This window comes from Hordeum vulgare, chromosome 2H, assembly GCF_904849725.1.
Source record: "Hordeum vulgare subsp. vulgare chromosome 2H, MorexV3_pseudomolecules_assembly, whole genome shotgun sequence".
NCBI classification, from domain to species: Eukaryota; Viridiplantae; Streptophyta; class Magnoliopsida; order Poales; family Poaceae; genus Hordeum; species Hordeum vulgare.
In genome coordinates this window covers 383,794,257-383,866,345 of record NC_058519.1, presented here as the reverse complement: position 1 = coordinate 383,866,345, position 72,089 = coordinate 383,794,257, and positions in this window count along the sequence as shown.

Below are 72,089 nucleotides of genomic sequence, written 5' to 3'. Positions count from 1 at the left end.
TTTTTGAAAACTAATGTTGTGAGTGCCTTGATTGTCATTGTATGCTTGTATGCTTGATCATGGGATGATTAAAACCACATTTCTCAAGATCAAATTATTTTCAAAACCCTTTTCTTATTTTCTAATTAGAGTAAAACTCTACTTTGAGTTACACTACATGCCCTTGATGGCAAGGAGTGTTCTCACCCAAACTTGGTGATCTAATTCTAGCACCATTTTCGTGCACCAAAACAACAAAATAATTATTTTGTGACTTATTTTTCTAATTTAATTACAAGTCCATTTCTGAGGCCAGAAATGGTATTCCTATATGGAAAAAATACTTTTCTGCCTTACAAAAATCTCATTAAATTTGGAGATGATGAGAAGGACATATATTTTCCATACATAAGATTTTTAACCCCTATTTATATTAATATTATTCGAGTAAAACCCTGGAAACCATATATGTCTGTTTTCCATTTGAAATATTTCCAAAGGAAATATTCTCAATAAATTCCTAAAAAATTCTAGTGGTATCCCTAAGCCATATTTGGTGTCTACATAAAGTTTCACCTTGATCCAAGGTGATTAAGGACACCAAATAACTGCAAAACCCCTTCTGTCCAGATTGAAGTTAGAGCAACTCTACATAGCAAAGTTTGTCCAATGGAGCTGAAACTTTGCACGAGTGCCTAATACCTCAAATGAGGGTTCCACACCAAAATTGGGATTTGTGGGACTTAATTTTCCCATACTCTCTTTGGAAGGAATAGATGTGGTCATTTCATGAAGTTTTCAAGTTTACAAAGCTAAACTTGTCCAATGGAGCTCAAACTTGGTGAAACCCCTTGTTTTAGCACCAAACCCAATCATGTTAACTTGCAGAACCAGTGGTGGGGTGCAACCACCCCAAACCACTGTCGAGCACCTTCTGACAGATGGGTAAAAGCCCCTCTAACCTTAGCTAAACCCCAACCCTTTGCCCCAAACTCTCATATTAGGTGGCCAATATCAATACACAGCCCCAGTCAACTTGCCCCTCTCTGGTTCAAAGTAGAAATGACAAAATCCCCATTCTAAGCTTCAGCTCAAGGCTCGGAGCACCTGTTTCTCTTGTCTCCCTTGACCAGCCGAAGCTCCCATGGGACTTCAATGGCTAGCCTCATCCCAGCCAGTGCCCAGGACATGCTAGACACGTCCAAAGCACCCCAGAGCGTTCCAGCATGCCGTGGCATGCCAAAACTGCACTCTCGGTGCGCTACAAAGAACACCAAGGTGGGGCGATGCTCTCGGCCAGTTCCAGCCTCCCCCGAGGTGTCCAACCTCTTCCCCGACAACCCCTCTGCATCAGGAGACCATCAGGGACCCTCCTCTGGCACGCTAAGAGCTGGTGAGACGCGTGCCCGCGCACACCAGAACCGTCCAGGGATGCGCGGCCACGGATGCTCGTCTCCCCTCTCTCTCCCTTCCCTGCAATAGTTTCTGGCAGTCCAAAACCACGTCCTGAGACCGTGGTTTTAAACCCAGCTCCTCTCTGCACCCCCATGCGCGCCATGGTGAGTCACTGGCCCTCCGCGGGCCTATAAATAGCTCTCCCCCTCGCTCCTACACCCCTCAGACAACATCACAACAACCTCTAGCACCTACCTAGCCACCCCAGCAAGCCAGCAGACCCCCGGTGCTCGAGATCGACCGAGGCCCCTCCGCCTCGGAGCTCCGGTCAATCTCCGGCTACACGTCGGCTCCTGCCTCCCTCTGCCCACCAAACCACTCCCCGTGAAACCAGGGGTCTTTCCCCCATCTTTCCCAAGCTAATCTGTGCCCCTAGCTACCACCTACACCTTCGCTCGAAACTCCTCCGCCGCGGCTTCCTCGTCATCGGTGAACATGAGCCTCTCCGTCGTTGTCTCGACCACCATCAGGTAGACGACGACGAGCCGGACCCATTTCCGTCTTCGTTGGGTCCCAAGGACGTTTGTAGCCACGCCGACATGGTCATCCTCCTCTCTGGCCAGAGGTAGGAGATGACCTCGATAGGTGTGCCCCACCTGTAGATGGCCCATCTCTCCCTCCCTCGCTGCCCACAGCCACTGACCCAGGGGCCCGCGCGCCAGGTTCAAACCTGACGACGCGCGCGCCTGGGCAGGCTAGCTGGCAGGCCTTTGGGTTGGCCTAGTCCGAGGCTAAGCCAGGCCAGGGCCTGTAGCCTTTTTTCTTTTATTTAAAAAATTTATTTTCAAAGATTTTTATAAAAAGATTTAACCAGTGTAAAAATATGATTTTTCCTCTGTTATTCTTCTAAAATGTGTAGTATTTTATAGAACCATTGGTGGGATTTTTGCAGCAACTATTGTGTTTTATAATAATAAACAGGATTAATTTGGAATAGTTTTGCTTATGATTAGTTGATTTTAAAAATATTCCTTCATTAGAAACAGAAGCAAATATTTTTAAAATAACAACCTAGATTTATCAGAAATAACCAACATTTTTAAAATGACTTTGTGATTTGTTGGAGAGTGAGCTACTTATTATTTTATCTTTATACGATGATAGAAAACCCGAGTGTCGAAGGGGTCGGAGCGGAAGACCTTGAAGACCCTGGCTACGTAGCTCACCAGGGCAAGCAACCCTTTGACCATGTCTGAGCATATGTTATGATGCATGCTAGTGTAGCAAATATTTTTGTTGCATATGATCATAAATGCCGGTAAATCATTGAAGTGATGTTACTGATGGCTCCTCCGGAGCAGATGCATTGTGCTTGATCCTACCACCTATGAGGGTCATGCTAATATCATGTTGACATGTAAAGTTAGAGTAATATTAGCATGAGCATGTTGTTGGTATAAATCAAAGGTTTATGAAAACCTCGTCGGTGCCACTAATGCCTGAGGGTGATGATGAGTTAGGTGGCCACTTTTGGTGAAGTAGTGCACCGGGTATTTGAGTGAGTATGGTTTCGGAAATGGGATTAAATTTATGATGTGTCGACCGTCCCAACCTTACATGTACGACCATGTTACCCCTTTATGGGACGAGGCTTTGTTGATTACTCAGGTCGGTGCTAGCAAAGAGCCACATTACTAGTGGCGGGAGTGATGTGTGGTCACTCTCGTGATGGTGTCGTGCCAGGTATGGCCACTATGCCGTTTTTACGTGTTCCAGGCACACCGTTGGTCCCCGCATGGTTGATACTGTCCAGAGTCGGTGGTCGTAAGACGTACAACATGTGGGCTGGGTACCAATCGAGTGGACCTCTTTGTCTAGTATCGTCAGGGGAAAGGCATTGATCGGGTACTTATCTCGGGTATGTTATATACCGCGAGTTGTGGATGACACAGAAGTTTCCCGGATATCATGGGTCCAGCGTACTACCTCTGTAGAGTGTAAAACTATTCAAATAGCCGTGTCCATGGTCAAGGATAATTGGGTAATCCTGCTTAAACTAGTCCAGTCATTTTGGCATAAACCAAGTGTGTGTGCGTATGTGTTAAAAAGAGTTAATATGAAGGGATTGGTACGACCAAGTTTGGTAAATTGGCATATAGGGTGAACCCGGATGGTTCAGCCCTTGATAGATATATTGATATTTGTAAGTTGTTCTTCAAAAGTAGTTTACTTATGATGCATACCTATGATCATATTTATTTACCACCAAGTAGATATCCACCAAAGAAGCATGATATTGTTATCCTTCACTTGCATTGTTCATATCATGGGTTGTTTGCGAGTACATTCCAAATTACACATTGGCTTGCCACTAGTTATATTATTGACCACACATGGAAGGACCGGAGTTTGGAGATGAGTACGTCTTCGGAGACGCCCCTATGAACTAAGACGATTCTAAGTCAGAATGCCTGTTGGTGAAGGCTGATGGCATAGGCACCCGCTTAGCCCTAAGAATTCTGCTATTAGTTTTATCAGTGTGATTTGGCCTTATAGGCCCTACCTTGTAAACTTGACCATTCGGTCATGTGATGTAATAATTCGGCACTTTGATGTAAGACTCTTAATATTCAGTATCTGTGTGTTTGGTGACCATTGATCTCCGGGATCACTGAGCATGTTCATTCGGCGATCTCGACTAAAAATTCGGAGTCCCCACATCCCGATACCTCGTGGGGTGCACGTGACCCACACCCCTTGGAGCCTATCAATCTCCTTAGCGACAAATTCCCACGCCCTCGGCGCTTGGCGCCACTCTTCCGGACCACACGGGCGAGCGCCAAGACGTGCCTCCTCAGGGCCCCTAGGCGCCCACTCATAATTCCGACCATACCTTGCGGCTCCATGTTGGAGCCCCCGAGCGCGATCTGACAGGGGCGCCCGTTGTGACTCCTTACGCTGGAGGGGGGCGAGCGTTGGCTTGGAGCGAGAGGCCCAAGATTCCAGCACCCGCTGCGACTCCCCTCTCCCCGTGGGGCCGTGTTCCTCGTGGCAGGGGCGACGTTGTCCTGGCAGCGCATGTCACAGGGGTACCCATGCCGAGCGCCATCTAGGGGCAGGCTGCTTTTGCTGTCGCCGTGGGGTGGCGAGAGGAGCTACCGAGGTTGACCCTTCCGCCACTCTCAAGGTCACCTCTGTGTTCGGCGGCGCGGGCGCGGTCCTCGTCCTGAGCGGCATGCTTGCGGTGGGAGGTCCCGACTTCCTGGCAGTCCTCTGTGTTGTGGGTGTGTATGTTGTGATGGGCGCACAATATCCCGCCGACCCTTTCTGGCGTGCCACTGCAAGGGCCTGGCGGTGGCCCAAAGCCGGTCACTGGGACTCGGAGGAGCAGGAGCAGGGCATGGGGCGGAACTTGCTCGGTCCCCTCGGGCTGCGGACCGAGCGAGCCACTGTGCGGCGGCACACGCGTCTTAGTTGGCGAGCCCCCGCCTTTGGCATCGGGGGCATAAGCAGGATGTAGTACGCCAAGGTCCTCCCGACAATGGTGACGAGCTCGGTGATGTGGTCCACCCAGGCACCGTACCCTCTGTCTATTGGGTGGTGGCGAAGCAGTTCGCTCGCCATGAGCAGCGCGTCTTGTGCATTCCAGTCCCCCACATGAACGTAGGCTGAAGCAGACGCCGCGGGGATGTTGGATCGATAGAAGGGGTGTATAGAGGGGGTGAACAGACTACTTGCATACATTAAAATCCTAGCCTTTTCCCAATTTTAAGGTTCGCTGATTTTAGCGATTCTAACAAGTCTAGTGAACCCTACACATGCTAATCAACAAATATGTCAGTAGAAAGTAAAGACTTTACACATGTAAGTAAGGAGTAAAGTTTAGGAAGATCAAACACAAAGATTGACACATCGATTTTTGGCATGGTTCTGATAGGTGGTGCTACCGTACGTCCACGTTAGTGGAGACTTCAACCAATGGAGGGTAACGGCTGTGAGACTTCACGGAGGTCTCCACCCACAAGGGGTCCACGAAGAAGAGGCCTTGTCTATTCTACCATGGGTTACGTCCTCATAGGACAAGACTCATTCATGGTAGGTCTTAATGAAGTAGGCGATCTCCTTGCCCATACAAACTTCTTGGTTCAACTCCACAACATAGAGTAGAAGGCTCCCAAGTGACACCTAACCAATCTAGGAAGCACCACCCTCCAAAAGTTAATAGATGCGGTAGAATGGTGAACTCCTTGCTCTTGTTCTTCAAAAGATAGTCTCCTCAACACTCAATCACTCTCTCACAAATTTGGCATGTGTAGGAGAGATTGATCTTGTGGAAAGCAACTTGGGGAGGCTAGAAATCAAGTTTCAAATGGTTGAATTGGAATCTCTTGATCTGAAAACATGAGTAGGTTGCTCTCTCTCAGAAGAATGGATCTCGCAAGTGTAAGTGTGTTCTGAGTGCTTCCTCTGCGAATGAGAAGAGGTGGAGGGGTATATATAGGCATCAACCAAAATCCAACCGCTACAACATTATTGCCCAACTCGGTGACATCGAAAAGAATCTCGGAGTACCGAGTTGCACTAAATGTGGCAAATTTTGAATTCTTGGTGAGACCAATATATGAATCTCGGTGGTACTGATACGATGACCTATACTAGTTTCAAAATCTCGTTCAGACCGATTCCATTCTCGGAAATTCTGATTCCTAGAATTTGCTCAACAAAAAGTTGGTCAATGAATCTCGGTGGCACCGATAAGAAAGTTGGTGGTACCGAGAGATTAGGGTTTGGCAAAGGATTTGTCTGGTGGAAAATCGGTAGGGCTAAGTGGAAAAACTTGGTGGGACCGATTTTGTTGGTTTGGTTTTGGACATAGATATTTATTGAGAGAATGAGTGACTATTAATCATAGATATTTATTGGTGGCTACCTCTAAGCACTTGAGGAACCAATTCATCATAATACCTCATCCCCTTTTAATAGTATTGGCTTTCCTATGGACTCAAAGTGACTCCTCACAAATGTGAAATGTAGATTCTTCTTGCTTGAAGCTTGAGCCAATCCTTTTCCTTTCCTTGCATCATGGAGTTTCTCCTCACAATCCTTTGGCCAATGCTCTGTGTGGACTATACCTAAAATATAGTAGGTAAAAGTGTTAGTCCAAGAGACAATGTATGTTGTCATGAATTATCAAAACCACTAAGGGAGCATATGTGCTTTCAATCTCCCCTTTTTTGGCAATTGATTACAACATACAATCAAAGCTTCAATTAAAGATATGCATTAAAATATTACAGCTTTGAAAGATACATGACTAGCACAAGCTCCCCCTAAATGTGCGCAATCCCTTTTAAAAGGATAGTTGCTTTGGACTGCATGGGCACACACATGGTAGTAGGACAGGACAACCCATGTAGATCTTGGCTATATGCATCAAACATATGTGCATGAAGAACTTCCATGTTCAAGACTCACTCTTGCAAACAGTATGTGCAAGAAACAAGAGATCATCATGAATAGGGATATGATGCATGTACTTACCTTGAGGTTCTTGAGCGTCTAAGCAATACGAGTACAGTTGGGGAAACAAATGTTAAATAACATAAGAGTACTCTATTGTAAAGATGCAAAGAGATTCAAAAGTACTAAGATAATGAAGACATACTGAAAATAGGATTTGATGATAGATATGTATCCAAGAGAATTTAGAACTTTCTCCCCTAATAATGAATATGTAAGAATTTCCTCTCCCTGAACCATAGAATGTAGATATTGGGAGTAGGTGGGGTGAGACAAGTTCAATCCAAAGATAGCAATGAAACAATTATATAGTATATCTTATATATCCCCCCACCTTAATGGTATTTCTCTCCCTCGGTATGTAAGGTTTGACATATCTCCCCTTTTATTAGATCTCCCCTTAGGTAGACCTCCCTTAGGTAAATATGTCCCCCCCCCTTTGACTGAAGCTTACTAGAAGCTTTCATATTTATCCCCCTTTGGCATTAATTTCCAAAAAGGTCACAGGGTAAGGGCTCATTGAGAGAATGGGATCCTTGTTTCTTTTGTCTTTCATAAGGGTTCCTTGAATTTGTCTTTTCTCCCCCTTAAGAACTAATAATAGTTCCTTGAACTATCTCCCCCTATGTTAGGGTCCTAGATGTTTCTCCCTCTTATATTGCGGGATCACTGGGGATTTCTCCCCCTAGAGAAGTTTTCTCTCCCTCAAAAATTATGTTAAGCTAGATTATATCCTCCTTTGGCAAAAATGGAATGTTCAATATGAGCTTAGGAGGTAATAAAACTTGGGATCATTGAGAATCTTTCTCCCCCTTAGGCAAAAATCTAGAAAATAACTGAAAATCATAGGAAGTGATATGTTTCGGAGTCACCGAGGCAATATGGTTCAGTAGAACTGAGAATGATAGCAGGCCTCTCGGAGAAATCGGTTAGACCGAGTTTCCCAGATCGGTGAGACCGAGTTGAAGTGAAAATCAACTCCTTAACTTAAAATAGACACAAGATATCCATAGACTTTGAAAAAGGAAATATCAAAAGATTACAAAGAAAATAAGCGAAAACATATTATTTTTTGAAATATATACAAACATATAGATGAGAGTTGTATGGTTCCAAGAAAGTGTGCAAGGAAAATGTGAACCATACAAGAATCTCCATCTAGTTGTGGGCGGTGACTAGGTCACTTATATTAGAGTATATTGACTTGAGGAGTCAAGCATGAATGCTTGATCATAGGTCATACTCATCTTTAAGCGCAAAATGGGGTTACCATTTTCCGATTAAGCTTTTTAATGTCTTCATACCACTTGAGTTTCTTTAACTCATGACTTGGTTCAAGGCTTTATCAAAGATATGAGTACATACCTTTGAAAGATGTTGATGACGTGGCATGTAGGTGAACTTGTTGTGGATGCTCAATGTTGATGATGATTATCTTGAGTTGGAAGCTATACTTGTTGTTTTGGTTCAATTTTTACCTACAATGCTTAGTCAAGCAAGGAAGAACATGATATATCCAATTGACATGAGTGAATTTCATCATCATACGATTGTCAAGGATATGATTTTGTTGTCTTCTTCCTCCATCTCTCAAGAGGGGATTGTTGATACTTTGCTATGTTAAGATTGCTTTTGATGTGAGTTGACGGAAAAATTGTGAAGTGTAGTTCTTCCAAGTACCTACAAAAGGTTTGATGCAATACTAGGGAGAATAGTTTTCAAGATATAAGATAGTATCAAATAAATGGCATCATGGAATACACAATCAAGCTCATGCCCTTGCATGCATCCGAGTGAGTTGTGCTAAAGTTTGAAGCATCAATGGTGTTCAACTGACTCGGCAAATGACAAAATAGTTTCTCATCAAGTGGTTTGGTAAAGATATCAGCTAATTGTTTGTCGGTACGAACATGCTTGAGATCGATATCTCCTATACCAACATGATCACGAATGAAATGATATAGCGCTTGGACATGTCTAGATCAAGAATGTTGCACATGACTATAGGGAATTTTAATAGCACTTCCATTGTCACACAATAATGGAAAATGTCTCACATGAATGCCATAATCCTTAAGAGTTTGAGTCATCCATAGTAATTGCTCACATCATGATCCGGCGGCAAAGTATTCCGCTCCGGCAGTAGATAAAGATATTGAGGTTTGTTTCTTGGATGACCAAGACACAAGAGATCTCGCAAGGAATTGACATGTACCCGAGGTGGATTTTCTATCAACCTTGTCTCCAGCATAGTCTGAGTCGGAATAGCCAACAAGATTAAATAAGATCCCTTGGGATACCATATGCCAAAGTTTGGTGTATGTATCAGGTATCTCACGATTCTTTTCACAGCCAATAGATGACACTCTTTAGGTGTCACTTGATATCGGGCACATATGCAAACACTCAACATGATATCGGGTCGGGAGGCACATAGATATAGCAATGAACCGATCATTGATCGATAAACCTATTGATCAACCGGTTTGTCCTCCTTAGTGAAGTCAACATGTTCACTAGTAGGCATGGCGGTTCTCATACATTTGCAATCTTGCATGTTGAACTTCCTGTTTAAGTCCTTGGTGTACTTGGTTTGAGAGATAAACGTACCTTCTCTCGATTGTTTAATTTGCAAACCAAGGAAGAATTTCAGCTAGACATCTCATACTTCTGTGACATCAACCTTCCAAATTTCTGACTAAAATGTGGCTTAGTAGAACCAAAGATAATATCATCCACATATATTTGGCACACAAATAGTTCACCATTAACTCTTTTAGTGAATATGGTTGCGTCAAGTTTACCAATCTCAAAACCTTTTTCAATGAGAAACTTCATTAGGTATTTGTACCAAGCTCTAGGGGCTTATTTGAGACCATATAAATCTTTACAAAGTTTGTAAACATGATTAGCTTTCTTAGGGTTCACAAAGCCGAGAGGTTGTTTGATATAAACCTCCTCTTCAATTTCACCATTTAGAAAAGCACTTTTGATATCCATTCGGTAAAGAGTAATATCATGGTGATTGGCATAAGCGATAAGAATGTGAATGGCTTCAAGTCTAGTAACAGGGGAATAGGTCTCACCATAGTATATACCTTCGACTTGCATTTATTCTTGGGCTATGAGACGCGCCTTGTTGCGTACAACTTGACCATCTTCATCTTGCTTGTTCCGAAACATCCATTTTGTACCAATGATGTTGTGGTCATCCTTCGGCGTTTCAACAAGTGTCCACACTTGATTCCTCTCGAAGTTTTATAGCTCTTCCTGCATGGCATTCACCCAATAAGGGTCTTGAAGGGCTTCTTCTACCTTCATAGGCTCCATGCTAGAGATAAATGAATAATATTCACAAAAGTTATCCGAACGAGATTTAGAGCGAGTGATTCTCCTGGTTTGTATGTCACCAAATATTTGAGTCAGCATATGATCCTTGTCCACTCTTGCTCAAACTCGTGACAACTTCCTTTTGTTGGATGATGGAGCTTCTTCATCATCATCTTGCTCGTTGTCATTGACGATGTCATCTCCTTGAGGTGGTGGAGAGGAAGGTTGAGGTGGATCATCACGATGTACTTCTTCCTCATATTCATCATGTCATGTACCGCTTGTGGATGCCTCCATGTCATTTTGTGGTTCGCCTTGAAGCGAAGTAGGAGCTTCCACTTGAGTTGATGAAGTACTTTCCTTCACCTACATGGGATGAATCTTCCGATAGTTAGATCTTGGATGGCTTTCGAAGGTTCCTTATCTTGTACATCATTTGGTAATTGTTTGACTTGAGAACTGTTAGATTCATCAAACTTCACATCTAATGTTTCTACAACTTTTCGAGTGAAGGTATTGTAGACGCGGTAAGTGTGAGAGTTTGATCCGTAACCGAGTATCAAAATTTCATGAGCTTTAGTAGCAAATTTAGCATGACGATGCTTATCAAGAATATAGCACTTAGAACCGAATACTCAAAAGTATCCAACTTGGGGTTTGTTACCACTAAGTAGCTCGTATGCCGTTTTACCGAGAAGCTTGTGCAAGTAGAGTCGGTTTATGGTGTGACAAGCTGTTTTCACGGCTTTTGCCGAAAAGTGTCTTGGTGTCTTGTATTCGTCAAGCATCGTTTTGGCCATCTCTATGAGATTTTGGTTCTTCCTCTCAACAACTCCATTTCGTCGAGGAATGTATGTTGCTCTGAACTCAGGTGAGATACCTTTTTTCAACAAGAAAAGTATCCATATTTGTGTTCTTGAACTTCGTTCCATTTTCGCTCTGAACTTTCTTGATCTTCACTTCAAATTGATTTTGGGCTTTCCGAGTGAAGTTCTTGAAGATCTTTTGTACATGCAACTTATCATCAAGAAATAATACCCTTCTAAATCTAGAAAAATCATCAACAATGACTAAACCATAAGAATTTTCACTGAGGCTCTTGTAAGCATTGGGACCAAAGAGATCCATGTGAAGCAGCTCGAGTGGCCTTCTCGTAGTCATGTTGTTCTTCACGGGATGACTTCCACCAACTTGCTTTCCAGGTCGAGTGGCCTTCTTGTAGTCATGTTGTTCTTCACGGGATGACTTCCACCAACTTGCTTTCCAGGTTGACAAGAACTACAAAGTCTATCTTTGTCAAAGATAGCATCTTTAACACCAAGAATATGATCACCTTTGATAAGACTGTCAAGGTTACGCATACCAACATGTCCTAGCCTTCTATGCCATAACCAACTTTTAGAAGATTTTGCAATAAGACATCTATGGGGTTTGGATTTTTTTAGTCAAATCAACAATGTATAGATCACCTTCGCAAAATCCAGCAAAGACGATGTTATGATTGTCGCTACAAAAAACTTGCCAGCGAACTTTCATAAATAGCACATTGAAACCAAAATCTACTAGTCTAGATACAGAAAGAAGATTGTAGCCATGAGATTCGACTAGCATGACATTTTGAATGGAGATATCATGAGATATAGCTAACTTACCAAGACCATTTACCTTACCCTTGGATTAGTCTCCAAAAGTCACATACCTTCGAGGTCCATGGTTTGGTGTGATCTCATGGAACATATCTTTATCTCCGGTCATGTGATCGGTGCATCCACTTTCAAGTATCCACTCTTTTCCTCCGGCCATGTTGTCTCTAAGGTTCGCCATAAGACTAAAGTTCCTCATGGTCTTCTCATTGTCGATGTAAAACTCCTCATCTTCATTGTAGTAGCCATGCTCCACATTGTCATCGTCGAACAAAATATCCTCATCATAAGAAACAAGAATTTCATCAGAATTTTCACTATGACAATGTTCATGTTTATGCATGTGCATGGGTTCAGCAATGACATTGTTAATGGTAGTGACATCTCCTTTAGCACGCATGAGGTCATGAATCTCAAATAAGCATTTATCAAAATTAAGATCAGTTGGCTTCATTTTGTGAAAGGCAATGAATTTATGGAAAATGGTATCAAGATTTTTCTGGGAATAGTCGAGATATCTTTTCTCTAAGTTTTTCCACCAAGTGTGAGCACAATCAAAATTCTGCAACTAATTAAGCACATTTCTTGGCGTCCTCTAATGATTAGATTTATAGTTTTAAGATTACCAAGCATATCAAGTTTTTCATCATGATAAGGATGTAAGGAATCAATGGGAGGCTCATAGGGATATTCAACAGACTTGCACAAATTCATAAAATATAAAGAGCATTTCATCTTTCTATTGTCTATAAAACTCCCCATCAAGAATAGGCACTCTACAGCTCATATTCCCCAAACTAGGCACATCCATGTTCCTCCAATGGTTTTTAAACCAAGGTTATGGAAACCTTGCTCTCATACCAATTCTTGGGTTGATAGAAGGGGTGTCTAGAGGGGGTGAATAGACTACTTGCATAAATAAAAATCCTAGCCTTTTCCCAATTTTAATGGTTGGCAGATTTTAGCGGTTCTAACAAGTCTAGTGCACCCTACACCAGCTAGTCAACAAATATGGAAGAGGAAAGTAAAGACTTTGCACATGTAAGTAAGGAGTAGAGTTTAGGAAGAAAAAACGCAAAGATTGACACGGTGATTTTTGTTGTGATTCCGATAGGTGGTGCTATCGTATGTCCATGTTAGTGGAGACTTCAACCATAGAGGGTAACGGCTGTGAGAGTCCACGGAGGACTCCACCCACAAAGGGTCCACAAAGAAGCGTGCTTGTCTATTCCACCATGGCTTACGTCCACACAAGACTAGCCTCACTCACGGTAGATCTTCTCGAAGTAGGCGATCTCCTTGCCCGTACAAACTTCTTGGTTCAACTCCACAACAGGAAGTAGGAGGCTCTGAAGTGACACCTGACCAATCTAGGAGGTACCATGCTCAAAAAGGTAATAGATGCGGTAGAATGATGAACTCCTTTCTCTTGTGCTTCAAAAGATAGTCTCCTCAACACTCAACCACGCTCTCACAGATTTGGCATGGGTTGGAGAGATTGATCTTGTGGAAAGCAACTTGGGGAGGCTAGAGATAAAGTTTGAAATGGTTGGATTGCATTCTCTTGATCTGAACACATGAGTAGGTGGCTCTCTCTCAGAAAAATGGATCTAGCAAGTGTAAATGTGTTCTGAGTGCTTCCTCTATGAATGAGAGGAGGTGGGTGTGTATATATAGGTGTCCCCCAAAATCGAACCGTTACAACATTATTGCCCAACTTGGTGACACCAAAAAGACTAACGTTGGTACCGAGTTTCACTAAAGGTAGCAAATTTTGAATTCTCGGTGAGACCGTTCTATGAATCTCGGTGGTACCGATACGATGACCTAGAGTAGTTTCCAAATCTCGGTGATATCGATTCCATTCTTGGAAATTCTGATTCCTGTAATTTGTTCAAGAGAAAGTTGGTCACTCAATCTCGGTGGCACCGATGAGAAAGTTGGTGGTACCGAGAGATTAGGGTTTGGCAAAGGATTTATCTAGTAGAAAATCGGTAGGGTCGAGTGAAAAAAGTTGGTGGCACCAGTTTTGCTGGTTTGGCTTTGGATAGAGATATTTTGTGGGAGAATGAGTGAATATGTTTGGTGTCTACCTCTAAGCACTAGAGCAACCAGTTGTCACACCCTGTTTTTGCTATCACTTGTCTTTATTGTAAAATTTTGAGCTTGTTAAAACTTTTTCAAAACTAATGTTGTGAGTGTCATGGTTGACATTGTATGCTTGTATGCTTGATCGTGTGAGGTTTTAAAACCCTAAATTCCTTTTGGTATTTTACTGATTTCCAAAAACCTTTGATAACCAAAGTAAAACCACCTTGAGTTGCACTGCATGTCTTTGATAACAAGAAGTGCTACTACTCATATTTGGTAATCTGATTTTTACCTATCTTTATATTTCAAAACCACAAAAATAATTATTTTTGTGAGTATTTTCCTAATTAAATAACATGTCCATTTCTAAGGTCAGAATTGATATTCCAACATGGAAAAATACTTTTCTGCTTTGGAAAAATCTGATTAAATTTAGAGATGATCAAAAGGACATATATTTTCCATACATAGGATTTTAAACACCATTTTATATTATATTTATTGATTAAAAATATAAAAGCTATTATGTCTGTTTTGGCATTTTGAAATATTTCCAAAGGAAATATTCTCAATAAATTCCTAGAAAATTCAGGTGATGTCCCTAAGCCTTGTTTGGTGTCCACATAAAATTTCACCTTGATCAAAGGTGGATATGGACCCCAAATGAGCCAAAAACCTTGTTTGTCCAGAATCAAGTTAGAGAAACTCTACATAGCAAGGTTTGTCCAATGGGGCTAAAACTTTGCAGGAGTGCCTAATACCTCAAATGAGGGTTCTACACCAAAAATGGGATTTGTGGGACTTAGTTTGCCCACTCCCTTTGGAAGGAACAGATCTGGTCATATTGGAGTGATTTCAAGTTTACAAAGCTAAACTTGTCCTTCGGAGCTCAAATTTGGTGGAACTCCATGATTTACCACCAAAACCAAACCTGTTAAGTCTCAGCACCAGTGGTGGGATGCAACCCCCTGTGACCACTGTCGAACACCTTTTGACAGATAGGAAAAAGCCACCTTAGCCACAGCTAAACCAAACTCCTTTGCTTCAAACTCTTAGATTAAGTAGCCAGCACCTGTATCTAACCCCAGTCAATTGGCTCCTCACTGGTTCAAAGTGGAAAGGCCAAAAAACCCAATTTAGACCTCAGTTCATGGCTGACAGCACCAGTATTTCTTGCCTCCATTGACCAGCCGAAGCTCCCACTAAAACCAAACGGCAAGCCACACCCCGAGCAAGTGCCAGGACATGCTAGACATGTCCAAAGTGCTTCAGAGCGCACCAGCATGTCGTGGCATGACAAAACTATGCTCTGGGCGCGCTACAGGGAGTCACCGAGGTGGGGGTGACGCCCTCGGCCAGTTCCAGCCTCCCCCGAGATGTGCAACCTCCTCCCCGACAGCCCCTCTGCGTTGGGCAAGCCTCAGGGCCCCTCCTCTCTCGCGCTAGAGCTCGCGCGATGTGTGCGTGCACGCTCCAGAATCGGCCAAGCTTTCGCGGCCACGAATGCATGGCTCTCCTCTCTCTCTCTCTCTACAGCAGACGGTTCAGGTAGTCCAATACCATGTCCTGAGACCATGGTTTCAACCCCCAATGTCTCTCTGCACCCCCATGCGCGCCACGGTGAGTCATCGGCGCTCGCGAATCTGCTCACCGTCGCGGGCCTATAAATAGCCCTCCCCCTCGCTCCAGCACCCCTCAGATAGCTTCGCCGCTTCCACTAGCACCTCCCTAGCCACCCCAGCAAACCAACAGAGCCCCAGCGCTCGAGATCAACCGAGGCCCCTCCGCCTCGGAGCTCCGGTCGATCTCCGGCTACACGTCGGCTCCTGCGCCCCTCGACCCACCAAACTGACCCCTTGATCCCAGGAAGCTTTCCCCCAACTCGCCCGAGTTTTTCCGTGTCTCTAGCCACCCCCTCGACCACTTCCCGAAACCCCTCCGCCACGACCTCCTCGTTGCCGGCGAACCCCTGCCTCCCCGTCGTTGTTTCGACCACCTGCAGGTAGGCTATGGTCAGGCGGACCCATTCCCGTGTTCCTTAGGGCATGAGCGCGTCGGCAACCTCGTCGTCCTCCTCCTCCGCCTCTCTGGCTGGAGGTAGGAGACGACCCTGACAGGTGTGCCCCACCTGTCGATGGCCCAGCCTCCTCCCCCGCGCTGGCCTCGGCCACTGACCATAGGGCCCCGCGCGTCAGGTTCAAACCTGATGACGCGCGCGCCTGGGCAGGCCGTCAGCTGGCCATGGGCCAGCCCAGCTCTGGGCAGAGCCAGGCCAGGAGCTGGCCTATTTTTCTTTTTATTTTAAAACCTAGATTTCTAAGATTTTTATAAAAACATTTAACCAGTGTAAAAATATAATTCTTACACCATTATTTTTCTAAAAATGTGTAGTATTTAATGGTATGCTTAGATGAATTTTTCCAGCAACTATTCTATTTTACAATATTAAAAAGAGCTAAATGGAATAGTTTTGCTTCTCCTTGGTTGTTTTCAAAAATATTCTTTCAGGGGAAATTAAGGCAAGTATTTTTAAAATGATATCTTAGATTTATCAGGAATAGGAAACATTTTTAAAATGACTTTGTGGACTGTTTCTGTGTGAGCTATTCCTTATTTATTGCTTTATCGACGATAGAAAACCCGTGTGACGAGGGAATCGGAGCGAAAGACCTCGAAGTCCCCGGATACTTAGCTGACCAAGGCAAGCAACCCTTTGACCATGACTGAGCATATGTTAATTTGCATGTTATAATAGCAAGTATTCCCGTTGCATATGACCATAAGTGTCGGTAATCATTTGATATGATTTCACCGAAGGCTCCTCCGGAGCATTTGCATTGAGCTTGACTCTACCCCTTGAGGGTCATGCTAATACCATGTTGACAAGTAAATGTAGCAGTAGCATTATCGTGAGCATGTTGTTATCATAAAGCAAGAGTTTATGAAAACCCCGTCGGGTGCCACTAATGCCCGAGGGTGATGATGAGTTAGGTGGTCACTTTTGGTGAAGTGATGCACCCGGTATTTGTGTGAGTAAGGTTTCGGAAATGGGATTAGATTTATGATGTGTTGACCGTCCCAACCTTACCCACCCAGCCGCATTCCGCGACTAGATAGTCACGCTGCTGATCGACTCTTGCCAGGCAGCTCTGAACGGCGTCCGGCTCAGGGAGCAGGGCTGCACAAAACCATTATTCCAAGGTCATCTCCCCGTAACAACAGAAAAGAAAAGAAAACAGGAAAGCGCGAGCAACCACTTACCTTGCGCCCGCTGCAAGTCTGCATCCTCGGTGGCCAGTTGGCCCTCGGCCTCCCTATGCAGGGCGAGTAGCTTGTTATAAGCGCTCACCCGGCAACCATGAAGGCTGTGCATGCGGCAAAGTTAAATATAATGATGCATAAAGACTTGACCCAGCTGCCTCACAGGCAGCCCGAGCCTCGGGGCTACACCGAGTGGGTGCTCTAGTGCACACCCACTAGAAAGCATCAGAAGAAATGCATAGGAAAAACAAGCGTACAATGACACTTACCGCCACAGATTTCTCGAGGAGGGCCATCCTGCCCAATGTCTCTTGGGTGTCCGGCTTCGCCTTCGCCTAGCAGTCGGTGAACTCGGCCTTAACCACAATCAGTGTGGCCGCAAGCACGCCCGTGGCACCCTCGTTGGTGGCGTCGCTCGCCACCGCCCATGAATCATGTGGACGGGTACGGGAGCCAGAGATGACTCAGCTCAGGGCAGCCCCCTGGCGGCGTGGGCACGGAGACGACCGGAGGAACTCCTACCGGTTCAGGCATCACAACCTTCGGAGCACCATTGTCGCCTCCTCCGGCTCCTCCATCATCAGTCCGGATCGCATTGGTGCCTTCCGCCCGGTAGTTTTCCGTTATCGGGGGCAGCTCGATGTCTGGCACGTCACCATCAGGATCCATCTACATGTCAGCGGTCCAACGTGCCTCATTCCTAGCCCGATCGTCGGCCTCAGCACGCCGCCCCGAGTCATGCACCTTCTTAGAGCGCCTCTCCTGGCGTGGCAGTGACACGGGCGGATTGTCTCCCCGCGTTGCCTAGTGGTACGTCCATTTTGCATCATGCTTTCATGTTGATATTTATTGCTTTTTGGGCTGTTATTACACTTCACGGTACAATACTTATGCCTTTTCTCTCTTATTTCGCAAGGTATACATAAACAGGGAGAATGACGACAGCTGGAATTCTGGCCTGAAAAAGGAGCAAGTTTGAGATACCTATTCTGCGCAACTCCAAAAACCGTGAAAATCAACGTGGATTTTTTTTGGGATTTATAAAAAATATTGGGCCGAAGAAGTACGAGAGGGGCGCCAGCAGGAGGACACAAGCCTGCTAGGCTCGGCCTCCCCCCTGGCCGCGCCTAGGGGGCTTGTGGGCTCCCACTTGGCCCTCTGGCTCCCCCCCCCTTTTGCTACAAGAAGGGTTTCGTTCCAGAAAAAATCAAGAGGAGGCTTTTCGGAGGATTAGCCTCCGCCACGAGGTGGAACTTGAGCAGAACCAATCTAGAGCTCTGGCAGGACGATCCTGCAGGGGAAACTTCCCTCCCGGAGGGGAAAATCGTCGCCATGGTCATCACCAACACTCCTCTCATCAGAGGGGACTTGTCACCATCAACATCTTCATCAGCACCATCTCATCTCCAAACCCTAGTTCATCTCTTGTAACCAACCTCCATCTCGCGACTCCGATTGGTACTTGTAAGGTTGCTAGCAGTGTTAATTACTCTTTGTAGTTGATGCTAGTTGGATTACTTGGTGGAAGATTATATGTTCAGATCTTTGATGCTACTCATTACCTCTCTGGTCATGATTATGATTATGCTTTGTGAGTAGTTACTTTTGTTCCTGAGGACATGGGATAAGTCATGCTATAAGTAGTCATGTGAATTTTGTATTCGTTCGATATTTTGATGTGTTGTATGTTGTTTTTCCTCTAGTGGTGTTATGTGAACGTTGACTACATAAAACTTCACCATTATTTGGGCCTAGAGGAAGGCATTGGGAAGCAGTAAGTAGATGATGGGTTCTTAGAGTTACACAAGCTTGAACCCTAGTTTATGTGTTGCTTCGTAAGGGGCTGATTTGGATCCACTAGTTTAATGCTATGGTTAGACTTTGTCTTAATTCTTGTTTCGTAGTTGCGGATGCTTGCGATAGGGGTTAATCATATGTGGGATGCTTGTCCAAGTAAGGGCAGTACCAAGTGTCGGTCCACCCACATATCAAACTATCAAAGTAACGAACGTGAATCATATGAACATTATGGAAACTAGCTTGACAGAAATTCCCATGTGTCCTCGGGAGAGTTTTACCTCCTATAAGAGTTTGTCCAGGCTTGTCCCTTGCTACAAAAGGGATTGGGCCACTTTGCTGCACCATTGTTACTTTTGTTACTTGCTACTTGCTACGAATCATCTCACCACACAACTACTTGTTACCGATAATTTCAGTGCTTGCAGATATTACCTTGCTGAAAACCACTTGTCAGATCCTTCTGCTCCTCGTTGGGTTCGACACTCTTACTCACCGAAAGGACTATGATAGATCCCCTATGCTTGTTTGGGGTATCTTCACCTCGAACAGAAGCACAAAGAGTTTCTCCTCAACCTACTCCATCTACTGAAAATATTTGCTATGAATTTCCATCGGGTATGCTTGAGAAACTTCTGGCTAATCCTTTTACAGGAGATGGAACATCACATCCAGACTTGCATCTAATCTATGTAGATGAAGTTTGTGGTTTATTTAAGCTTGTAGGTTTGCCTGAGGATGAGGTCAAAAAAAGGTCTTTCCATCATCTTTGAGGGATAAGGCGTTGACATGGTATAGGCTATGTGATGATACTCGATCATGGAACTACAATCGGTTGAATTGGAATTTCATCAAAAGTTTTATCCTATGCATTTAGTACATCGTGATCGGAATTATATTTATAATTTTTGGCCTCATGACAGAGAAAGCATCGCTCAATCTTGGGGGAGGCTTAAATCAATGTTATATTCATGCCCCAACCATGAGCTCTCGAGAGAAATTATCATTCAGAACTTCTATGCTCGGCTTTCTCATGATGATCGCACCATGCTTGACACTTCTTGTACCGGTTCTTTTATGAAGAGAGATATTGACTTCAGATGGAATTTTTTGGAGAGACTTAAACGCAACTCTGAAGATTGGGAGCTTGATGAAGGTAAGGAGTCAGTTATGAATTTCAAGTTTGATTGCGTTAAATCCTTTGTTGAAACAAATACCTTTTGTGATTTTAGCGCTAAGTATGGACTTGACTGTGAGATAGTAGCTTCATTGTGCGAATAATTTGCTGCTCATATTGATCTCCCCAAAGAGAAGTGGTTTAAATATCATCCTCCCTTAGAAGTCAATGTAGTTAAACCCAATCCAGTTGAAGAGAAAGTCATTGCCTATAATGACTCTATTGTTCCCAGTGCTTACATTGATAAACCACCTTTCCCGTTAGGATAAAGGATCATTCTAAAGCTTCAACTTTGATACGTAGAGGCTACATTAGAGCACCTACACCCCCTAAGCAAATTAGAGTTTAACCTAGCATTTCTATTATCAAAGATCTCCTGTCCGACAATGTTGATGGCCATGATATTCACTTCTGTGAAGATGATGCTAGAATTGCTAAACCACATGCTAGAGACAAACATAGGCATGTTGTTGGTACGCCTGTTGTTTCTGTTAAGATAGGAGATCATTGTTATCATGGTTTATGTGGCGTGGGTGCTAGTTTTAGTGCAATACCTCAATCCTTATATGATGAAATTAAAGACGAGATTGCACCTGTTGAGATAGAACCTATTGATGTCAGTATTCAGCTTGCAAATAGAGATACTATCTGCCATGTGGGAATTGTTAGGGATGTTGAAGTCTTGTGTGGTAAAACGAAATATCCTGCTAATTTCCTCGTTCTTGCTACCACCCAAGATAGCTTTTGTCCCATCATATTTGGCAGACCCTTCCTTAATACCGTCAATGCTCATATTGACTGTGAGAAGCAAACTGTCAATGTTGGCTTCAAAGGCGTGTCACACGAGTTCAATTTCTCCAAGTTTGGTAGATAACCTCATGAAAAAGAGTTGCCTAGTAGGGATGAAACTATTGCCTTAGCTTCTATTGTCGTGCCTCCTACTGATCCCTTAGAGCAATACTTGCTTGAGCATGAAAATGATATGCATATGGATGAAAGGGATGAGATAGATAGAGTTGTCTTAGAACAATATCCTATCCTTAATAATAATTTGCATGTTGAACTGCTTGGGGATCCACCCCCACCAAAGGGTGATCCTGTGTTCGAGCTTAAACAATTGCCACATACTCTTAAGTATGCTTATCTTGATGAAAAAGAGATATATCCTCTTAGAATTAGTGCTAGCCTCTCAGAGCATGAAGAAAAGAAGTTACTAAAAACTCTGAGGAAGCACCGTGCTGCTATTGGATATACTCTTGATGCTCTTAAGGGCATTAGTCCCACTCTATGCCAGCACAAGATTAAAACCGATCCTGATTCCAAGCCAGTTGTTGATCATCAACGGAGATTAAATCCTAAGATGAAAGAGGTAGTAAGGAAAGAAATACTAAAGCTCCTGGAAGTAGGTATTATCTATCATGTTGCTCATAGTGATTGGGTGAGTCCGGTGCATTGCGTCCCTAAGAAGGGAGGCATTACCGTTGTCCCTAATGATAAGGATGAATTGATCCCACACAGGATTATTACTGGCTATAGGATGCTGATCGATTTTAGGGATTTGAATAAGGCCACTAGGAAAGATCATTACCCTTTGCCTTTTATCGACCAAATGCTAGAAAGACTGTCTAAACACACACACTTTTGCTTTCTAGACGGTTATTCTGGTTTCTCCCAAATACCAGTTGCACAAGCTGATCAGGAGAAAACCACTTTCAACTGCCCTTTCGGTACCTTTGCTTATAGACGTATGCCTTTTGGCTTATGTAATGCACCTGCCACCTTTAAAATATGTATGATGGCTATATTCTCTGACTTTTGTGAAAAGATTGTTGAGGTTTTCATGGATGACTTCTCCATTTACGGGTCTTCTTTTGATGATTGCCTCAGCAACCTTGATCGAGTCTTGCAGAGATGTAAATACACCAATCTTGTCTGGAATTGGGAGAAGTGCCACTTTATGGTTAATGAAGGCATCGTCTTAGGACATAAAATTTCTGAAAGAGGTATTGAAGTCGATAAGGCTAAAGTTGATGCAATCGAGAAAATGCCATACCCCACAGATATCAAAGGTATAAGAAGTTTCCTTGGTCATGTTGGTTTCTATAAAAGGTTCATTAAAGACTTCTCTAAGATTTCTAGGCCTCTTACCAATCTCTTGCAAAAGGATATTCCTTTTGTTTTTGACGATGATTGTGAGGAAGCCTTCGAAATACTTAAGAGGCTTTGATAACTACACCTATTGTTCAACCACCTGATTGGAACCTACCTTTTGAAATCATGTGTGATGCTAGTGATTATGATGTTGTTGGTGTTGTCCTAGGGCAAAGAGTTGATAAGAAGTTGAATGTTATTCACTATGCTAGTAGAACTCTAGACAGTGCCCAAAGAAACTATGCTACTACCGGAAATGAATTTTTAGCAGTCGTGTTTGCATGTGAAAAGTTCAGGTCTTACATAGTTGATTCCAAAGTCACTATTCACACTGATCATGCTGCTATTAAGTACCTCATGGAGAAGAAAGACGCTAAACCTAGACTTATTCGATGGGTTCTCTTGCTACAAGAGTTTGATTTGCACGTTGTCGACGGGAAGGGTTCTGATAACCACGTAGCAGATAACTTGTCAAGGTTGGAGAATGTTCTTGATGACCCACAACCTATTGATCATAGCTCTCCTGATGAGCAATTGAATGTCATCAATACTTCACGTAGTGCACCGTTGTATGCTGATTATGCAAACTATATTGTTGCCAAATATATACTACCTAGTTTCACATACCAGCAAAAGAAGAAATTCTTCTTTGACTTGAGACATTACTTCTGGGATGATCCTCACCTTTATAAGGAAGGAGTAGATGGTGTTATTAGACGTTGTGTACCTGAACATGAACAGTGACAGATCCTACAGAAGTGTCACTCCGGGGCCTACGGAGGACACCATGCGGGAGATAGAACTGCACACAAGGTATTGCAATCAAGTTTCTATTGGCCCACTCTCTTCAAGGTTGCACGTAAGTTTGTCTTGTCTTGTGACGAATGTCAAAGAATAGGTAATATCAATAAACGTCACGAAATGCCTAAGAATTATTCACTTGTCATTGAACCATTTGATGTTTGGGGATTTGATTATATCGGACCTTTTCCAAAATCCAACGGGTATACTCATATCCTAGTTGTTGTTGATTACGTCACTAAGTGGGCAGAAGCTATCCCGACTAGTAGTGTTGATCACAACACCTCTATCAGGATGCTTAAAGAAGTTATTTTCCCTAGATTTGGAGTCCGTAGATATCTAATGACCGACGGTGGTTCACATTTCATTCATGGTGCTTTCCATAAAACGATTGCTAAGTACGATGTCAACCATAGAATTGTGTCTCCCTATCACCCTCAGTCTAGTGGTCAAGTAGAGCTAAGCAATAGAGAGATTAAACTAATTCTGCAAAAGACTGTCAACACGTCTAGAAAGAATTGGTCTAAGAAGCTCGATGATGCACTGTTGGCTTATAGAACTGCCTATAAGAATCCCATGGGCATGTCTCCGTACAAAATGGTGTACGGTAAAGCATGTCATTTACCTCTTGAGCTAGAGCATAAGGCTTATTGGGCAATCAAAGAGCTCAACTTTGATTTCAAACTTGCTGGTAAGAAGAGGTTATTTGATATTAGCTCGCTTGATGAATGGAGAACTCAGGCATATGAGAATGCCAAGCTTTTCAAAGAAAAGGTTAAGAGGTGGCATGATAAAAGGATACATAAACGTGAGTTCAATGTAGGTGATTATGTCTTTCTATATAATTCTCGTTTAAGATTTTTTGCAGGCAAGATTCTCTCTAAATGGGAAGGTCCTTACATTGTTGAGGAAGTATATCGTTCCGGTGCCATCAAGATCAATAACACAGAAGGTAATTTTACGAGAGTGGTAAATGGGCAGAGAATCAAGCATTATATCTCACGTACTCCCATAAATGTTGAAAGCAATATTATCAATACCATAACTCTGGAGGAATACCTAAGGGATATTTATCAGCCTGTTTCAGACTCCAAAAACGAAGAGGTATGTGATTCGTAAGTAAACAGACTCCAAAACTTTTCCAGTAGGAATTTTTCTCCATTTTGGAATATTTATAAAAATAGAAAATTTTGAAGTAGTCCGGAAAGCGCACGAGGAGGCCACAAGCCTACCAGGCGCGGGTGACCCCCTGGCCGCGCATGGGGGGCTTGTGGCCACCTCATGTCCCTCCCGGACTCCGTTTTCTTGCGGGGTACTCCTTCTAGTCTGAAAAAATCATTATATATTCTCCCGAAAGGTCTGACCCTCGTATCACGCAAATTTCCTCTATTTTCGTTCCGAGCATGTTTCTGCTGCAGATCTAGATCGCTATGGCATCCCCAAAAGCTCTGAAGGACAAGATCTTCGAGAAGGTCATCAATCCCTACCTCGCCGGAGTGCTGCAACACCCTCAATCTATCGAGATGCATGAGGGTATGTTGCACATCTGTGATGTTGAGGGGCCCAAGAAGACCGGAAGCATGGAGGCGAGGCTCGAAGCAATGGAGCAACAAGTCTTCAAGTGCCAAGGGATGGTGGAGCGTGGACTCAACGCCAACCACATGATGATCATAGAGTTCACTAACAAGCACAAGATCGATGCCAATGACATTGGGAAGCACCTCTCCAGGCTCTATGATAGAATTGGTCACCTCCAAGCCAAGATCTATGACCTGCAGAACCAAAACTGTGAGTATGAGTATAGATTTAAATCAATACGGTTGGCTGCAGATTTGAGGATTCCGGAGACTCGATCATCTTTCCATGATGGAGCACCTATGCCTTGGAAGATGGAGGATCAGACACATGTTGCAACAACTCCACCACCATCACCTCCAAAGGAAGACAACTAAGCATGGGTATGGGGAATCCCCTTGGCTTGTGCCAAGCTTGGGGGAGTTGCCCCGGTATCGTATCACTGTCACATCTTTTGCCTTTACCTTTGTTTTAGTTTGTTCCTTTTTGGTTTTATCTTTCTCTAGTAGAATAAAGGTCTTGGTGTTTTAGGCTTGAGTTTTGCTTTGTGTCACCCCCGATGTATTCGAGCTCGTGAGCCATATAATAAAGAGTGTCTTATTTAAGGGCCTTGCCTCATGCCATGATCAAAAGAATGAGAAAAGAACAAAAGCATGAAAGATCATGTAATGATCTTATGGGAAGTGATGGCTTCACATATAAAAAGAATGATGATTGAAACTTGTTGAGGGTAGACAAACGTAGACCTTGGTCATTGTTGCAATTAATAGGAAGTGATAAAGAAGGAGAGGTTCACATATAAATATATCATCTTTAACACTATCTATGATTGTGAACACTCACTAAACTATTACATGCTTCGAAGTAGATGTTGGACAAGGAAGACAACATAATGAATTGTGTTTGCTTGGTTCCGAACAATGTTATATGACTAGAGATCCCTTAGCATGTGACGCTTGCTTCCACCTCATATTAGCCAAAACTCCCGCACCAAGTAGAGATACTACTTGTGCATCCATAAACCTTCATCCCAGTTTTGCCATGTGAGCCCACCATACATACCTATGGATTGAATAAGATCCCTCAAGTAAGTTGTCATCGGTGCAAGCAATAAAAATTGCTCCCTAATATGTATGATCTATTAGTGTGTGGAAAATAAGCTTTGTACGAACCTGTGATGAGGAAGACATAAAAGCGACAGACTGCATAATAAAGTTCTTTATCACAGGAGGCAATATAAAGTGATGTTCCTTTACACTAAGAGGACACACACCCAAACCTCAAAAGCGCATGACAACCTCTGCTTCCCTCTGCGAAGGGCCTATCTTGTACCTTTATTTTTTGCCCTTGAAAGAGTCATGGTGATCTACACCAATTCCTTATTTTGCCTTTATCTTGGCTAACGTCATATGCTAGGGAAAAATCTATATTCATATGTCAATTTGGAAGTAAGTATTCATGACTTATTATTGTTGACATTACCCTTGAGGCAAATAGTTGGGAGGCAAAACTATAAGCCCCTATCTTTCTCTGTGTCCGACTGAAACTTTGATCTCATGAGTACCACGTGAGTTGTAGAAATTGTAGAAGACAAAAGGATGATTGAGTATGTGGATTTGCTTTACAAGCCCTTACTTAACTCTTTCTGATGTTGTGATAAATTGCAATTGCTTCAATGACTAAAGGCTATCGGTTGTTAATTCTCGGTAAGGTTCTTGATCCATACTTTACTTTGTGAAGGAATTGTCAACTTAGCATGAGAGATTATATGATAGTATTGCTGTTCTAACTATGATCAAGATGCATGCATGTTCGTATCTTCTTTTGTCGACACCTCTCTCTCTAAACATGTGGGCATATTTATTGTTCTCGGCTTTTGCTTGAGGACAAAGCGAGGTCTAAGCTTGGGGGAGTTGATACGTCCATTTTGCATCATGCTTCCATGTTGATATTTATCGCTTTTTGGGCTGTTATTACACTTCACGGTACAATACTTATGCCTTTTCTCTCTTATTTTGCAAGGTTTACATAAAGAGGGAGAATGCCGGCAGCTGGAATTCTGGCCTGAAAAAGGAGCAAGTTTGAGATACCTATTATGCGCAACTCCAAAAGCCGTGAAAATAAACGTGGATTTTTTTGGGGATTTATAAAAAATACTGGGCCGAAGAAGTACCACAGGGGCGCCAGCAGGAGGCCACAAGCCTGCTAGGCGCGGCCTCCCCCCTGGACGCACCTAGGGAGCTTGTGGGCTCCCACATGGCCCTCTGGCTCCCCCCTTTTGCTACAAGAAGGGTTTCGTTACAGAAAAAATCAAGAGGAGGCTTTTCGGAGGATTCGCCGCCGCCACGAGGCGGAACTTGAGCAGAACCAATCTAGAGCTCCGGTAGGACGATCCTGCCGGGGAAACTTCCCTCCCGGAGAAGGAAATCATCGCCATCGTCATCACCAACACTCCTCTCATCGGAGGGGACTCGTCACCATCAACATCTTCATCAGCACCATCTCATCTCCAAACCCTAGTTCATCTCTTGTAACCAATCTCCTTCTCGCGACTCCGATTGGTACTTGTAAGGTTGCTAGCAGTGTTAATTACTCTTTGTAGTTGATGCTAGTTGGATTACTTGGTGGAAGATTATATGTTCAGATCTTTGATGCTACTCATTACCTCTCTGGTCATGATTATGATTATGCTTTGTGAGTAGTTACTTTTGTTCCTGAGGACATGGGATAAGTCATGCTATAAGTAGTCATGTGAATTTTGTATTCGTTCGATATTTTGATGTGTTGTATGTTGTTTTTCCTCTAGTGGTGTTATGTGAACGTCGACTACATAAAACTTCACCATTATTTGGGCCTAGAGGAAGGCATTGGGAAGTAGTAAGTAGATGATAGGTTACTAGAGTGACAGAAGCATAAACCCTAGCTTATGTGTTGCTTCGTAAGGGCCTGATTTGGATCCACTAGTTTAATGCTATGGTTAGACTTTGTCTTAATTCTTCTTTCGTAGTTGTGGATGCTTGCGAGAGGGGTTAATCATAAGTGGGATGCTTGTCCAAGTAAGGGAAGTACCCAAGCACCGGTCCACCCACATATCAAACTATCAAAGTAACGATTGACAGAAATTCACATGTGTCCTCGGGAGCGTTTTACCTCCTATAAGAGTTTGTTCAGGCTTGTCCCTTGCTACAAAAGGGATTGGGCCACTTCGATGCACCATTGTTACTTTTGTTACTTGCTACTTGCTACGAATCATCTCACCACACAACTACTTGTTACCGATAATTTCAGTGCTTGCAGATATTACCTTGATGAAAACCAGTTGTCAGATCCTTCTACTCCTCGTTGGGTTCGACACTCTTACTTATCGAAAGGACTACGATAGATCCCCTATACTTGTGGGTCATCACCTAGTCATCCAACCGTTCCTCGACGCGGCCCACCTCGGACTCGCCTCCTCTCACTGCCTCCTCCAAACGGCGACGCTCATGTGCCGATTTTGCTCGCTCAGCGGCCTCCAGCTCCTGCCAAGCGGCGCGCTCCCGATCCCCCTCGGTGGGAGTGTTCCTTCCTAGCACCTTCACGCCACCACTGGCGTCTTCCCTCGCCTCGGACGCCCTTCCAAGGCCACGCACGGCTCGGCGTGGCGCGGTAAACTGGATGAGAACGGGGGAGATAGAAAGAAAACCAAACCAAGAATCAAGAAATTAGGCAAATTACCCGATGACCGTAGGGACCGGGTGTCTCCGCACCGGACCCGAAAGGGAGACGCATACCTTCTTCCTGACTCCTCCGCGGCTGCCGCCCGGCTCTGCCCTGGCCGCACACTTCACGGCCTGCAGGGAGCCGGCCAGCAGCTTCCCCTGCACACGTTGTGCCGCCTCCGACTCATCAGGCGTCGGGGCATGGCTGGTCCTTCGGACCTGCTTCGTCAGTGTTGACGCGTCATCCTCCAGGGCCTCCAGGTCCGCTAATTCATGGATATCTTCAAGCTCAGAATCATCATCGTCTGTCCAGTCTCGCAAAGGACAAGTAATGGGGGACTTACATGATGGCTCGGACCCGCCGGCTCCCGATTCATCGTCCGGCTACTCCTCGTGGCCCCTCTCCATGTCCTTGTAGTCCTCCATATCCTTGGCGTCTAACTCCGTCCTGTTGACCAGTGGCTCTCGTAGTCCTACAGCTCCATGAATAGCTGCGGCCGGGCCGGGTCGCGATCAGTCGGATCTGACCATAGGAAAAGAAAGAATGAATATAGTATGCAACGTACTAGACGCGGCGGGTGCACCCAATCATAAGGGGCCTTACCCCATCCCACTCCTCCTCCGGAAGCTTGGCGGTGGTTATGCCATTCACCTGCCTCGTGATGGCCCCCGGCTTTAGATCTTTCGTGGAGATCCAGCATGGGTCGAATAGTCCCCCCATGAGGCATATGTGGTGCAGGCGTGACTGCAGCGGTAGCACCCTGCGTGCTATCATGGTGGTGATCAGGTCGACGCCCTTGAGGCCCTCTGCGTCAGTCAGCTCCCAGAGCCGGGCGCACACCCGGTTCCCCACTCGTTGCTCTATTAGGGATCTATCCGCCAGTTCAACTACACGATCGATAGTCTGTTGAAGTAGGGAAGGAGGTTGATGCATTCCACCATCGGGTCCACGTTCTTCACGTAGAAGAACAAGCAATGATAGCGCTTTACTTACTCCTATAATGGGAGCTTTGGGTAGCCGGTCCCCTGCCGTATGTAGATGAGGGACACCCCGCAGGCGATCATGTCCTTCGTCCCCCATGCCTTGTCCTTCGCTATGTGCTTCCTGAGGTAGCACAGATGGCACCAAAGGTCAAGCCACGGCTTGATTCAAAGGAATCCCTCGCACAACGCAACAAACACAGCGAATTCCAAGATGGAGTTGGCCCCGAGGTGATGGGGCTGCATCCCGAATTTGGTGAGGAAACGTCGGAAGAAGGTGCTCGCCGGCAGCCCCAACCCACGGGCGAAGTGTTCACTGAAAATGACCACCTCATCACCCTTGGGCGTCGGCACGCTTTCCGCCCCGAGGAGATGTACCTCCATGACGCCAGTTGGCGACAATTTCCGGCACACGAAGACGTGGTCGATGAAATGCTCATGGACGTTGCTGCCGTCCCATGTGCCCTTGCTCCCCGTGAGTGGGCTCGGTGCGGGATCTAGCGCGACGGCGGCGTGGGCGGCACGGAAGAAGTTCGCCAACGGGGCTCCGGGCGTTGCGGGTGGCGAGCAGCGGTAGCTGGGCACGACCCGCGCTTCGTCGTGTCTCTGCTCTCTCTCTCTCTCTCTCTTTTTAGGGTGCGACAAAGAAGATGTTACAGAGGGGCAGGGGCAATGGGAGCGAATGGACTGCTCCGCGCCCCTCACCTCCATTTAAACCCCCTACATGCCATTAGTAGGGGAGTGGATCATTTGCGCATGATCTCCACTCCCCCTAGCTCGCGTGGGCGCGTTAGGGCACACGGGAAAACCAACCTACAACCTCGGTCGCATGAGAACCCACGTGCGGGCCGAGGCCGAGGTTGGGCGGGCCCTAGCCCATGTCATTGTCTTGTCACCCGCGTGCCCTGACAGGGCTAGGCCCATTACAGGTGACGTGTGGCGGCCCCATTCCTCGAAATCAAGGCGTCGCGGCCTACCATTTCAGCATCAACCGGCCGGATCCCCATACACGACACGCTGAAGGGTGATCCGGCTCCGAATCTCCTCCGCCAATGGTAGCGGGGGTCAAGACAGCAAGGCATGCCGCCTCGAGATGGCGGGACTTGATACGTCTCCAACGTATCGATAATTTATGAAATATTCATGCCATATTTTCCTATGTTTATAATAACTTTATATGGTATTGATGCACTTTATATGATTTATTTACAACTAACCCGGACTGACGTTGTTTTCAGCAGAATTACCGTGGTGGTGTTTTTTGTGCAGAAAATGGAAGTTCTCGGAATCGCCCGAAACTTTTTTATGATTTTTTCTCGAACATATGAGCAACGTTGGCGCGAAGAACCACCAGTAGACGGCTCCCATGGAGGCACAAGTCAACAGGGCACAGCCTGGGCCTTGGCCACGCCCTGATGGCTTGTGGGGCCCATGTGGCTCCGTTGCGCGTGATTCCAACGTTATAAAATCCTATAAATCCCAGAAACCCCAGAAGTAAAGGGAGAACTTCCGCTCCAACTCCGCAAATCTCTGTATCGCCAAAAAACCAAAATGGATCGATTCCAGTACCCTGCCAGAGAGGGAAAACCATCACCGGTGGCCATCTTCGTCATCCCGGCAGAGCCCATGACGAGGAGGGAGTAGTTCACCCTCAAGGCTGAGGGTATATACTAGTATATATGTGTTCAATCTCTCTCTCTCACTCATGTTCTTGAGATGGCAGGATCTCAAGAACATGGGCTTTGTTAATATAGTTGGATCATATGATGTATTTCCCTTACCATCTAGTTGTGATGAATTGAGCCTTTAAGATCTCGTCATGTTAGATTGAGCATATTGGTATGACAGCACTTGATGTAAGTCTTGCGTGGGATACCCGTAGTGACATTGGGGTATTCTATTGATTCACTTGATATATGTTGAGGCATCAACTTGCATGTTCCGGTGACCTTGGGGATCTATGCATAGGGGTTGATTGCACGTTTTCATACCATGTTTTCCGATAGAAATCTTGGGGTCCTCCTTGCACGTTCTTTGTGTTGGATTGAATATGATAGCTCTAAAATTGTTTGATGCAAGTCGCATAATTTACCCACGAATACTTGAGGTGACATTAGGGTCGATTGATATGTATCATTGGTGTTATTCTAGTACGAACTCTTAGATAGATCGAATGGAAAGGATAGCTTCATGTTATCTTCGTACAAACTCTTGAATAGATTGAACGGAAAGGATAGCTTGATGTTATCTTAGTACGAACTCTTGAATAGATTGATCGGAAAGAATAACTTTGAGGTGGTTCTACTACCTACACCAATTTCATCTTATTGTTCTCCACTACATAGGAACTTTGGAGTGATTCTTTGTTGCACATTGAGGGATCCAACTATGCTAGCATTGTTGAGAGATTGCACTAGTGAAAGTATGTACCCTAGGCCTTATTTACAAGCATCAATACAATTTTTTGCTCGTTGTTTGCCACTTGTTACCTTGTTGTTTTTATATTTTCAGATTACCAAAACCTATATCTACCATCCATATTGCACTTGTATCATCATCTCTTCGCCGAACTAGTGCACCTGTACAATTTACCATTGTATTGGGTGTGTTGGGGACACAAGATATTTCTTGTATTTGATTGCAGGGTTGCTTGAGAGAGACCATCTTGATCCTACACCTCCCACAGATTGATAAACCTTAGGTCATCCACTTGAGGGAAAATTGCTACTGTCCTACAAAACGCTGTGCTTGGAGGCCCAACACGACTCTACAAGAATAAAGTTGTGTAGTAGACATCAAGGGCCACCTCGAACCACGGCCCGAGGCCGTGTCTCGAGGGTCACGTCCTCTCGAGGAGATCGTGCCTCCACATTTACTGGGATACGAATAACTGCACAGGTCACACATACGTGCAATGGCTTGATGATTTTTAGGAAGTAGGTGGCGGGGCATTTGGTGCAGTAAAAGGGACCCTTGGTATTACAGCCCCTTATAAAAAGGAACAAAGATCCAAAGATTTCACCACCTGCATCCTCGGCTTCTCTCTTGCCTCTCCCGAGCTCGAGCGCTCAGATCTGATCCCATTTTTCGCCCTTTCTTCCCCTCGCTGTCTTCGAGCCCACGCCATGGCCGACTCTCACGGCAAGTGGGAGATGTCAAACATCTCCGACACAGACATTCAGGAGCTGAAGCGCTCCGGATACCTATCCTCCGATATTGCCCACAGAGTGGCGGAGGCTGGTCAGGTGATCCCGACTCCCAGGTTGGCTGAGCGGGTAGTGTTTATCCCCCATTTTGTTAGGGGTCTAGGCTTTCCTCTTCACCCCTTTGTTAGGGGTCTCATGTTCTATTATGGGCTAGATTTTCACGATCTCCCCCAACTCCTTTATGCATATTACCTCCTTCATCATTGTGTGTGAAGCATTTTTGCAAGTTCACCCGCATTTTAGGCTTTGGCTTAAGACGTTCAGTGTCAAACCAAAGTTTGTGAGCAACTAGCACGCTGATTGCGGCGGGGTACTGATAAGCAAGCTCCCCAAGGTGATATGGCGGGAGGGCACCCTCATAGACACTATCAAGGGCTGGCAGAAGGAGTGGTTCTACATCACTGAACCAAGCGGGCGAACTAGGCAGCCCTTGACAGGTTCAAGTCCAGTCCTCCAGAGAGGCTAACATCCTGGGTCAAGAAAAACATAGATTGCAGGTTCACCAGGGACGTGAAGTTGATGCAGAAGCGCATCAAGTAGATGGTGTATTCTAACATCCAGTTAACCGACGTGATCCAAGTTGCTCTGCGATGGCGCATCCTAGCGTGCCAGCATCGGGAAAATCCAATGTGGGTCTACAAGCCTGATGACCCTAAGATCATCAAGGAGTTATTCTGCACGACCCATGAGGACGTGTGGCGGATTTTGTTCAATCCCAGCCAACGTGGCCAGCCGAGGATGAAAAAACGGGCCTAGACGACAAGAATCCTCCAGTCGAGGTATGTCCAAACATTATTTCCCTCCTGAAGTGCCGAACTCTTTTAAAAAGATATCACCTTTCCCTGAATGGTTTTGACAGGAGTGGTTGGCCCTTGCCAAGAATATCAACGAACCAGCTCCTCTTCCTAAGGAGCCAAGGTCGGAACTAGTGGTCGCGATGTTGGTTCCGAAGCCGTACAAGGCTCCGAAGCCGAAGAAGAAGGAGACCGCAAAGGCCTCCCATCCAGGGGTCCTCCGGACACTAAGTCCGAGCACACGTGTGTTTCCTCTGCCCGCGAGGCAAAGGAAGCAGAAGAGGAGGAGGACATGGACTCCTCCCAGTCCAAGAAGAGGGACCACAAGAGGTGGAGAAGGAAGTCGTGTCTCCTAGGGGCCCGAAGAGGCTTTGCAAAGGCAAGGCCGCTTCCCTTTGCATCGGTCCGGACTCCGACGACGAGATCAGCGAGTTCAAGATGATTCCCCGCCGAGCCCCAAGGGTCAAACCCCTAGCACAAAGGTACGAGCTGTGACGAGTTTATTCAGCAAATTTGTACTGAATCCTAATTGGTCGAATATATATATATATATATATATATATATATATATATATATCTTATTACAGCCCCATCTGACTGCCAACAGATTAGGTCTTGGAGGGAGACTCACTGCCAGCCAAGTTGGCGGAGTGTGGGAATGCATCTCGCACCTCCCTTCCCCAAGCCTCCAAGGAGGCCATGGAGGTGGCCTCCCTCCCAACCTCACTTAATGCGGGGGTCGAAGAGGTGATGGCCGAGGTGAATACCTCAGAAGACGAAGACCGCGAGGTCCCGGTTGCCAAAGATGCTCCTCCAAGCGCGAGCCAAGAGGCTCCAATTGGGGTTGATTCCCCAGTTGATACTACCCGGGAGATTGACCCCTCCGAGGATGGAAAGGAGGGTCAGAATTCGGCTGAACTCCCTCCAACATTCTCGGAGCCGCCCTCGGTGCCACTCGTGCCAGAACGGGCCATGGTTGAGGGGTCGACAATGATGGAGGAGATCTTAGAATATTCCTCCATTGCTGAAGAACACCACACCTTAATGGGTGTGGTTTTGCGGAGCATTCAGTGTGTTAACAACGGACTGAATGAAGCCTTTTCAGGCTTATTGACACGCTTTAAGGTAGGTCGACCTCTTTATGTGTTGTATTGAAAATATATGTTACTGGTATGACAGCCCCCGAGCCAAGGGGAGCTTGAAAAAGCTAACCAGTGGCTCAGAGAAACGCACAAAAAGGTGCTCCAGAATAATGCTTGGAATGTTTATTTTAAGAAATTTGAACCAAGCATAGTGGGTTTAAATAGTTAAAATCATGCTGGCGGATTGTGCGTCTTGGAGGCCTCATCATCGGCTACCAACGCTAATGCATTGGAAATAGCCGAACTTAATCGGAAACTGCAAGTGTTCGATGAAGAGCTTCACCGCCTCAACGGCCGGTTTGACGAGAAGCAGGGTGAGTTTGTGTAAGAGTACCATTATTTGAGGTGGATCTTATGGGATATCCTAGCCATGTCATCTGACTTTTGTTGTTTTCTCGTTGATCAGCAGCTCAAGATAGAGAGCTTGAAAAGCTCCGGGCCAAGGTGGAGAAGGCCAAGCAAGAAGTCGTTTCCCACAAGGCGGCGACCGAACAAGCGATCGCCGAGTTGGACACCCTGAAGGCCATTAGCAAACAATATGAGTCCAGGGTGACCGAGGTCTAGCAGGAGGTGAAGGAGGCGAGCTTGAAATGCGAGGCCTTTGAGCAATAGGTCAAAGATCAAACCGCCGAGGAAACCAAGCTATCTATCAACCTTCAATAAGAGTGGGTAGAGCGGCGATTCTTCGCCTTTGGTGGGAACCGATTTTCCTTTATTAAGCAGATATGGCGTTCCACACGCACCTTCACCAACCTCCCGCAGAGTGTCATAGATGCAGCCAAGTACTATGCGGCTAATGACGGGGTTCCCGAGCAGTGGCAGTTCTGGGCGTAGTTTGATGCCCCTGAGGCCAATCCTAGTGTGAGCTATCACATGAAGCAACTCCTCGAGCTACATAGGATGGACAAGCCGGACATGAAGGACCTGTGCGTTCGGCTGTGGCCAGCCGAACCCTTGCCGGCCAGCTACTTTGCCGTGATGCGGAGGCTAATTGAGGCCGCACCTCGGATTGTAGCCCTTTGGTGCTCAGCCTGCATGGAGGGGGCTCAGATGGCCTAGATGTCTTCTTCTCTCTCTCTCTCTCTTTGATCTTCAATACCATGTTCTTCATGATCTTCATGGAGATCTATCCGATGTAATACTCTTTTGCGGTGTGTTTGTCGAGATCCGATGAATTATGAGTTTATGTTCATATTATCCATGAATATTTTTGAGTCTCTTCTGAATTCTTATATGCATAATTTCATATCTTTGCAAGTCTCTTCAAATTATCCGTTTGTTTTGGCCAACTAGATTGGTAATTCTTGCAATGGGAGAAGTGCTTAGCTTTGGGTTCAATCTTGCGGTGTCCTCACCCGGTGACATAGTAGGGGTAGCCAGACATGTATTGTATTGTTGCCATCAAGGATAAAAAGATGGGGTTTTCATCATATTGCTTGAGTTTATCCCTCTACATCATGTCATCTTACTTAATGCGTTACTCTGTCCTTCATGAACTTAATACTCTAGATGCACACAGGAGTCAGTCGATGTGTGGAGTAATAGTAGTAGATCCAGAATCGTTTCAGTCTACTTGACACGGACGTGATGCCTATATGCATAATCATTGCCTTGGATATCTTCATAATTATCGCTTTTCTATCAATTGCTCGACAGTAATTTATTCATCCACTGTATTATTTTCCTTTATGAGAGAAGCCTCTAGTGAAACTTATGGCCCCGAGGTCTACTTTCCATATTATATGTTTAGATCTATAAACCAAAAATACGAAAAATATATTCCTGCAATTTATTTACTACTGTTTCCGCAATATTTTATACCTATCTCTATTGGATCTCATCCTAGCAAATAACTCTGAAGGGACTGACAACCCCTTTATATCATTGGGTGCAAGTGTTTGATTATTTGTGTAGGTACTACTATTGGGGCCTTGCTTGTTCCTCCTACTAGATTGATACCTTGGTTCTCAACAATCTGAGGGAAATACTTATCTACATTGCTGCATCACCATTTCCTCTTCAAGGGAAAACCAACGCAAGATCAAGACGTAGCAGCTGGCGACCCAACCACTCGTCGCGGATGTTCTGCCTGAAAGAGGCTATTGCCTCGGCGTGTGGGAAATCCACGATTTGGTTTTTCTTTGTTAAGAATCAGTTCCAGAATTCTCCGGCTGACTCGCCCGCCTTCTAGACGACGTTACTCAGGTCAGATGAATCCGGGGGCCGCACATAGGTCCCGTGGAAGTTAGATAGGAAGGCTTCTTCGAGCTCTTCCTAGCTTCCAATCGAGTCTTCTCGCAGGCTGTTCAACCAGTGTCGTGTTGGCCCTTGCAGCTTGAGGGGCAAGTATTTGATGGCGTCGAGATCATCTCCTCTCGCCATGTGGATGTGGAGAATAAAGTCTTATATCCACACTGCAGGGTCCGTAGTTCCGTCGTATGATTCTATGTTAAAGGGTTTGAATCCCTCCATGAACTAGTGTTGCATTACTTTGTCAGTGAAACATAGTGGGTGTGCGGCGCCTCTGGTTCGACCTATCTTGTTCCGAAGATCGGCTTTGGGCTAAGTGTGGTATGAATCCCGATCTCTGGCGTAGTACAGCACCCGAGGTGGCTCTCCATCCCATCTAGTGGGGGGGGGTACTTCTTCGACCCGTAAATGGATCTGCTCCGGCGTGTCTTGTTATCCAGGTTGTATCGCAGGTCATTTCTTCCACGAGGGTTTGCTCTCTCTTTCAACTCGGCGTGCGATGCCACCTTGTCGCGCCCTCTAGGCGGGCGGTCAGGCTGGTCATAATATGTTCGCTTGGGGGATGCAGGCCTTGGGGCTTCGTCGTCGAATTGCGGAAGTAATCAGCGACTGATACGTCCCAAACGTATCTATAATTTCTGCTTGCTCCATGATCTTTTGGGTGACATTGTTATACGTTTTGCTACACTTTTATATCGTTTTACACATATTTGGACTAACCTACTAACTCAGTGCACCCAGTGCCAGTTTGTGTCTGCTGATGTCTTTTTTGGAGGGGCTTTTACCCAAAAATCACGAGAAAAATATATAAAAATCAGCGTGACGGAAGCTTCCAGATCACCGAAGATGGCCCAGAGGGGAGCCAGGGGCTGCCCAGGCGGCCACCCTGCACGGCCTGGCCCCTAGCCACGCCCACAGGCAGCCTGGGTGGGCCCCACCTCCTCTAACACCCTCCTTTGGCCTATATTTACCCCTCCGATCAGAAACCCTTCCGGCATATCCAGAATCGCGAATTTTCCATCGTTCTGCCACCGCAGCGCTTCCGAGATCAGGAGCGTCAGGAGACCTCTTCCCGGCACCATGTCGGAGGGAGGATTGACCTCCGGGAGCTTCTCCGCCACCATGGACGCTTCCCGGACATGCCGTGAGTAGTCCTCCTTGGGCCATGAGTCCATGACCAGTAGCTATGTGATGTCTTCTCTCCAATCTTGTGCTTCCATGATTAGCCCTTGTGAGCTGCCCTACATGATCAAGGCATCTATGTAATTTTCCTCCTATTGCTATGCTCGGTTTGTTGGGATCCGATGGATTATGAGATTATGTTCAGATTGTTATAAGTTATATATTTGATTATCCTTTTATATTATGTTCTTTAGTGATTCATGCATGTTCTCCGTTGCTCTTTATTGCTTTGGACGAGTAGTAGATTGTAACTCCAAGACGGAGCGTTATGCATGATTGTGGGTTCATGCCCCCTGATGTCTAGCTTCAGTGATATAAACATGAGACTAGGGGATGTGTTGTTGCCACCAGGGAGAAAACAACGGTGCTTGTGACCACGGTTGCAAGGATTGTTTACCTTACGCATACTTCGTTAATGCAGTTGTCCGTTGCTTTGAGTTTACACTTCGGGTGGGGCTCGCAACTTAATACCAGCGAGATGTTATGGATAGATATCTCAAGGTGGATGATTAGTAAGTAGATACTGATGAATAAATGTTCTACTTGTCTTGGTGTACTACCCATTACTATTGAGCCTCTAACTTTCAAGTAGCATAATTAGCATTGCGGTGCGTTTATAGTTCTGTCGATTGCCCAGTTGTAATTTGTTTACCCATGCATAGTTGTTTATCGTCTTTTGGGAGAGAGACGTCACTAGTGAACATCATGTGACTCAGGTCCATATCACCACCATTGCTTAGACCTCCATCATTTACTACTTCCATTTACTTTTCTGTTGCAATCACTATCACTATTCCCGCTTGTGTTTTCATCCTTTGCAAACTACAAGGACGGAGAAATTGACAACCTCTCTATACTCGTTGGGAGCAAAGTTATTTGTTGTGTGTGTAGGTCCACGTCTTATGCTAGTGCCAGGGCAGCGGACACCTACTTGTTGATCCTCCAAGTACTCCTGGTGTGATAAACCTTACAGTCTCCGTGTAAGGGAAACTTGCTGCTGACTACATCTCCACCTTCCACTTGGGGTAACCAACGAGGGGCGAGAAGTATATTCATCAACTCGTCATCAAGCAAATTTATGGCGCCATTGTCGAGGACTCCAGTCTTCAAGATATGGGAGTTGCACGCTATCCTTTACATTTGCCTTTTAGTCTTGTTTGTTTGCTTTCTAGTTTTTGCTTTAGAGTCTTATACCAAAAACCACAAAACAATTATATGACCTTGGCTTAATGGAAAACAACAAAAGTATGAGAGAGCTCTATAAGCTTTATCTTGAGCTAGGACATGAAGTGTTTGAGGAGAAAATTAAAAACCTATGGAACTTTATTATTTGCACAACAACTATGATGGTGGCAATATTATTAGGATGCTTTATTTGAATACCAATATTGCTAATGACATGGAAAGCTCTAAGATTGGGGATGACGAGTTTGATGAACATGATATTTCTAGTCCCCCAACTTTTGAGGAGAAAATTGTTGGGGAACGTTGCATGGGAAACAAAAAAATTCCTACGCACACGAAGACCTATCATGGTGATGATTATCTATGAGAGGGAGATCGGATCCACATACCCTTGTATATCGCTAAGCGGAAGCGTTAATAATCGCGGTTGATGTAGTGGTACGTCTTCACAATCCATACCATGAACCGTCCCATGATCCGTCCCACGAACCATCTCGTGATCCGTCCCGATCAAGTGTCGAACGGACGGCATCTCTGCGTTCCACACACATACAGCTCGATGACGATCTCCGCCTTCTTGATCCAACAAGAGAGAAGGGTATCTAGATGAGTTCCCAGGCAGCACGACGACGCTCCGGTGGTGGTGGCGATCTATTCCTCCAGGGCTCCGCCCAAGCTCCACAGAAAACCGATATAGAGGAAGAACTACGAAGTAGAGGTTTAGGGTTGCACGTGGCAAAGTTGTGTCTAAAAAACCCTAAAACTTCTAGTATATATAGGAGGAGGGGAGGGGCTAGCCTTGAGGCTCAAGGGATCCTCTACGGCATCGGCCGAAGTGGAGGAGGGAGGAGTCCTCCACCAATCCCAATTGGATTAGGACTCCTTCCTAAATTTCCCACCTCTTTTGGATTTTCCAATTTTTCCTCATGGAGTTTCCTTGGATGACTTTGTCAACCCATTATGCCTTAATGCGCATCCAATAAACCCCATGTGGACCCCTTGGGGCATGGTGGACCCACCCAATGGGCCCGCGGAACCAAATTCGTCACTCCCCGTACACTGCCCGCAATGCCCAAAAACCTTCCGGAATCCAAACACTAACTTCATATATATCAATCTTTGTTTCTGCACCATTACGGAACTCCTCGTGATGTCCGGGATCTCATTCGGGACTCCGAACGAAACTTCCGTCACCAACACATATAACTCAACTATACCGAAACATCATTGAACCTTAAGTGTGCAGACCCTGCAGGTTCGAGAACTATGCACACATGACCTGAGACACTCTCCGGTCAATAACCAACAACAGTACCTGGATGTTCATAGTGGCTCCTACATATTCTATGAAGATCTCTATCGGTTGAAGCCCTATGTCAAGGATTCATATAATCTCGTATACTATTCCCTTTGTCCTTCGGTATGTTACTTGCCCGAGATTCGATCGTCGGTATCTCCATATCTAGTTCAATCTCGTTACCAGCAAGTCTCTTTACTCATTCCGTAATACAATATCCCGTAACTAACTCGTTAGTTACATTGCTTGCAAGGCTTGTTGTGATGTTGTATTACCGAGTGGGCCCCAACATACCTCTCCGTCACACGGAGTGACAAATCCCAGTCTTGATCCATGCCAACCAAACAGACACCTTCGGAGATGCCTGTAGAGCACCTTATAGTCACCCAGTTACGTTGTGACGTTTGATACACACAAGGTATTCCTCTGGTGTCCGGGAGTTGCATGATCTCAGTCATAGAAACAGTTACATTGACATGCAGAAAAACAGTAGCAATAAACTGACACGATCATATGCTACGTTTATAGTTTGGTTCTTGTCCATCACATCATTATCCCAATGATATGATCCCATTATCAAGTGACAACACTTGTCTATGGTCAGGAAACCTTGACCATCTTTTATCAACGAGCTAGTCAACTAGAGGCTCACAAGGGAGAGTGTGTTGTCTATGTATCCACACATGTATTTGAGTTTCCAATCAATACAATTCTAGGATGGATAATAAACGATTATTATGAACAAGGAAATATAATAATAACCAATTTATTATTGCCTCTAGGGCATAGTTCCAACAGTCTCCCACTTTCTCTAGAGTCAATAATCTAGTTCACATCACTATGTGATTGCAACGAACCTAACACCCATACAGTTATGGGGTTTAATCATATCTTGCTTGTGAGAGAGGTTTTTAGTAAACGGATCTGAACCTTTCAGATCCGTGTGTGCTTTACAAATCTCTATGTCATCCTATAGATGCTGCTACTCCGTGCCATTTGGAACTATTCCAAATGACTGCTCCACTATACGAATCCGGTTTACTACTCAGAGTTATTGAGATTAGTGTCAAAGCTTGCATAGACGTAACCCTTTACAACGAACTCTTTAATCACCTCCATAATCGAGAAAAACTCTGTAAGTCCACTAATTACTAAGGATAACTTTGACCATTGTTCAGTGATTAAATCATGGATCACTCTCTGTACCCCTTGACAGACTCATGGAAAGGCACACATCACGTGCGGTACACAACATGGCATACTTTAGAGCCTACGGCTAAGGCATAGGGGACGACCTTCGTCCTTTCTCTTTCTTCTGCCGTGTTCGGGCTTTGAGTCTTACTCAAACTCACACCTTACAAAACAGCCAAGAACTCCTTCTTTGCCGATCTATTTTGAACTACTTCAAAAACTTCTCAGGGCATGCATTTCGTTGAAAGTTCTTATTAAGTGTCTTGATCTATCGCCATACATCTTGATGCACAATGTTCAAGTAGCTTAATACATGTTTTCCTTTGAAAAACTCCTTTCAAACAACCCTTTATGCTTTCTAGAAATTCTACATTACTTCCGACCAACAATATGTCAACCACATATACTTATCAGAAATTCTATAGTGCTCCCACTCACTTCTTTGGAAATACAAGTTTCTCATAAACCTTGTATAAACCCAAAAGCTTTGATCATCTCATCAAAGTGTATATTCCAACTCCGAGATGCTAGCACCAATCCATATAAGGATCCATAGCTCATAGGTTCATTGTTGTTCAACAACATGACCTTCAAGACAGGGTTACCGTACCACTCTGTAGCAGTACGCGACCTTGTCGACCTACGAGGTTTGTAGCAACATGATCTGAAGCTTAATGATCACTATCATCAGTTTCCACTTCAATTGGCATAGGCGCCACAGGAACAACTTCCTGCGCCCTGCTACACACTGGTTGAAGTGACGGTTCAATAACCTCATCAAGTTCCACCACCCTCCCACTCAATTCTTTCGAGAGAAACTTTTCCTCGAGAAAGGACCCGTTTCTAGAAACAAACAATTTGCTTCCGGATCAGAGATAGGAGGTATACCCAACTGTTTTGGGTGTCCTATGAAGATGCATTTATCCGCTTTGGGTTTGAGCTTATCATGTTGAAACTTTTCCACATAAGCTTCGCAGCCCCAAAATTTTAAGAAACGACGACTTAGGTTTCTCCAAACCATAGTTCATACGGTGTCATCTCAACGGAAATACGCGGTGCCCTATTTAAAGTGAATGTGGTTGTCTCTAATGCATAACCCATAAACGACAGTGGTAATTCGATAAGAGACATCACAGTATGAACTATATCAAATAGGGCGCGACAATAAACCATTGAAGGCAATTATTCAAGGAAATAGAATAACCATTATTCTCTTTAAATGAATAATCGTATTGCAACAAACACGGTCCAATCATGTTCATGATCACCGCAAACACCAAATAACAATTATTTAGGTTTCACACCAATCCCGATGGTAGAGGGAGCGTCCGATGTTTGATCACATCAACCTTAGAATTACTTCCAACACACATCGTCACCTCACCCTTGCTAGTATCCTTTTAATCCGTAGCTATAACTTCGAGTTACTAACACTTAGCAACTGAACCGATATCTAATACCCTGGTGCTACTAGGAATATTAGTAAAGTACACATCAATATCAGGTATATCCAATATACTTTTGTCGACTTTGCCAGCCTTCTCATCTACCAAGTATCTTGGGTAGTTCTGCCTCAGTGACCATTTCCCTCATAACAGAAGCACTTAGTCTGGGGTTTGGGTTCAACCTTGGGTTTCTTCACTAGAGTAGCAATTGTTTTGTCGTTTCATAAAGTATCCCTTCTTACCCTTGCCCTTTCTTGAAACTAGTGGTTTTACTAACCATCAACTATTGATGCTCCTACTTGATTTCTACTTTCGTAGTATCAAACATTGCGAATAGCTCAAGGATCATCATATATATCCTTGATAAGTTATAGTTCATCACGAAGCTCTAGTAGATTGGTGTCAGTGACCTTGGAGAACCATCACTATCTCATCTGGAAGATCAACTCCCATTCGATTCAAGCGATTGTAGCACTCAGACAGTCTGAGCACATGCTCAACGATTGAGCTTTTCTCTCTTACTTTCTAGACAAAGAATCTTGTCGGAGGTCTCATACCTCTTAACAAGGGCATGAGCATGAAATCCCAATTTCATTTCTTGCAACATCTCATATGTTCCGTGACATTTCAAAATGTTTTCGGCGCCCCAATTCTAAGTCGTTAAGCATTACGCACTGAACTATCATGTAGTCATCAAAAACGTGTATGTCAGATGTTCGCAACATCCATAGACGACACTCGAGGTGCAGCACACTTAGCGGTGCATTAAGGACATAAGCCTTCTTCGCAGCAATGAGGACAATCCTCAGTTTACGGACTCAGTCCGCAAAATTGCTACTATCATCTTTCAACTAAATTTTCTCTAGGAACATATAAAAATAGTAGAGCTACAATGCAAGCTACGACATAATTTGCAAATACCTTTTAACTATGTTCATGATAATTAGTTCATTTAATCATATTCCTTAAGAACTCCCACTCAAATAGACATCCCTCTAGTCACTCGAGTGGTGCATGATCCAAATCCACTAACTCAAGTCCGGTCATCACGTGAGTTCAGTATAGTTTAAGTGGTGAACATCTCCATGTTGATCATATAAACTATATGATTCATGCTCGATCTTTCAGTCTCTTGTGTTCCAAGGCCATGTATATCCATGCTAGGCTCGTCAAGTTTAACCCGAGTGTTCCGCGTGTGCAACTGTTTTGCACCCGTTGTATGTGAACGTTGAGTCTATCACACCTGATCATCACGTGGTGTCTAGAAACGACTAATTGTCGCAACGGTGCACAGACGGGGAGAACACAATTTATCTTGAAATTTTAGTGAGGGATCACCTTATAATGCTACCGTCGTTCTAAGAAAAATAAGGTGCATAAAAAGGATTAACATCACATGCAATTCATAAGTGACATGATATGGCCATGATCTTGTGCTTCTTGATCTCCATCACCAAAGCACCGACATAATATTAATCATCACCGGCGCCACACCATGATCTCCATCATCGTGCTGCCATCGAGGTTGTTATGCTATCTATGCTATTACTACTAAAGCTACAACCTAGCAACATAGTAAACGCATCTGCAAGCACAAATGTTAGTTTAAATACAACCCTATGGCTCTTGTCGGTTGTCGTAGCATCGACGTGCAAGTCGATATTTGTAACATCCCAATTTTCCTAATTGGGAATGTTTTACATTGTAGCTAAGCATCTATGCATATTGTTTGAAATAAATTTAGCTCGTGAATTTTTCCTTCGTCTTTTCGATTTGCATTTTCATTTTTCCTCGCGCGAGAAATGCCCGGAGAAAACTCTCTTGCACGCAAGAGAGAGAGCGGAGGAAAATGACACTCCAAAAGTACGAGAATTTTTGAAATGTTGGAGCCAAGAAAACCCAAAGTTCTTTTGCAAAAATAATTGCAAAAAGAAATAAAGCAAATTGGGAATTTCTGAAAAAACATTTTTTAAAAGTTTTTATTTTGGCTTTACAAAAATGTTATTCGGGAAGAGATTCTTTTTCTGATTTTTTTGATATATAATACCATATATAGATATTTTGATTTTATTTCCCTTTATTAGCTTTTATATCTCTGTTTCGGAAAAGGTTTTAATTAGGAAACCTTTTTTTTTAACCGCCGCCCCTGGGCGCTAGATAGATCTGGGCCGAGATCCCCCCAGTCCCGGGATCGAATCCCTTATGCCCCGGCCGCCCGACCCCAACCTCCCCTCCTCCCTCTGACTTACCTGCGGGCCCCACAGCCCGAAGCCTTCCCCCTCCCACGGCCTTCTCCTTTCTTCCTCCTCTCCTTCCTTCTCTGCTCCACCCGAGACCGAGCCGCACCACCAGGGATTTCTTCCCGTTTCTCCCTCTCCCTTCCATAGCACCCCCCCTCCCAGCCTATAAATACTCCCCCACCCTGAGCCACCCCGTTCCCACCCCTACCTCTTCGCACCGCCGCCGCCACGAGCCGCCGCCGACCGAAGCCCTGCACCACCTCGTCGGCAGCAACTTCTGCTGCCACTTCGGCCGCCCTTGGAGCGCCACCCCCCGAGCGCCTCCCCGAGGAGGAGGATTGCCCCGCCGCCGCCGCCCCATCTCCACCGCCCCCGAAGCTTCCCCCCCCCCTCGCCGGCCAGCCCCTCCCTCGCCGGAGCTGCTGCCCAGCAAGGTAGCTCCCTCCTCTCTCCGTTATTTCATGTCTTCTTTTTTTAGCCGTTAGATCTTGGATACAGGGCCTAGATTAGATCACTAGGTAACCTTTCGGTTTAGTTTAGTAAACCAGTGGGTTTTTTTGTCACTTATGAATTAACCAGCGAACTTTGCTTAGCCTAGGACGTTTTCTCAAAGCCATGCATCAAACAGCCCCCGCAGCCAATAGCCTCAGGCCACGTGTACCCCTCTTTTTAGCACTAGTAGTTTTATAATTTTCTGCCTGTTTGCAAAAACAGAAACTTTATGTTTTGTTTTGGCCACAACTTTTTATCCCGAAGTCCAATGACATTGATTCTTTTTCCAGTAGCTCAGAAATTTCCTGTAGTTTTTAAAAACATATAAGTTGTGTATTTTGAAATTTTCAAATATAAGTTAGGACAGATTTAGTTTAAACCTTGTTTTGCCTATTCCAGGAGTTTGAAAAATGATTTTGAGTTGATTCTTTTTGCTACTGCTTTATAGTGATAAAATCTTACTTTGGTAGAAGTTTCAAAAAATTTAAAGTATTTTCCTGGTGTTTTCAACAGAAACAAGTTTCTGCCATACCGACGCGCGATAAACTCTTTTGCTTAGGCTTTTGCAAATCATTACTTGTGATGTTATTTTTACTTGTGGCATGATTGAATTGCTTATGGTGTGCTTTGTGTTTGTATCGGTAGATCATCCGAAGTGCGAAGCGTGTTACTTAGAAGCGCTCGAGCAGGACAACTATCATCAAGGCAAGTCATTTTGATCATTTTATTTTACCTATGTTTTCGATGCATGGTAGATCACCTTCTTTGCCCAATTGCATGCTGCCCAGGTACTTGGAAACTTTAGTGTAAGTTGTAGTATCATGTGGTAGGAACACAACAACCCCGATACTTGGCCCCGGGACGACAATTTTCTTAATGCTATGCATAAGTAGACGGGTTATCGGTTGAGTGTATACCACGAGTGATGTGAGGTTGATATAATAATCAAGACCAGACTAAGACAAGATTTTCAAGACCTTGGACGCAATGCAACTCTGGGTGAAGGACGGTTGATCGGCTCCCTGGAGAACCCAGTGGATGCCCGGGATGCTGGAGAGGCCATGTCATCCTGCGGAAAGCTTCACCCAGGCTCAAAGGGACGGACGGATATTTTCAAGACCCAAAGCTTACCTGCACAGCCACAAGTCATTATGGGCTCTGGCTTGGTTGGACAACGCGACGACTCTGGACAGGCGGTGCTAGCAGATGTAGAAGAACGGTAGGAATGGATGGGCACCGACAGGGATTCAGAGGGACCCGTTGAAAGACCATGTTTTGATCATCCGGTCTTCAAACACCCTAAAGTGCGAGGACAAACCCGGAGGCGATCAAATCTTGTGGGGAACGTGTGCACAACTCTGCAGAGTGCCCAACCTAATCGATTAGCCGTGTCCACGGTCATGGACAACTTGAGACGAAGGCATTGAATTTCCCCTGAATTCTCGACACAACTTAATAATGATGTGGGTGTTAACAACTATTCGGGTACGAGAATTGGTTGGCGGAACCATCTCGTTAACAACAAACAATGTAGTAATATTTTGCTTCCAACCCCTCTTGTTGTAGGATAAAACTGGCTTTATGCAAAACTTAGCTCCACCGGCCAAATATGCATGTAGAGATAGTTGATTATTATTTTTTTTACTCCTCTCTTTGATGACTTGCCGGCATATTCAATATGCTGACCTACACGGCTGCAACGTATCATGTTGCAGAGTACTTTTCCGACCAGGAGTGAGGCTACGATCTACGCTCAGCAACATGCCCTTGGAGTCGGATGGACTCGTCTACCTCATGCTTTCGCTTAGTCTTCGTTAGATATCTCAAGAGATGGCCTTCAGCCACTTTATTGTAATCCTTTATTGTAATAAAGTACTCTTTATGAGATTTCGATTAATAAAGTTGTGTGATTGAACTCTTGAATATATACATTATGTACTGTGTGTGTACCAGCATGATCTTGGGATGGTACGGAAACACCAGAGGCTTGACTCGTCTTGAGTCGGGTCGCTACAGAAATGGTATTCAGAGCACACGCTGACCTTAGGACGTATCCTCTAGGAATGGAAAAGCCTTAGGAAGAAAACTATTTTCTCTTATGTCTATAAATCTTCTATTTCCTCTTCTGATCATTTCTGACTTCTCTCCGATTTTTCCAATGTTTAGATGGCCACCTTCGTCCCTGTTAAGTTCACGGAGTTTTGCCAGCCCGACGCCACTATGCCGTTCGGAAAGGACCTGGTGCAGATCACCAAGGATTTGAGGATTGCTCTGCCGACTATCACAGGGAAGCCAACTTCGTCTTACCCGGAGGATTCACGCTATAGGATCGAGGCGCACATTCCCGGAAGGACATTTCAGCCGCGCACGGAGCCGATGGATTTCAAGTTCATCGCACCCAGCTGGATTCTCGGAAGGGACATGGCAATCCATTGTGCACTAGGATGTATCAAGGAAGAATACAAAGGCTGCCCTATTTCTCCAGACCTATTCACCGTATCCCGGAGAAACGAAGACGGAGAAATCATCTCAAGCAAGACCAAGGACGCTCTTTTGTCTTATACTCAAACCTTGGAGAAGTACAGCGGGACTCTGGAGCATCACGCGATCAAGGATGCCAGGAAGATCAAGCAACTATCACTCCGCGAGCTTGAACTTGAAGAAGCAGCCCGGGAAGCCCACTATGAGCACGAACAGGAGGCGAAGGACTTTCTGGAGCGAATCGAGAAACTGAAGACTCGAGTTGCATACCTGGAGGAGGAACTGGACATGGGCGAGAACCTTCATCCCGAAGGAGACGTAGCCCCCTTGATCAGCAATGACGAGGACTATGAAGAAAGCTCCACCGAAGGACCCGTCACCATGCTTTTCTGAGGAGGACACTTAGACTAGACCACCAAATTTACTTTATCGTTATACGTTTTAGGCCGATGTTTAGGATTATCGAATTTTGTATCCCCGTGTGAACCTTGTGATGATATTGAATGAAATGTGTGGTGTGATACTAGTGTGTTGCATTCATATGGGTAGTGTAATTCCTCTTAGACCATTGTTCTATGCTAATCTCACCCCTCCACAAACATCAGATGCCTCCGAGACGCGCCCATTAGTCCAACTTTCCGCCGGAACTCACCTAGTTGATCCAGCAACAAAACACCCTGATGCAGCTGATCATCTAGAACCAGAACAACAACAACAACCATCATCCACCCTAGGCTGACAATCTCACCCGTTTTCTGAGGTTGAACCCTCCGACGTTCTCCAGCAGCATTGAGCCCATTGTGGCAGATGATTGGCTCCGCAAGATGGAGCGTGAACTTATCACTGCTGGTTGTTCTGAAGCTGAGAAGGTGCGTTTTGCCGTGCATCAACTTGAAGGCCCTGCAGTTGCTTGGTGGGAGAACTACACCACCACTTACCCCATTGCTGGAGTCACTTGGGAGCAATTCAAGCAAGCCTTCCGCACCGCGCATGTCTCAGCTGGTGCACTGAGTCTGAAGAAGCGTGAGTTTCGCAACTTACGCCAGGGGAATCTCTCGGTGGCCCAGTACGTCGATGAATTCATCATGCTCGCCCGTTATGCACCTTGAGATGTGGCCGATGATGCAGCCAAGCAGGAAAAGTTCTTGGAAGGACTCAATGATGAGCTGAGCATTCAGTTGACTGTAGCCACCTTCAACAACTACCAGGAGCTGGTTGATAAGGCCCTCATCTTGGAAGGGAAACACCAGCAGATGGAGAACCGCAAGCAAAAGTATGGGGTTGGAAAGTTCAACTCCGGCACTCAGCAGAAGCCTCGCTACACCCCTTATCCAGGGAATACCGGGACTGGATCCGGTAAGTTTGGAGGACACGTTCAGCATACCCACCCAGTGCACAACCATGGAGGCCACAACCATGGAGGAAATGGGAACCACCGCAACAACAGCAACTTCAAGAATGGCGGTACTGGCACTCAGCAGCATTCGGCTCCAGCTCAGAAGGATCTGACTCACATCACTTGCTTCAAGTGTCAGAAGACGGGACACTATGCCACTGATTGTCCCCAGAACAAGCAGGGAAATGGAAACGGCAACGGCAACTCTGCAGCAAAGAAGCCCAATCCTTTTCCTCGAGCTCAGGTGAACCACATTGATGTTGAAGAGGTCTATGATCACCCAAATACTGTGGTTGGTAAGTTTTTGCTAAATTCACGTCCAGTATTGGTACTTTCTGATTCTGGTGCAACGCATTCATTCATATCAAGGGTAGTTGTGGAAAAGTATAGTTTGCCAACTAGAACCCTCAGCCAGCCTATTAAGGTCAGTTCCCCAGGAGGCATGATGACAGCCGGGATAGGATGCCATGCTTTGAGTCTCAACATCGGGAACCATAATTTTCCCACCGACCTCATCGTATTAGAGTCCCAGGGATTGGATGTAATCCTAGGCATGGATTGGTTGGCCAAGTATGAAGGGAATATCGATTGTGCCCTTAAGTCCATTTTGCTCACCACCCCCGAGCAGAAGCGGATTAAGTACGTGTCTCAGCGCCCGACACGGAGTAAGCGAGTAAACTCTCTCACGGGAGTAGTCCAGGAGGAAGTACCAATTGTACAGGAGTATCCAGATGTATTTCCGGAGGAATTGCCGAGCATGCCACCCGATAGAGAGATTGAGTTCTTGCTTGAGCTATTACCCGGAACAGCCCCGATATCCAAGAGACCTTATCGGATGCCCGGAAATGACTTGATAGAAATCAAGAAGCAAATTAAGGAGTTATTGGACAAAGGGTATATTCGCCCAAGTTCTTCACCTTGGGGAGCCCCAGTGCTCTTGGTTGAAAAGAAGGACAAGTCCTTGAGAATGGTTGTCGATTATCGTGCATTGAACGATGTGACCATCAAGAACAAGTACCCCTTGCCGATGATCAATGATCTGTTTGATCAGTTAGTTGGAGCTCGCGTATTCTCAAAGATCGATCTTCGATCCGGGTATCATCAGTTGAAAACTCGTGAACAGGATACACCCAAGACAGCCTTCACCATTCGGTACGGCTTGTATGAGTACACGGTCATGTCATTTGGATGGACTAATGCTCCGGCATATTTTATGAATCTGATGAACAAGGTATTTATGGAATACTTGGACAAGTTTGTCGTGGTGTTCATCGATGACATACTGATATTCTCCAAGAACGAAGAGGAACACAAGGAACATCTGCGTTTAGTTCTGGAGAAGCTTCGAGAGCATAAGCTATATGCAAAGTTTAGCAAATGTGAGTTTTGGTTGAAGGAAGTCGGATTCCTCGGACACGTCATCTCAGGAGAAGGAATAGCAGTGGACCCTGCCAAGGTCGCAGCAGTCACCGAATGGGTAGCACCCACTTCAGTCAAGGAGCTCCGCAGTTTCCTCGGACTTGCCGGATATTACTGGAGGTTCATTGAGAATTTCTCAAAGATTGCCAAGCCCATGACAGAGTTGTTGAAGAAGGAATCCAAGTATATTTGGACTGAGGAATGTGAAACCAGTTTTCAAGAGCTGAAGAAACGTCTTGTTACAGCCCCAGTGCTGATATTGCCGAACATTCGGAAGGATTTCCAGGTTTACTGTGACGCTTCTCGTCAAGGACTCGGAGGAGTGCTCATGCAAGAAGGCAAAGTTGTAGCCTATGCATCCAGACAACTCAGACCTCATGAGTTGAATTATGCCACACATGACTTGGAACTAGCAGCCGTAGTGCATGCTCTCAAGACCTGGAGACATTTCCTGATCGGAAATAGTTGTGATGTTTACACTGATCACAAGAGCCTGAAATATATCTTCACGCAGAAGGAGTTGAACCTCAGACAGAGGCGATGGCTAGAGTTGATCAAGGACTATGACATGAGATTGCATTATCACCCAGGCAAGGAAAATGTTGTAGCCTATGCGTTGAGCCGCAAGAGTTATGTGAACACGCTCATAGCTGGAGGATTACCCCAGGAGTTAGTCGGCGACCTCCGCGAACTCAAATTGGAGATAATTCCAAGAGGATTTGTTGCCACTCTGGAAATTCAGTCTACTTTGACGGAAAAGATCCGCGAAGCACAGAAATCAGACAAGGAGATAGCTGAGATTAAGCAGAAAATGGGAGACGGGAAAGCTAAAGGTTTTTGTGAGGATGAACATGGAACTTTATGGTTTGAGGATCGCATCTATGTGCCCAATGATCCCAAACTCAGGAAGTTGATACTTCAGGAGGCCCATGATTCCCCGTACTCGATACACCCCGGCAACACTAAGATGTATCTGGATATGAAAGAAAGTTTCTGGTGGACAGGATTGAAGAAAGACATTGCCGAGTACGTAGCAATATGCGATGTTTGTCAGCGAGTAAAAGCCGAGCATCAGAAGCAAGCAGGTTTGCTCAACCTCTGCCGATACCCAAATGGAAATTGGAAAAGCTTGGTATGGACTTCATCACAGGATTACCTCGGACCCGTTCTGGCTATGATTCTATTTGGGTTGTGGTCGATCGTTTGACCAAGGTAGCTCACTTCATTCCGGTGAAGACTACTTACACGAGTGCCAAGCTGGCCAAGATATATATGACGAGGATCGTATGTCTACACGGAGTACCGAAGAGCATTGTGTCCGATAGAGGGACTCAGTTCACATCAAAATTTTGGCACCAACTGCATGAAACCTTGGGAACGAGATTGGAGTTCAGTACAGCTTTTCACTCGCAGACAGATGGACAGACCGAGAGAGTTAATCAGATTCTGGAGGACATGTTGAGAGCTTGCGCACTAGACTATGGGTCTAGTTGGGATGACAATTTACCGTATGCCGAGTTCTCATACAACAACAGCTACCAGACCAGTCTGAAGATGGCCCCTTTCAAAGCTCTATACGGAAGGAGGTGCAGAACACCGTTGATGTGGGATGGAGTTGGAGACCGACAACTTTTTGGTCCCGACCTTATCCGAGATTCTGAAGAGAAGGTCAATCTTATTCGTGACCGACTCAAGATAGCTCAGTCCAGGCAGAAGAGTTATGCTGACAGCAAACGCAAGGAAGTAACGTACGAAGTGGGAGACCGAGCATATCTTTGGGTGTCTCCACTTCGAGGAATCAAGAGATTCGGTGTGAAAGGAAAATTAGCAACACGTTTCATTGGCCCCTACAAAATTCTTGAACGTAGAGGCGAAGTTGCATACAACCTGGAACTGTCGGAAGGATTGTCCGGAGTTCATGATGTCTTCCATGTTTCCCAGTTGCAGAAATGCCACGCTGAGATGGCCGATGTTCTGTTGAGAGATACAGTGCCCCTAGAGGCCATACAGCTTGACAGTGATCTGACGTATGAGGAGAAACCCATCCAGATTCTCGAGACTGCCAACAGAGTTACCCGCAGCAAGATCATCAAGTTCTGCAAGGTGTTGTGGAGCCACCACACCGAGGAAGAAGCCACCTGGGAACGAGAAGAGGATCTTCGTCGAGACCACCGCACCTATTTTCTAGCCAACCCGAATCTCGAGGGCGAGATTCATCTTAAGGTGGGTAGGTTTGTAACATCCCAATTTTCCTAATTGGGAATGTTTTAGATTGTAGCTAAGCATCTATGCATATTGTTTGAAATAAATTTAGCTCGTGAATTTTTCCTTCATCTTTTCGATTTGCATTTTCATTTTTCCTCGCGCGAGAAATGCATGGAGAAAACTCTCTTGCACACAAGAGAGAGAGCGGAGGAAAATGACACTCCAAAAGTACGGGAATTTTTGAAATGTTGGAGCCAAGTAAACCCAAAGTTCTTTTGCAAAAATAATTGCAAAAAGAAATAAAGCAAATTGGGAATTTCTGAAAAAACATTTTTTAAAAGTTTTTTTTTGGCTTTAAAAAAATGTTATTCGGGTAGAGATTCTTTTTTTGATTTTTTTTATATATAATACCATATATAGCAATTTTGATTTTATTTCCCTTTATTAGCTTTTATATCTCTGTTTCGAAAAGGTTTTAATTAGGAAACCTTTTGTTTTTTTAACCGCCGCCCCTGGGCGCTAGATAGATCTGGGCCGAGATCCCCCCAGTCCCGGGATCGAATCCCTTATGCCCCGGCCGCCCGACCCCAACCTCCCCTCCTCCCTCTGACTTACATGCGGGCCCCACCGCCCGAAGCCTTCTCCCTCCCGCGGCCTTCTCCTTTCTTCCTCCTCTCCTTCCTTCTCTGCTCCACCCGAAACCGAGCCGCACCACCAGGGATTTCTTCCCGTTTCTCCCTCTCCCTTCCATAGCACCCCCCTCCCAGCCTATAAATACTCCCCCACCCCGAGCCACCCCGTTCCCACCCCTACCTCTTCGCACCGCCGCCGCCACGAGCCGCCGCCGACCGAAGCCCTGCACCACCTCGCTGGAAGCAGCTTCTGCTGCCACTTCGGACGCCCTGGGAGCGCCACCCCCCGAGCCCCCTCTCCCCCCGAGCGCCTCCCCGAGGAGGAGGATTGCCCCGCCGACGCCGCCCCATCTCCACCGCCCCCGGAGCTTCCCCCTCCCTCGCCGGCCAGCCCCTCCCTCGCCGGAGCTGCTGCCCAGCAAGGTAGCTCCCTCCTCTCTCCGTTATTTCATGTCTTCTTTTTTTTAGCCGTTAGATCTTGGATACAGGGCCTAGATTAGATCACTAGGTAACCTTTCGGTTTAGTTTAGTAAACCAGTGGGTTTTTTTGTCACTTATGAATTAACCAGCGAACTTTGCTTAGCCTAGGACGTTTTCTCAAAGCCATGCATCAAACAGCCCCCGCAGCCAATAGCCTCAGGCCACGTGTACCCCTCTTTTTAGCACTAGTAGTTTTATAATTTTCTGCCTGTTTGCAAAAACAGAAACTTTCTGTTTTGTTTTGGCCACAACTTTTTATCCCGAAGTCCAATGACATTGATTCTTTTTCCAGTAGCTCAGAAATTTCCTGTAGTTTTTAAAAACATATAAGTTGTGTATTTTGAAATTTTCAAATATAAGTTAGGACAGATTTAGTTTAAACCTTGTTTTGCCTATTCCAGGAGTTTGAAAAATGATTTTGAGTTGATTCTTTTTGCTAATGCTTTATAGTGATAAAATCTTACTTTGGTAGAAGTATAAAAAAATTTAAAGTATTTTACTGGTGTTTACAACAGATACAAGTTTCTGCAATACCGGCGCGCGATAAACTCTTTTGCTTAGGCTTTTGCAAATCATTACTTGTGATGTTATTTTTACTTGTGGCATGATTGAATTGCTTATGGTGTGCTTTGTGTTTGTATCGGTAGATCATCCGAAGTGCGAAGCGTGTTACTTAGAAGCGCTCGAGCAGGACAACTATCATCAAGGCAAGTCATTTTGATCATTTTATTTTACCTATGTTTTCGATGCATGGTAGATCACCTTCTTTGCCCAATTGCATGCTGCCCAGGTACTTGGAAACTTTAGTGTAAGTTGTAGTATCATGTGGTAGGAACACAACAACCCCGATACTTGGCCCCGGGACGACAATTTTCTTAATGCTATGCATAAGTAGACGGGTTATCGGTTGAGTGTATACCACGAGTGATGTGAGGTTGATATAATAATCAAGACCGTACTAAGACAAGATTTTCAAGACCTTGGACGCAATGCAACTCTGGGTGAAGGACAGTTGATCGGCTCCCTGGAGAACCCAGTAGATGCCCGGGATGCTAGAGAGGCCATGTCATCCTGCGGAAAGGTTCACCCAGGCTCAAAGGGACGGACGGATATTTTCAAGACCCAAAGCTTACCTGCACAGCCACAAGTCATTATGGGCTCTGGCTTGGTTGGACAACGCGGCGACTCTGGACAGGCGGTGCTAGCAGATGTAGAAGAACGGTAGGAATGGATGGGCACCGACAGGGATTCAGAGGGACCCGTTGAAAGACCATGTTTTGATCATCCGGTCTTCAAACACCCTAAAGTGCGAGGACAAACCCGGAGGCGATCAAATCTTGTGGGGAACGTGTGCAAAACTCTGCAGAGTGCCCAACCTAATCGATTAGCCATGTCCACGGTCATGGACAAGTTGAGCCGAAGGCATTGAATTTCCCCTGAACTCTCGACACAAATTAATAATGATGTGGGTGTTAACAACTATTCGGGTACGAGAATTGGTTGGCGGAACCATCTCGTTAACAACAAACAATGTAATAATATTTTGCTTCCAACCCCTCTTGTTGTAGGATAAAACTGGCTTTATGCAAAACTTAGCTCCACCGGCCAAATATGCATGTAGAGATAGTTGATTATTATTTTTTTTACTCCTCTCTTTGATGACTTGCCGGCATATTCAATATGCTGACCTACACGGCTGCAACGTATCATGTTGCAGAGTACTTTTCCGACCAGGAGTGAGGCTACGATCTACCTCAGCGACATGCCCTTGGAGTCGGATGGACTCGTCTACCTGATGCTTCCGCTTAGTCTTCGTTAGATATCTCAATAGATGGCCTTCAGCCACTTTATTGTAATCCTTTATTGTAATAAAGTACTCTTTATGAGATTTCGATTAATAAAGCTGTGTGATTGAACTCTTGAATATATACATTATGTACTATGTGTGTACCAGCATGATCTTGGGATGGTACGGAAACACCAGAGGCTTGACTCGTCTTGAGTCGGGTCGCTACAATATTTAACTATTACAACATGATAATCGCATACATCCAATATATCACATCATGTCTTTGGCCATATCACATCAGTTGCATACCCTGCAAAAACAAGTTAGACATCATCTAATTTGTTGTTGCATGTTTTATGTGGCTGCTATGGGTATCTAGTATGATCGCATCTTACTTACGCAAAGCCACAACAGTGATATGGAAATTGGTATTTAACGTTTCTCCAAGGACCGCCTCGGTCAAATCCGATTCAAGTAAAGTTGAAGAAACAGACATCCGCGAGTCATCTTTATGCACCAAGTTGCATGTTAGTCGATGAAACCGGTCTCTCGTAAGCGTACGAGTAAGGTTGGTCCGGGCCGCTTCAATCCAACAATACCGCTGAATTGAGAAAAGGCTAAGGAGGGCAGCAAATTGAACATCAACACCCACAAGAAAAATTTGTGTTCTACTCGAGATTACATCTACGCATGAACCTAGATCATGATCCCACTGTTGGGGAACGTTGTATGGGAAACAAAAAAATTCCTACGCACACGAACACCTGTCATGGTGATGATCATCTACGACAGGGAGATCGGATCCACATACCCTTGTAGATCGCTAAGCGGAAGCGTAAATGAATGCGGTTGATGTAGTGGTACGTCTTGACGATCTGTCCCATGAACCGTCTCGTGATCCATCCCGATCAAGTGCCGAACGGACGGCACCTCCGCGTTCCGCACACGTACAACTCGATGAAGATCTCCGCCTTCTTGATCCAACAAGAGATATGGGGATGTAGATGAGTTCCCTAGCAGCGCGACGGCACTCCGATGGTGGTGGTGATCTATTCCTGCAGGGCTCCGCCCGAGCTCCGCAGAAAACCGGTCTAGAGGAAGAACTACGAAGTAGAGGTTTAGTGTTGCACGTGGCAAAGTTGTGTCTCAAAAATTCTAAAACCTCTAGTATATATAGGAGGAGGGGAGGGGCTAGCCTTGAGGCTCAAGGGAGCCTCTAGGGCGTCGGCCGAAGTGGAGGAGGGAGGAGTCCTCCTCCAATCCCAATTGGATTAGGACTCCTTCCTAAATTTCCCACCTCTTTTGGATTTTCCACTTTTTCCTCATGGGCTTTGCTTGAATGACTTTGTCAGACCATTATGCCTTATTGCGCATCCAATAAACCCATGTGGACCCCTGGGGGTGTGGTGGGCCCATCCAGTGGGCCCTCGGAACTCATTCGTCACTCGCAATACACTGCCGGCAATGCTCGAAAACCTTCCGGAATCCAAACACCAACTTCCTATATATCAATCTTTGTTTCCGGACCATTCCGGAACTCCTCGTGACGTCCGGGAGCTCATTCGGGACTCCTAACAAAACTTCGGTCACCAACACATATAACTCAACTATACCAAAACGTCACCGAACCTTAAGTGTGCACACCTTGCGGGTTCGAGAACTATGCAGAGATGACCTCAAACACTCTCCGGTCAATAACCAACAGCGGGACCTAGTTGTCCATATTGGCTCCTACATATTCTACAAAGATCTCTGTCAGTTGAACCTCTATGTCAATGATTCATATAATCCCGTATACTATTCCCTTTGTCCTTCGGTGTGTTACTTGCCCGAGATTCGATCGTTGGTATCTCCATACCTAGTTCAATCTCGTTACCGGCAAGTCTCTTTACTCGTTTCGTAATACAAGATCCCGTAACTAACTCCTTAGTCACATTGCTTGCAAGGCTTGTTGTGATGTCGTATTACCGAGTGGGCCCCTAGATACCTCTCTATCACACGGAGTGACAAATCCAGTCTTGATCCATGCCAACCCAACAGACACCTTCGGAGATACCTGTAGAGAACCTTTCGTTGGAAATATGCCCTAGAGGCAATAATAAATTAGTTATTATTATATTTCCTTGTTCATAATAATCATTTATTATCCATGCTAGAATTGTATTGATTGGAAACTCAAATACATGTGTGGATACATAGACAACGCACTATCCCTAGTGAGCATCTAGTTGACTAGTTCGTTGATCAAAGATGGTCAAGGTTTCCTGGCCATAGGCAATGTTGTCACTTGATAACGGGATCACGTCATTAGGAGAATCATGTGATGCACAAGACCCAAATTATATACGTAGCATATTGATCATGTCGTTTTATTGCTATTGTTTTCTGCGTGTCAAGTATTTATTCCTATAACCATGAGATCATATAACTCACTCGCATCGGAGGAATACCCTGTGTTTATCAAACGTCACAACATAATTGGGTGACTATAAAGGTACTCTACAGGTATCTCCAAAGGTGTCTGTTGAGTTAGCATGGATCAAGACTGGGATTTGTCACTCTGTGTGACGGAGAGGTATCTCGGGGCCCACTCGGTAATACAACATCACACACAAGCCTTGCAAGCAGTGTGACTAAGTGTAAGTCACGGGATCTTTTATTACGGAACGAGTAAAGAGACTTGCTGGTAACGAGATTAAAATAGGGATGCAGATACCGACGATCAAATCTCGGGCAAGTAACATACCGAAGGACAAAGGGAATGACATACGGGATTATATGAATCCTTGGCACTGAGGTTCAACCGATAAGATCTTCGGAGAATATTGTTGACGTGCAACTATTCCTGACTTGATGCCTCCACGGCAACGGAGCCAGAAAAGAGCTGCTTCCAGTTGCTCAACAATTAGCAATTGTCTTGCAATAGCCCACCAGCGTGTGGGATCGCGGCAGTTTTTCGAGGGTAGAGTATTCAACCCAAATTTGTTGGTTCGACACGATGGGAGTGAAAGAATATTCTCCAGTATTAGCAGTTGAGGTGCCGGCTCAATCACACCTGAAATATTAGTATCTGCAAGCAGGATATAAGCATCAAAGTAGTATGATAGCAACGGTGCTAGGAAAGATCTGTTGATGAGGCAGACTATTCCTAACTCTTGTATCAATGGCGCCTGAAAAGTATTGTAGCAGGTAGCAGCAGTGTAACGAGTAACAGCAGTGGCAAGGAACAGCAGTAGTGACGGCAGTAGCAAGTAGCAACAGCAAGTAACAGTAGTAGCAACAGTAGTGGCAGCAGCAGCAGGACAAAGCAAGTAACAGTAGCAGCAGGTAACAGTAGCAGCAACAGTAGTAAGAGCAGCAGAAGCAGAGCAAGTAACAGTAGCAGCAAGTAACAGTAGTAGCAGCAGAGCAAAGCAATTAACATTAGCAGCAAGTAACAGTGGCAGTGGGACAAACTCGTAGGCAATGGATCGGTGATTCGTTGGATGACATTCATCATGCAACAGTTATAACACGGAGAGATATGTGACTAGCTCCCGTTCGTCAATGTGATGTAGGCATGCATTCCGTGTGTAGTCATACGTGCTTAGGGAAAAGAACTTGCATGACATCTATTGTCCATCCCTCCCGTGGCAGCGGGGTCCAAATGGATACTATGGGATATTAAGGTTCTCCTTTTAATAAAGAATCGGACCAACGCATTAGCACTTGGTTAACACATGAACTCCTCATACTATGGTAATCACCGGGAGTGGTTCCGGTTATTGTCACTCCGGGGTTGCCGGATCATAACACATAGTAGGTAACTCCAACTTGCAAGATCGGATCTAAAACACACATATATTGGTGACAACATAATAATTTCAGATCTTAAATCATGGCACTCGGGCCCTAGTGACAAGCATTAAGCATGGCAAAGTAGTAGCAACATCAATCTCAGAACATAGTGGATACTAGGGATCAATCCCCGTCAAAACTAACTCGATTACATGATAGATCTCATCCTACTCATCACCGCCCAGTGAGCCTACGAATAGATTACTCACGAACGATGAAGAGCTTCATGGAATTGGAGAGGGAAGAAGGTTGATGATGACGATGGCGACGATCTCCTTGATCCGGAGCCCAAAACGGACTCCAGATCTGCCCTCCAGATGAAGAACGGGATGTGGCGGTGCCTCTGGATCGAAAACGCGATGAAATCTTCTCTCTTGATTTTTTCCAGGACGAAAGGGAATAGATAGCGGTGGAATTGGGGGCGGCAGAGCCACGTGGGCCCCACAAGACCTGACAACGCGGCCTGGGGGGTGGCCGCGGCCACAGGGCTTGTGGCCCACTGGCTCACCCCCTCCGGTGGATCTTTGCGCAGGTATTTTTCATATTTTCCAGAAATATTCTCCGTAAATTTTCATGACGTTCCGAGAACTTTCATTTCTGCACAAAAACAACACCATGGCAATTCTGCTGAAAACAGCGTCAGTCCGGGTTAGTTCCATTCAAATCATGCAAATTAGAGTCCAAAACAAGCGCAAAAGAGTTTGGAAAAGTAGATACGATGGAGACGTCTAAAATATGTAGGATCCAATATGGGCATCCAGGTCAAGCTATTGGATATTGACCGAGGAGTACCTCAGGGCATGTCTACATAGTTCTCGAACCCGCAGGGTCTGCACACTTAAGGTTCGGCGATGTTTTAGTATAGTTGATTTATATGTGTGGTTATCGAATGTTGTTCGGAGTCTCGGATGAGATCATGGAAAACACAAGGGTTTCCGGAATGGTCCGGAAACGAAGATTGATATATAGGATGGTTTCATTTTGTTACCGGAAAGTTTCGGGCAATTCGGGCAGTATACCCAGAGTGACGAATGGGTTCCGGGAGTTCACCAGGAGGGGCCCACACACCCGGGAGTGAGCCCAAGGGCATAGGGTGGCGCCACAAGTCCCTAGTGGTTTGGTCGAGTCAGCCCAAGGGGCCCATGGCGCCACTTATAGAAGTACCAAAAAGAAAATAAAAAGAAAAGGAAAAAAGGGGAGGTGGGAAGGAAGGGGAGGACTCCTCCTTTCCCAAACCGAATTGGAGGAGGAGTCCTCCTCCTCCTTGGCCGGGGCAACCCTTGAGGGCTTGGCCCTCAAGGCAAGCCTCCTTCCCCTTCCCTCCTATATATAGTGGTCCTTTAGGGCTGATTTGAGACAACTTTTTCCACGTGCAACTCAACCCTAGACCACATAGTGTTACCTCTAGATCGGGTTTCTGCAGAGCTCGGACGGAGCCCTGCAGGAGTAGATCATCACCACCACCGAAGCGCCGTCACACTGCCAGAGAACTCATCTATTTCTCCGTCTTGCTTGCTGGATCAAGAAGGTCGAGATCATCGTCGAGCTGTACATGTACTAAACATGGAGGTGTTGTCCATTCGGCACTAGATCGGAACGGATCGTGGGATGGATCACGGGACGGTTCGTGGGACGGTTCGAGGGACGTGCAGACGTTCCACTACATCAACCGCGTTTCTTACGCTTCCTGCTATGTGATCTACAAGGGTACCTAGATCCTAATCCCCTCTCATAAATGGACATCTCCATGATAGGTCTTCGTGTGCGTAGGAAATTTTTTGTTTCCCATGCAGCATTCCCCAACAGTGGCATCATGAGCTAGGTTCCTGCGTAGATGTTATCTCGAGTAGAACACAAAAGGTTTTGTGGACGGTGATGTGTGATTTGCTGCCCTCCTTAGTCTTTTCTCGATTCAGCGGTATTGTTGGATTGAAGCGGCCCAGACCGACATAACTCGTACGCTTACGAGAGATTGGTTTCATCGACTGACATGCAACCTCGTTGCATAAAGATGACTGGCGGGTGCTTGTTTCTTCAACTTTAGTTGAATTGGTTTTGACCAAGGCAGTCCTTGGAGAGAGGTTAAATAGCAATTTGCACATCTCCATTGTGGCTTTTGCATAAGTAAGATGTGATCGTACTAGATACCCATAGCAGCCACGTAAAACATGCAACAACAAATTAGAGGACGTCTAACTTGTTTTGCAGGGTATGCTTGTGATATGATATGGCCAATGACGTGATGTGATATATTGGATGTATGAGATGATCATGTTGTAATAGTTAATATCGAATTGCACGTCGATGCTACGGCAACCGCAGGAGCCATAGGGTTGTCTTTTAAACTAACGTTTGTGTTTGTAGATGCGTCTACTATATTGCTAGGTCATAGCTTTAGTAGTAATAGCATAAGTAGCACGACAACCTCGATGGCAACACATTGATGGATATCATGATGATGGAGATCATGGTGTGGCGCTGGTGACAAGAAGATCATGTCGGTGCTTTGGTGGTGGAGATCAAGAAGCACTTGATGATGGCCATATCATGTCACTTATGAATTGCATGTGATGTTAATCCTTTTATGCACCTTATTTTGCTTAGAACGATGGTAGCATTATGAGGTGATCTCTCACTAAAATTTCAAGACAAAATTGTGTTCTCCTGGACTCTGCACCATTGCGATAGTTCATCGTTTCGAGACACCATGTGATGATCGGGTGTGATAGACTCAACGTTCACATAAAACGGGTGCAAAACAGTTGCACACGCGGAACACTCGGGTTAAGCTTGACGAGCCTAGCATGTACAAACATGGCCTCGGAACACATGAGACCGAAAGGTCGAGCATGAATCGTATATTTGATATGATTAGCATAGAGATGCTTACCACTGAAACTATTCTCAACTCACATGATGATCGGACTTGAGTTAGTGAATTTGGATCATGTACCACTCAAATGACTAGAGAGATGTACTTTTTGAGTGGGAGTTTATCAGTAATTTGATTAGTTAAACTCTAATTATCATGAACATCGTCAAAAGGTCTTTGCGAATTATGATGTAGCTTGCGCTATAGCTCTACTTATTTTTATATGTTCCTAGAGAAAACTTAGTTGAAAGATGATAATAGTAACTTTGCGGACTGAGTCCGTAAAACTGAGGATTGTCCTGATTGCTACGCAGAAGGCTTATGTCCTTAATACACCACTCGGTGTGCTGCACCTCGAGCATCGTCTGTCGATATTGCGAACATATGACATACACGTTTTTGATGACTACGTGATAGTTCAGTGCATAATACTTAAATGGCTTAGAAGCAAGGCGTCGAAGATGTTTTCAAATATCGCGGAACATAAGAGATCAAATTGAGATTTCATGCTCGTGCCCTTGTTGAGAGGTATGAGACCTCCGACAAGACTCTTTGTCTACAAAGTAAAGGATAAAAGCTTAATCGTTGAGCATGTTCTCAGATTGTCTAAGTACAACAATCGCTTGAATCAAGTCGGAGTTAATCTTCGAGATGAGATAGTGATGGTTCTCCAAAGTCACTGCCACTAAGCTGCTAGAGCTTCATGATGAACTATAACATATCAATGATAGATATGATGATCCTTGAGCGATTCGCAATGTTTGACACTGCGAAAGTAGAAATCAAGAAGGAGCATCAATTGTTGATGGTTAGTAAAACCACTAGTTTCAAGAAGGGCAAGGGCTAGAAGGGATACTTCATGAAACGGCAAACCAGCTGCTGCTCTAATGAAGGAACCCAAGATTGAATCCAAACTCGAGACTAAGTGCTTGTGTTATGAGGGGAACGGTCACTAAGGCGGAGCTACCCTAGATACTTGGTAGATGAGTAGGCTGGCAAAGTCGACAGAAGTATATTTGATATACATGATATTGATGTGTACTTTACTAGTACTCCTAGTAGCACGAGGGTATTAGATACCGGTTCGGTTGCTAACTGAGTAGTAAATCAAAACAAAAGCTATGGAATAAACGGAGACTAGCTAAAGGCGAGGTGACGATAAGTGTTGGAAGTGTTTCCAAGGTTGATGTGATCAAACATCGCACGCTCCCTCTACCATCGGGATTGGTGTTAAACCTAAATAATTGTTATTTGGTGTTTGCGTTGAGCATGAACATGATTGGATCGTGTTTATTGCAATACGATTATTCATCTAAATAGAATAATGGTTATTCTATTTGCTTGAATAATTACCTTCAATGGTTTATTGAATCTCGATCGTAGTGTTACACATGTTCATAATATTGGTGCCAAAAGATAAAAAGTAATAATGATAGTACCACTTACTTGTGGAACTGCCACTTGAGTCATGTTGGTGTAAAATGCATGAAGAAGCTCCATGCTGATGGATCTTGATACTCACTCATTTTTAAAATGTTTGAGACATGCAAACCATACCTGTTGGTACAAACGCATGGACTCACTTGATTTCTAAATCACTTGAGACATGCAAATCATACCACATGGAACTGTTGGAATTATGCCCTAGAGGCAATAATAAATATAGTTATTATTATAATTCTTGTATCAAGATAATCGTTTATTATCCATGCTATAATTATATTGAATGAAGACTTATATACATGTGTGGATACATAGACAAAACACTGTCCCTAGCAAGCCTCTAGTTGGCTAGCGAGTTGATCAAAGATGGTCAGGGTCTTCTCACTATGTACAAGGTGTTGTTGCTTGATAACTGGATCACGTCATTAGGAGAATCACGTGATGGACTAGACCCAAACTAATAGACGTAGCATGTTGATCATGTCATTTTGTTGCTACTGTTTTCTACGTGTCAAGTATTTGTTCCTATGACCATGAGATCATATAACTCACTGACACTGGAGGAATGCTTTGTGTGTATCAAACGTCGCAACGTAACTGGGTGACTATAAAGATGCTCTACAGGTATCTCCGAAGGTGTTCGTTGATTTAGTATGGATCGAGACTGGGATTTGTCACCCCGTGTGACGGAGAGGTATCTTGGGGCCCACTCGGTAATACAACATCACACACAAGCCTTGCAAGCAATGTAACTTAGTGTAAGTTGCGGGATCTTGTATTACGGAACAAGTAAAGAGACTTGCCAGTAAACGAGATTGAAATAGGTATGCGGATGCTGACGATCGAATCTCGGGCAAGTAACATACCGAAGGACAAAGGGAATGACATACGGGATTATATGAATCCTTGGCACTAAGTTTCAAACGATAAGATCTTCGTAGAATATGTGGGATCCAATATGGGAATCCAGGTCCTGCTATTGGATATTGACCGAGGAGTCACTCGGTTCATGTCTACATAGTTCTCGAACCCGCAGGGTCTGCACACTTAAGGTTCGACGTTGTTTTATGCGTATTTGAGTTATTTGGTTGGTTACCGAATGTTGTTCGGAGTCCCGTATGAGATCACGGACGTCACGAGGGTTTCCGGAATGGTCCGGAAATGAAGATTGATATATAGGATGGCCTCATTTGATTGCCGGAAGGTTTTCGGAGTTACCGGGAATGTACCGGGAATGACGAATGGGTTCCGAGTGTTCACCGGGGGGGGGCAGCCCACCCCGGGAAAGCCCATAGGCCTTGGGGGTGGCGCACCAGCCCTTGGTGGGCTGGTGGGACAGCCCAAGAAGTCCCTATGCGCCATAGATAGAAAATCAAAGAGAAAATAAAAAGAAAAAAGAGGTGGGAAGGGAGAGAAGGACTCCACCTTCCAATCCTAGTTGGACTAGGATTGGAGGAGGACTCCTCCTCCCCTTGGTGCGCAGCCCTTGGGGCTCCTTGAGCCTCAAGGCAAGCCTCCCCTCCCTCCTCCTATATATATGGAGCTATTAGGTCTGATTTGAGACTACTTTTCCAAGCCAGCCCGACCATATACCTCCACGGTTTTACCTCTAGATCGCGTTTCTGCGGAGCTCGGGCAGAGCCCAGCTGAGATTAGATCACCACCAACCTCCGGAGCGCCGTCACGCTGCCGGAGAACTCATCTACCTCCCCGTCTCTCTTGCTGGATCAAGAAGGCTGAGATCATTGTCGAGCTGTACGTGTGCTGAACGCGGAGGTGCCGTCCGTTCGGCACTAGATCGTGGGACGGATCGCGGGACGGTTCATGGGACGGTTCGCCGGGCGGATCGAGGGACGTGAGGACGTTCCACTACATCAACCGCGGTCACTAACGCTTCTGCTGTGCGATCTACAAGGGTACGTAGATCGGAAATCCCCTCTCGTAGATGGACATCACCATGATAGGTCTTCGTGCGCGTAGGAAAAATTTTGTTTCCCATGCGACGTTCCCCAACAGGAACAAGAAAGTAACTTGTTGGAAGTAATACATTTTTGATGTGTGCAGTCCAATGAGTGTTGAGGCACGCAGTGGATATCGTTACATTCTTACTTCACTCATGATTTGAGTAGATACAAGAGTATTTATTTGATGAATCACAAATCTGAAATATTGAAAAGTTCAAAGCTATTTCAGAGTGAAGATCATCATGACAAGAGGATAAACTGTTTATGATATGATCATAGAGATGAATATCTGAGTTACGAGTTTTTGGTACACAGTTAAGACAATGTGGAAATTGTTTTGCAATTCATGCCACATAAGACACCATAGTGTGATGGTGTGTCCGAATGTCATAGTTGCGCCCTATTTGATATGGTGCATACTATGATGTCTCTTATCGAATTACCACTATCGTTTATGGGTTATGTATTAGAGACAACCGCATTCACTTTAAATAGGGCACCGCGTATTTCCGTTGAGATGACATAGTATAGACTATGGTTTTGAGAAACCTAAGCTGTCGTTTCTTGAAAGTTTGGGGGCTGCGACGCTTATGTGAAAAAGTTTCAATCTGATAAGCTCGAACCCAAAGCGGATAAATGCATCTTCATGGGATATCCAAAACAGTTGGATACATCTCCTATCTCAAATCCGGAAGCAAAAGTGTTTGTTTCTAGAAACGGATCCTTTCTCAAGGAAAGGTTTCTCTCGAAAGAATTGAGTGGGAGAGTGGTGAAACTTGATGAGGTTAAACAACCGTGACTTTAACCAATGTGTAGCAGGGCGCAGGAAGTTGTTCTTGTGGCGCCTACACCAATTGAAGGGGGAACTAATGATGGTGATCATTGAGCTTCGGATCAAGTTATTGAAAAACCTCGTAGGTCGACAAGGTCGTGTACTACTACAAAGTGGTACGGTAACCCTGTCTTGGAGGTCATGTTGTTGAACAATAATGAACCTACGAGCTATGGAGAAGCGATGGCAGCCCTAGATTCCGACAAATGGCCGAAGGCCATGAAATCCGAGAGAGGATCCATGTATGAAGACAAAGTGTAGACTTTGAAAGAACTACTTGATGGTAGTAAAACTATGAAAGTAATGATGGATCTTTGAAAGGAAGACAGACGATGATGGTGAAAAGTCAGCATTAAGAAAAGCTCGACTTGTCGCAAAGATGTTTCTGACAAGATCAAAGAGTTGACTATGATGAGACTTTCTAACTCGTAGCGATGCTAAAAGTTTGTTGGAATTATGTTAGTAGTTGCTGCATTATTTATGAAATATTGCATATAGGATGCCAAAACATTGTTTCCTCGACGGTTTCCTTGAGGAAAGGTTGTATGTGATACAACCAAAAGGTTTTGTCGATCCTAAGGATACTAACAAGTATGCAAGCTCCAGCGATCCTTCAATGGACTGGTGCAAGCATCTCGGAGTTGGAATATACACTTTGATGAGATGATCAAAGCTTTTGGGTTTGTACAAGGTTTGTGAGAAACTTGTATTTCCAAAGAAGTGAGTAGGAGCAGTATAAAATCTCTGATAAGTATATGTGGTTGACATATTGTAGATCGGAAGTAATGTAGAATTTCTATGAAGCATAAAGGGTTGTTTGAAAGGAGTTTTTCAAAGGAAAACCTGGATAGAGCTACTTAAACGTTAAGCATCAATATCTATAGAGATAGATCAAAACGCTTAATAGAACTTTCAATGAAATACATGCCTTGACAAGTTTTTGAGGGAGTTCAAAATAGATCAGCAAAGAAGGAGTTCTTGGCTATGTTGTAAGGTGTGAATCTGTGTAAAGACTCAAAGCCCGACCATGGCAGAAGAAAGAGAAAGGACGAAGGTCGTCTCCTATGCCTTAGCCATAGACTCTAAAGTATGCCATGTTGTGTATCGCACCTGATGTGTGCCTTGCCACAAGTCTGTTAAGAGGTACAGAGAGTGATACAGGATTGAATCATTGAACAGCATTCAAAGTTATCCTTAGTGACTAATGGACTAAGGAATTTTTCTTGATTATGGAGGTCGTCAAAGATTTCATCGTAAAGGGTTACGTCGATGCAAGCTTTGACACTAATCCGAATAACTATGAGTAGTAAAACGGATTCGTATAGTAGAGTAGATATTTGGAGTACTTCTGAATAGCACGTAGTAGCAACATCTACAAGATGACATAAAGATTTGTAAAGCACACACGGATCTGAAAGTTTTAGAACCATTGACTAACCCTCTCTCACGATCAAGACGTGATCAGACCCCAGAACTATATGGGTGTTGGATTCGTTAATATCACATGTGATGTGAACTAGATTATTGACTCTAGTGCAAGTGGGAGACTGTTGGAAATATGCCCTAGAGGCAATAATACATTTTTTATTATTATATTTCCTTGTTCATAATATTTTTTTATTATCCATGCTAGAATTGTATTGATTGGAAACTCAAATACATGTGTGTATACATAGACAACACACTGTCCCTAGTGAGCCTCTAGTTGACTAGTTCGTTGATCAAAGATGGTCAAGGTTTCCTGGCCATAGGCAATGTTGTCACTTGATAACGGGATCACGTCATTAGGAGAATCATGTGATGCACAAGACCCAAATTATATACGTAGCATATTGATCATGTCGTTTTATTGCTATTGTTTTCTGCGTGTCAAGTATTTATTCCTATAACCATGAGATCATATAACTCACTCGCATCGGAGGAATACCCTGTGTGTATCAAACGTCACAACATAATTGGGTGACTATAAAGGTACTCTACAGGTATCTCCAAAGGTGTCTGTTGAGTTAGCATGGATCAAGACTGGGATTTGTCACTCCGTGTGACGGAGAGGTATCTCGGGGCCCACTCGATACTACAACATCACACACAAGCCTTGCAAGCAATGTGACTAAGTGTAAGTCATGAGATTTTGTATTACGGAATGAGTAAAGAGACTTGCCGGTAACGATATTGAAATAGGTATGCGGATACCGATGATCAAATCTCGGGCAAGTAACATACCGAAGGAGAAAGGGAATGACATACGAGATTATATGAATCCTTGGCACTGAGGTTCAACCGATAAGATCTTCGGAGAATATGTAGGATCCAATATGGGCATCCAGGTCCCGCTATTGGATATTGACCGAGGAGTACCTCGTGGCATGTCTACATAGTTCTCGAACCCGTAGGGTCTGCACACTTAAGGTTCAACGATGTTTTAGTATAGGTGAGTTATATGTGTGGTTACCGAATGTTGTTCGGAGTCCCGGATGAGATGGACGTCACGAGGGTTTCTGGAATGGTCTGGAAACGAAGATTGATATATAGGATGGTTTCATTTGGTTACAGGAAAGTTTCGGGAAATTTCGGTACCGAGAGTGACGAATGGGTTCCCGGAGTTCACCGGGAGGGGCCCACCCACCCGGGAGTGAGCCCAAGGGCATAGGGTGGCACCACAAGTCCCTAGTGGGTTGGTGGAGTCAGCCCAAGGGGCCCATGGCGCCACTTATAGAAATACCAAAAAGAAAAGAAAAATAAAAGTAAAAAAGGGGAGGTGGGAAGGAAGGGGAGGACTCCTCCTTCCCCAAACCGAATTGGAGGAGGAGTCCTCCTCCTCCTTGGCCGGTGCACCCTTGACGGCTTGGCTCTCAAGGCAAGCCTCCTCCCCCTCCCTCCTATATATAGTGGTCTTTTAGGGCTGATTTGAGACAACTTTTGCCACGTGCAACTCAACCCTAGACCACATAGTTTTACCTCTAGATCGGATTTCCGCGGAGCTCCGGCGAAGCCCTGCAGGAGTAGATCATCACCACCATCGGAGCACCGTCACGCTGCTGGAGAACTCATCTACTTCTCTGTCTTGCTTGCTGGATCAAGAAGGCCGAGATCATCGTCGAGCTGTACGTGTGTTGAACGCGGAGGTGTCGTCCGTTCGGCACTAGATCCGAATGGATCGTGGGACGGATCAGGGGACGGTTCGTGGGACGGTTCGAGGGACGTGAAGATGTTCCACTACATCAACTACGTTTCTTAACACTTCCTGCTATGCGATCTACAAGGGTACGTAGATCCTAATCTCCTCTCATAGATGGACATCAACATGATATGTCTTCGTGTGCGTAGGAAATTTTTTGATTCCCATGCAACGTTCCCCAACACCTTTATAGTCACCCAGTTACGTTGCGATGTTTGATACACACAAGGTATTCCTCCAGTGTCTGGGAGTTGCATGATCGCATGGTCATAGAAACACATACATTGACATGCAGAAAACAGTAGCAATAAACTGACACGATCATATGCTATGTTTATAGTTTGGGTCTTGTCCATCACATCATTCTCCCAATGATATGATCCCGTTATCAAGTGACAACACTTGTCTGTGGTCAGGAAACCCTGACCATCTTTGATCAATGAGCTAGTCAACTAGAGGCTCACTAGGGACAGTGTCTTGTCTATGTATCCACACATGTATTTGAGTTTCCAATCAATACAATTCTAGCATGGATAATAAACGATTATTATGAACAAGGAAATATAATAATAACCAATTTATTATTGCCTCTAGGGCATATTTCCAACAAAAATTTGCTTTGATGGTACGATGCTTCCTAGATAGGATGATCACCATGATGATAATGATTGCTTTACTCTCACTATTCCTAATAAGAAAGATTTTGCTTATAAGAAGAGTAATGATACTTTTATGCTTTTGGATCATGGAAATAATGACTTATGTGGTAGTTATATTCTTGAGTTAATCCATGATGCCACTGAAATTTATAATGAGAGGGGGAGGCATGGTTCTAAATATCTAAAAAATTAGAAGTTTCCCCTCTTTATGTCGAAGGTTTTGAAGCTGCACTTGTTTTCTATTGTAATATTCCTATGAATAGGAAGCATGGTAGACTTAAATGTGTTTGGTATTTTCTTCTTGATGCTCTCTTTTGTTCTACAACTCTTATTCCTACGAGAGCATCATTAAAATCTTAAGCCTATCTTTATGGCTATAAACAAAGAGCTCTAGGGAGACAACCCTTGTTATCTTTACTTTGAGTTTTTACTTTCAGTCTTCATGCTTGTTACTAATGTAGCAACATCATTGTATCTTTATTTTCAAGCTTTGTGCCAAGTCTTAGCCTCCGATTGCAGGAAAGTTCAAAAGTTGTGACATGGTGTCTAGAAACAGATTATGTCTGCTTGACGGAAAAATTCGCCACAAATCACCAGATCATCTTTCTGATCTGAATTTTTTTGGAACCATGCTCTATATAATTTACTTTCTGGCATCTGTTCTGAGTTTTTTGATTGGAGTTGCATAAGTGCCCGAAACAATTATTTACTACCTACTGTTCTGTTTTTCCCAGATTCTGTCATGTTTGGCGTTTTCATCATTTTGTAAATTTTAATCTTGCTTTTCCATTGCAAAAATCGTTTGGCAATCATGAGAAACACTATCGTTTCATGAAAATCTTTATTTCCAGTAGGTTATAAATTATTTTATTATGGGCACTAACCACTCTAATCAGCTTATGATGAGTTTCGTATTAAGGGGGTTTTCAAGTATGCGATGGAAGATGATGAAAGTATTGGGGAACGTTGCATGGGAAACAAAAAAAATTCCTACGCACACGAAGACCTATATCATGGTGATGTTCATCCACGAGAGGAGATTAGATCTACGTACCCTTGTAGATCTCTAAGCGGGA